Source organism: Chenopodium quinoa, unplaced genomic scaffold (assembly GCF_001683475.1).
Source record: "Chenopodium quinoa cultivar QQ74 unplaced genomic scaffold, ASM168347v1, whole genome shotgun sequence".
In the NCBI taxonomy this organism is placed as follows: Eukaryota; Viridiplantae; Streptophyta; class Magnoliopsida; order Caryophyllales; family Amaranthaceae; genus Chenopodium; species Chenopodium quinoa.
In genome coordinates, this window is record NW_018743572.1 from 1789266 (window position 1) to 1861354 (window position 72089).

At 39.3% G+C, this 72089-nt stretch overlaps 2 protein-coding genes across 6 annotated transcripts; one reads left to right on the top strand and one right to left on the bottom strand.

Moving 5' to 3' along the window:
• Positions 1 to 19712: 19712 nt before the first annotated feature.
• On the bottom strand, positions 19713 to 28423 carry LOC110681672. Its single transcript, XM_021857811.1, has 2 exons — positions 27045 to 28423; positions 19713 to 21265 (listed from the first exon to the last, which is right to left on the bottom strand). The coding sequence occupies exons 1-2, from the start codon at positions 27702 to 27704 to the stop codon at positions 20624 to 20626; spliced, it is 1302 nt and encodes a 433-aa protein (XP_021713503.1). The 5' UTR covers positions 27705 to 28423; the 3' UTR covers positions 19713 to 20623.
• LOC110681674 lies at positions 24204 to 25779 on the top strand. 5 transcript variants are annotated; one of them, XR_002503323.1, is made up of 3 exons: positions 24204 to 24419; positions 25120 to 25154; positions 25244 to 25779. XR_002503323.1 is itself a non-coding variant. In XM_021857813.1 (3 exons), exons 1-3 carry the CDS (start codon positions 24340 to 24342, stop codon positions 25615 to 25617), a joined length of 360 nt encoding a protein of 119 aa, XP_021713505.1. In that variant the 5' UTR covers positions 24204 to 24339; the 3' UTR covers positions 25618 to 25779. The 5 variants fall into 5 exon arrangements, 2 of the variants coding, with proteins under 2 accessions (XP_021713505.1, XP_021713504.1); XR_002503324.1 differs by having other exon boundaries at positions 25266 to 25779; XM_021857813.1 differs by lacking the exon at positions 25120 to 25154 and having other exon boundaries at positions 25244 to 25463; positions 25558 to 25779.
• Positions 28424 to 72089: the final 43666 nt, after the last annotated feature.

The following is a 72089-nucleotide window of genomic DNA, read 5'->3' on the forward strand; positions in this document are numbered from 1 at the left end:
CCTATTGGCCCATGTGACGGACACATGGCGGAACCTGATTGGTCCACTTGTCAGATGGTGATTGGTGGGGAAAAATCCCCTAATTAGTTAGCTCATTCTTTTGGGTCAAATAATTTGAATTCGGGTTAACTCTCGGTTCAACTCGACTTTTAGCTATATTAGAATAATCATGTAATTTGTTATTAGAGATTTTATTCATATATAGTTCAGATCATTTTTTGGGTTTCACTTAAATTTTTGTATTGGCTTATCAGAATTGATATAAAATTGAAAACTCAAGTTATTGAAGAAATTAAAATGATTATTTATCGCATTGATCAGGTGATTATCACATATTATAAAATGTTTCCTTATGTGTTGGTTTATCATCGTCTTTGTGCTATTTATCATCGCCAATTCATTGGCTACTCGATTATTAGAAGTATCAAGATTGTTTATTGTATATTAGCAACAAACTCGTGATTAAAAATACAAAATTTTTATATTTTAGTAATGTTTGATTTTGTTGTTAATGAAGTTATGCCCCTCCATTTCATAATAATCGCAATACATATTTACTTTATATTGGTTTCATAATAATTCTAACATATTATTTAGTAAGGAAACGTTACTACGAATATTTTATTATTTCTTCTCATTAACCCTACCAACACAAATATTTTATTATTTCTTAGTCATATTAACAATTAATTATATTTCCACTAACAACACTTTATATTATAAAATTCTCAACTTGGACAATACCTTATAATTTTCCTACAACTTTATGCAATGAAAACCCAAAACCCTAACCCTAAACCAATGCGCAATAAGATAAATTAGTGACAATCAGATGAAATGAACACACTATCATATTACACTATCTAATATTCAAATTCAAATAAATTACAACTAAAATAAGCTAAATAAACCCTAATATGTTAAAGTCCGTTCAGATAAGGGTTTGTTCAACTCGTCTTATTTTCTCTCATTACAAGACTATAAGATCAGATAATATCATATAAGTTTAGATAAATTAAGATTAGTTCAGATAAATTCAAATTATTTTAATAAATTCAAATAATAAATTTAGATAAGTTCAATTAAGTTGGAATAAATTCTGATAAATTTAGATTCATCAAAATTGTGTATATAGTAATCCTAGTTACATTAATATAACATATATACATATTTAATGTCATAAATTTCAAATTTTATACACTGTAGGAAGTGTATTTCATAGTATAATGATAATATTGGATTGTTTGACTTTAGAGTACAAAATCATGGACTAATTGTCTAATATATCAATCAATGATCATTGTACCGTCCCTAATCCATGCACTAATATCAATGAATGACCATTGTACATTTGTATCGTCCCTAATATTTCGACTCCATTCAACATTGCCATTTCTTTGCGGCACCACTCTATATTTCTTTAGTATCCATGTATTTCCTAAAAATTAAAGTTTTCTTTATACCATTTTATTACTAATTTTCAATCCCTTCTCTGCCTCCCTTCTTTGTTCATTGTTCTCACTATTAGTCACTACAATGTTGTGGAATATTTAGATGTGTGAAATCATGGTCTCTTGGATGTGATTGTAGTTTGTTAGTAGTTAGATTAATGCAAAGGATAAGTAAATCTGATATAGTGTATGTCTCACTTTTCCTAATTATAACTAAGCTTGATCCCCACAACTTAAAATGGTTAGAGAGGATGGTCATGGAAAATTTTGGGTTAAGTTAATTAAAAGGGTCGGGTAAAAATGAATCATGAGTAGTTTTGGGTCGGGTTAACACTAGTAGAAAAAAATCATTAGGAACCCCCCATATGGCACCGGTTCAGGCTTAACCGGTGCCCAAAACCGGTCTAGAAATGGGCGGGATTTTACGAAAAAAGAAAAGGCACCGGTTTAGCCTGAACCGGTGCCAAAAATTAAAAAGGCACCGGTTGAACCGGTGCCATTCAAACCGGTGCCAAATTAAAAAAAAAATTGCGTCTTTCTCTTTTCTTCCTCTCTTTCTCTTTCCTTCCCTTCATTCGTTCATCCCTTCTTTCGTTCTCTTTCAGAGTAATTGAAGTGCCTACCCCTTCTCCCTCCACCACAGCCGCCACCTTCACCGGCCACAGAGGAGTCGAAACCACCGCCGTTAATTCTCCCCTGCCCTGCCCTTCTCTGTCTTTCACGGCCGGCCTCCACCGCCCTTCTCTGTTCGAAACAAAGTACAGCAGCGCACACCGCCTCCACCTCCACCAGCGCGCACCGCCTCCACCTCCACCAGCACGCACCGCTTCCACCTCCGCGCTACCTCCGCTAGTGCGCACCACCGCCTGTCGACCTCCACCAGCGAGGGTCTTCCTCAATCTCTTATCCCCTTAGCTTCTTCCACCTCCAACTAATTTAGGGTAAGTTTTTATTTTTTTTTTGTTAAAAATTGAACAATTATTTTGAAATATGTAATTCTATTATTTTCAATAGCATTTTGAACAATTATTGTTATGAAAATTAAAGTCAAGGAATGTATATAATTTTACCTAATTTTTTAAATTTTTGCATTGGTTGTTTATTTAGAAATTTTGAATACATATTATACATTAGAGTAATTTTGTATGTTTAGAGTAATTTTGAATACATATTATAGATTAGAGTAATTTTGCATTACCTTGTTCCTTAGTTGAAAAATTTGTATGTTTTAATGGGTTATTTTGAGGTTGATTTAATGAGTAATTATGAATATAATAGAGATTAGTAAAAATGTTACTTAATTAGTTGAGTTTTTGTATGTTTTAATGTGTAATTTTAGGTTGTTTTAATGGGTAATTGTGAATATATTAGTAATTTTGCATTACCTTGTTCCTTAGTTGAGTTTTTGTATGTTTTAATGTGTATATTAGTGACCTTGCTACTAATTAGTTGTGAATAAATTAGAAAATTGTGAATAAATTAGAGAATTGTGATTACATTATAGATTTGTGAATAATTTAGAGAATTGTGATTAAATTAGAGAATTGTGCATAAATTAGAGAAATAGTGATATTGCCACTTAATTAGTTGTGAATAAATTAGAGAATTGTGAATACATTAGAGATTTGTGAATATATTAGAGAATTAGTGACGTTGCTAATTTTTGTTTTTTTAATATATAGATTCATATGTGAATTGAAGCACGAGTTTAATTAGCTTGAGGACTACATATTGAGCTCAAGTGGGTAGTTGCTATATTGGTATGACTTATAAACTTTACTTAGCTATATTTCTTTCTATTTATCCATTTAATAAAAGTTGATTCATGAAATTGCAACTTGTGTATTGTTTAATTGCAAATAAATACAACAATATATAGAATACTTGCATCATCATATGCCGAGATACCCGTTCAAGGCTTTCTCATTAGGAGAAAGTCTTGAATAGTCCCCGATTGGGACTGTTCTTGAATGTGTACTCTCACTTAGGTGGTGAATGTATGTTTTCTTTTCTACTCTCACTATGTTCTCTGGGTACATATGTGGGTAATTATTTATCTACATCGTGTACTTGGAGAACTAGGGGAAAATGCTGCCGGATTTTCCTTAAAATTGGAAAGTTGACATACATTCACTAGTGAGAGTAGACATTCAAGGATGGGTTAGGTTGGAGTGATAAGGACCCTTTGGAGACATACATTTTTTCACTATATGAATGGTATATTCACGTTTTGTACTTGAATTTGATTTACATAAAATATGTAGCACTTACACATTATAAATTATATGTTGCTATATATGTTTAGAGACAATTTACTAAATGGAGAAGGATCGTGGTTTGATGTATGGTAGACGTGATAAATTGGAATTTTGGAATGGGGTTCAAGAGTTTTGCGAGAGGGCTTTAGCTTATCAACGCAAACTGGGAGGCAAAGGCCTTTATTGTCCTTGTGTTGATTGTAATAATGTGAATGTGGTCGATAGTGTTGAAATCATTAGAGATCATGTATTATGTCGTGGGTTTAGGCAATTATACCATGTGTGGATTTGTCACGGAGAAAGTGGAGAGTACAGTAGGGATCTTGATCGGAATGATGTGCGTGTTAGAAGCAATGAGATTCATATGGACGAGGAATACGAGAATGATGAGTATATTGTTGATAATGGTGAGGATGGAGCCGATGATGATCAAGCGGATGAGGTCGAGGATGAACAAGTGGATGAGATGTTGCATGGTGTTGAAGGTGAAGTGTTTGAGTTATTATCGGAGGCTTCCAAAAAGCCTTTGTATCCCGGGTGCAATAAATACTCCAAACTATCGGCCGTGCTAACACTTTTCAACATTAAGTCGAAGCATGGGTGGACGGACATCAGTTTTACTTCTTTGTTGACCGCATTAAGTGATATGTTTCCTGATGGGAATGAAATTCCTAAGTCTTATTATTACGCAAAGAAGCTCATGTGTCCCTTTGGTTTGGAGTATAAGAAGATACATGCATGTCCTAATGACTGTATTTTGTATCGAAATGAGTATGAACAACTGCAGGAGTGTCCACGATGCAAGCGGTCGCGGTACAAGCGCATGAGTTGCAATCCTGGCACGGAGGGACCTCCTGCTAAGGTGTTGTGGTATCTTCCCATTATTCCAAGGTTTAAGCGTCTGTTCTCAATACCAAAAGACGCTAAAAACTTGAGGTGGCATGCAGAGGGAAGAAAGAAAAACAGAATGCTGAAGCATCCAGCTGACTCTCCACAGTGGAAGAACATTGATTTGAAGTTTGAGGAATTTGGTAATGAAGTCAGAAATTTAAGGCTTGGGTTGTGCATGGACGGGATGAATCCATTTGGCACTCTTAGTACCCAACACAGCACATGGTCGGTACTTTTAGTGATTTATAATTTGCCTCCTTGGCTGTGCATGAAACGTAAGTATGTAATTCTTTCATTGCTAATAACTGGTCCTAAGCAACCTGGAAACGACATAGATGTTTACCTTGCGCCGCTTATTGACGACTTGAGAAAGATGTAGGACGAAGGGGTTTCCGTTTTCGATGCTCATTAGAACGAGATGTTCACATTGCGTGCATCCCTTATGTGGACCATGAATGACTTCCCTGCATATGGAAACTTGTGTGAGTACAAGGTCAAAGGGAAAAAAGCATGCCCCATATGTATTGATGACACATCAAGCGTATACCTGACTCATTCTCACAAAGATGTCTACCTACGGACTCGAAGGTTCCTTAGGCGTGATCACCTGTACCGTAGGCAGAAAAAGGCTTTCGATGGAACCGTGTAAGAGGATATTGCGCCTAGACCATTCACTGGTGCTGAGATTAGTGCTCGGGTGAAAGGGATACGAACGGTGTTTGGAAAATCAGAAAAAACTGTGGTCTCAGCTGCCTAACTACACACATACAACTACCTAACATTGACATGTTATGAGAAAGAAATAGTTCATTTGATAAGTAATGTAGGAAATGGGCTACATAGAAGTCATATAGGTAATATTTGATAAAATACATATTGTTTTGCCTAATTAATTATTTTTAAAATAATTTTTTGTATTTCAAGTTTTGTAAGGTCCAAAAGGATGGTCCGTTTACAATCAAGGAGCTTAATGAAGTTCGTGACATGTTGGCGTCTTTTATCACCTTCAACATGTAAATGGCATTGTAATTGTAAATTATTTATGTTAAATTTTGAACTATATAACTTATTATTCATTATATTTTGACTTACTATTATTTGTGTATGTAAGCAACTTTTTTTTTGTATTGCGTTTGGGAATATTTATATCTATATATATAATTGAATTCTTGTTTTTAATATTATTTTTGTATCTTATTGTAATAAATAATAATATTATTATTATTAGTTATTATAATAATAATATTATTAATTATTATATTTTATATAATTGATGGAATTACAGGTTATTATTATTGCTAGAAACAATGTTTTTTTTTTAAAATATTATTGCACGAAAATTGGAAACAAAAAAAAAACAAAAAAAAGAAATTTGGTGAATAGGCACCGGTTAGGCAGCAACCGGTGCCTAAACTATCTACCACCAAATAAAAAATTGGCGGGAGAGCATTATAAGGCACCGGTTAACCGGTGCCTAATTGGGCATATAGCACCGTTAACCGGTGCCTATTTTACCCTATGGCACCGGTTTTGAACCGGTGCCAAAAAGTTAGTTTTTGGAACCCCTCACATAGGCAGCGGTTCAAACCGGTGCCTTAGACCGGGTTTGAACCGCTGCCAAAGGCCTTTTTTCACCTAGTGTAAGTTGGGTCAAAGGATGTTTCAAGTCGGATAAATAGAGGTCGGGTAATACATAGATCGGGTAAAAAGAGATATTTTTGGGGTCAAAATGGTTTCGGGTAGATTTGTTTCGGATTAGATCGAATTCGGATCATGAATTATCAGGTCTTATTAGTTTCGGATTAAGTATGAGTCGATTCCAAGTTGGCTTTGAACCATATATTACCAGCTGTAGGGAATATTTTAAGCATTACCCCCAAACTTGAACCCCACTGTGATCATACAGTAAAGTACGGTGGCGTCCAAAGGGAAATAAGATAGAGAAAAAGAGTCGTCAACAAGTTTTAGGAACTTGTAAACCGTTCACGAGGTGAAGGTTACACCCTTTAACGATCCAGGAGATCGTCAACTCCAATAGGTCTGGAACCAGGGGATGAAGGTACAAATCCAACCTAAAAGAGATTGAACCTTCCCTAATAATATGCCTCTACTTTATTCTGATCGTATTCATGTGCGCTTTCTGACTAACATACAATCAATAGGATTAACCCTAAACCTGTTTATCTATGTTGGTTGAATATTAATGCACAAACAAAACTCTTATTGGCGATCACTAGAATTGTAATCAAATTAACCAAAAACAAGATTATTAATTATCTTATTAAGCGTGATTACAAGTACAAATTCCCTTTAAACATGCATAAAAGGTGTGATCAAGAAATAACAATAAAATATAATCAAGCAACATAATAACAATAACAATAACAATTATTGTAACAATTATAAAAATAATCATGTTAAATCATAATTGATTAGGGGATTTTGCTCCTCCCAATCGGAATGCGCCACGTGGGCCAATCAGGTCCTGCCAAGTGTCCCCCAGTTGGAACTGTCAGGGCTTGCCACGTGGCACGTGTTTATTCGTCCACCTTGGACCTGTTATGTCATGACATGTGGCATACTCCATGCCTAATGGAGAAACCGGCCACCCAGGCCCAACTTCCGAGGGAAGCCCAATCGGCCCTAGGTTAACCTAAACCTAGGATGGGCACGTTTCCCAAGGTTATAAATACCTCCCTTAATCCTCATTAAGGAAGAAAAAACGAAAAAAACACATTAATTACACACAGTAATAACCGGATGATCTCGCTAACAAAGCAGATTACCAACATTAATCACTCTCACCTAGAGAGACCCAATCACTTTAATTTCCGCATTAATTACTCCTTAATCAAGTACTAACTTGACCGTTGGAGGCGGAGCTCCCAGGGGTCTCCGTTATTTTGCAGGTACAGGCGTCCGGTTCTAGTCTCAGAATTGTAACTCTCCCGCAGGACATCAGAAAACCCCGAAACATTTGGCGCCGTCTGTGGGGAGAGTACTTCTGAGATGGCATCCAAGTCTGTACTGACTCCTGAAGAGAGGCGTCCCCTAGACGACCCTGAAGTTCAGTCGGACCATGATACCGAGAGTGAATTTGAAGTTGAAACTCATACAGCTTCAGACGAGACCCTAAGGGCCCGACGTACCCGTCATACCGAAAGGAGGGAACGGGAACATCTTCAAACTGGAAGTGATCCAGCAGGCGCACCGCCTGTTCGGCAACAGCCGACTGGTGGGTCTGCTCCCATCACAAGGAACGAACTCATGACCTTCATGAGGAACTTCAAGGAAGAGATTCAAGAGTTGATCAACAAGAAGCCGCCTGCTCCAGTCAAGGAGCAGTCGGCTAAGAAACCCTCCACTTCACTGAAGAGGAAGCCAGTTCAAGGGCGAGAGGCGACTCCTCATCCTAAATATAGGAAGCGGGAGCCGCCTGCCCTTGATTTCACAAAATTCCGTGTTCCTACAGGAAATAGGAAACCCGTTCGTCATATTCAGGCGGACGGGTCGAAGCAAACATTCACAGACGCTCGGCTACTGCTAGAGCAGAAGAAGAGTGACCGATTGTCAGAGTCGGCCTCTACTTCAAACTTTCAAGACAGTCTGCAAAATGCCTCGATGAGGCATACTCAGTCGTACCATGAGAGCCAGTTAGGCGGCACCTCCCGTCAGTCCGGCTTTCATAGCGACCAGGCGGTACCAAACTTACCATTTGTGCCGCAACAACAGTATTTTTTGCAGCCACCTCCGTTTGGTGGACCTGCAGCAAAAAACGTCCAACCTATGGACTGGCAGCTAAGGTTGCTTAGACTTGGTGAACAGCCGTCGGCATTCTCCAAGGAAATTACTGAAGCCGCTCAGCCGGCCAAAGTGAAAAATGTACTAGTAGGCGCCTATGACGGCACTACTAACCCAGAAGACCATCTGATGGCATTCACCAACCTGATGTACCTTCAAGGGTTGGATGATCCCACTTGGTGCAAGTGTTTCCCAGCGACTCTCAAAGGAATCGCACAACAATGGTTCGGCAACCTGCCGACTGGTTGTGTAAATAGCTTCAGGACGCTTGCTTACTTATTCACCTCCAACTTCGCCATGAACATCCCTGCGAAGGAAACGACCCTTGATTTAGGAACGATTCAGCAGGGCGAGAAGGAGGGGCTTCGTTCTTACATCAGGCGGTTTAACCTGATGAGAATACAGATTCAAGGGTTACCGGATGAGGTAGCCTATACTGACTTTTTCAGAGGTCTCAAAGACGGGTCTACCTTCAAATTTGATTTGGTTCGAAAAAGGGTGGCGACTCTTCAAGAGGCCTTGATTGAAGCAGAAGCCTATATACAGGCGACTGATCTTTGTACGGTAAAACAGTCGGACGGGAAAAGGTTCGACAAAAGAGAAGGACGACAGAAACAGTCGTCAAACAAAGATGAGAAGAGAAAAGAGGTCTGGGCGGCTGATTCCTCTAAACAGCCGGCCCAGAAAAAGAAAAAAGAATTCAAACCATACTCCCCAAAGTATGCGTTTAACAAGGATAACCAGTTTATCCTAAAAGAAATCAAGGGACGGATCTCAATTGAGAAGCCGGTCCCCATGAAGGGTTCTGCAAACAACCGGAACCAAGATAAATTATGTGCTTATCATGATGATGTTGGTCATCACACCAATGACTGCATCAGTCTCATGTGGTATCTGGACCGCCTGGCTGAGCAAGGTGATCTTGACACTTATGTCAAGAAATCTACTGGGAACACTTCCTCAAAAAAGCAGTCGGCCAAAAAGAATCAACAGGCTGACAGCTCCGATACAGATGATGCAGTCGTCTACACCATTGCAGGCGGCTTCTCAGGAGGCGGCCCCACTATTAGGGGCAACAAAGACAATATCAGGCGGTTAGATGTAAATTCCGTTCACCAAGAACGGCCGTCCAAAACTTCATTTCCTGAGATTGTCATCACTGAAGAAGATCTAGGAGGGGTAAGAGGGCCGCATGACGACCCTATCGTTATTGAATGTAAAGTGGCCAACCAGAGAGTTGGCCGAATCCTCATAGATACCGGAAGCTCCTCAGATCTCATCAGTAGCAAATGTCTGTCGAAACTAAAATATCAAATTCCTTTATGGAAGAAAGATCAGGAGAAGACGGCCTTCGTCACTGATCAGGGGTTATACAGTTACACGGTCATGCCGGTTGGTCTTAAGAATGCCCCGGCTACCTTCCAGCGAATGATAAACACTGTGTTCTTTGATCAGATTGGGAGAAACGTCGAGGCATACATTGATGATATGATTGTCAAGACTAAACTTCAGAAAGATCATCTGTCGGACCTCCGAGAAACTTTCGCCACACTCAGGCGGCACCATGTCATGCTCAATCCCAAGAAATGTGTCTTTGGAGTTGAGTCTGGGAAATTTCTCAGATTCCTTATCAATCAGAGAGGAATAGAGGCGAACCCTGAGAAGGTGCAGGCGGTCATTGACATGCAGTCGCCTCGTACCATCCGAGAGGTTCAGAAGTTAACAGGTTGTCTGGCGGCCTTGGGAAGATTTCTAAGCCGATCAGGCGACAAATGCCTATACTTTTTCAAGGCAATTAAGAAAAAGGCAAGGTTTGAATGGGGGCCGGATGCTGAGGCCGCCTTCCAGAAATTGAAAGTTCACTAGCATTCCTTGCCGAGGCTGGTATGCCCTTTGCCCAAAGAAGTACTCTACATGTACCTGGCCGTCTCTGATCATGCGTTAAGCGCTGTTCTCCTTGCTGAAAGAGACGGCTGTCAGCTCCCGTTCTACTTTGTCAGTCACGTACTGAAAAATGCCGAGTTGAGGTATCCCCTAGTGGAGAAATTTGGTCTAGCACTCTTCATGGCCGTTAAAAAATTAAAGCCCTACTTTTTGGCACATGCAGTCGTCGTGTATACAGACCAACCTATCAAGCGGCCACTTACCATCATGGAGTCGTCAGGCCGAATGATCAAATGGGCCATAGAAATACAGAGCCTCGAAGTTACTTTCGAGCCTAAAAAAGCAGTGAAGGGGCAAGCCTTTGCTGACTTTATTGTAGAGATGACTCGTCCTCCTGACTCTCAAGTTCCAGACCAAGTATGGAAGGTATATGTGGACGGAAGCTCTACTTCAAATGGTTGTGGAGCAAGCGTCATATGTCAGTCGCCAGAGGGCGACAGGTACGAGTATGCTCTACGCTTCAGTTTTCAGGCTTCAAACAATGAGACAGAATATGAAGCTTTACTAGCCGGGATCCGCATGTGTAAGGCGGCAGGGGCAAGAAAAATAGACGCCTTTTCCGATTCACAATTGATAGTGAGTCAGTACAATGGCGAATACGAAGCAACCCATCCGGCCATGATCAAGTATTTACAGGCGGTACGACAAGCAGTCGGCTCCCTTGAGGATTTCCATCTGATCCAAGTGCCGAGATTAGAAAACAACCAGGCATATGCACTGTCAAAATTAGCATCATCCGCCTCCTCTGATACTCCTCGAACTGTTTTTTGGGAAGTAATGGAGAAGAGAAGCATCGAGGAAAACCCTATTGGAATCCTAGACAGAAGCTCAACCTGGATGGATTCAATCAGGGCATATCTGACAAACGGTACACTGCCGGATGACCCTCAACAGGCGGCAGCACTGAAAAAACGAGCCACCTGTTTTGAAATGATAAAGGGAGTACTTCACAAAAGGGGGTACCTTCAACCCTTCTTAAAGATTGTTACTCCAGAAAAGGGACGAAAGATACTAGACGATCTTCACTCTGGTTACTGTGCTTCTCATGTAGGCGGTAGGACGCTTGCTCAAAGGGCAAGGCGGCAGGGCTACTTTTGGCCTACTTTGGAAGCAGATGCAATGGAGATGGTGAAAAAATGTGACAAGTGCCAAAGGTTTGGCAAACTAATTCACCGTCCGGCTACTGACCTCACTACCATTCATAGCCCACTACCGTTTGCTAAGTGGGGCATGGACATTCTGGGTCCATATACGCCTGCTACAGGCGGAAGGAGGTACATACTTGTTGCCGTCGACTACTTCACTAAATGGGTAGAGGCGGAGGCTGTAAAGGGAATCAAGACGAAAGATGTAATTTCATTCATTTGGAAAATGTCATCACTCGGTTCGGGGTTCCCATGTCTATGGTTTTTGATAATGGTCCCCAATTTGAGACGCCTGTTCTCAAAAGCTGGTTGGGTGACCAAGGAATTGCAAACTACTTTGCATCTGTCGGCCGTCCACAAGCAAACGGCCAGGTAGAAGCCTTGAATAAAATCATCTCGGACGGTCTCAAGAAAAAGATTGAACGAGCAGGCGGCCTATGGGCGGATGAACTACCACATGTTCTCTGGGCCATTAGGACGACTGAAAAAGGGGCGACTGGAGAAACTCCATTCCTCCTAACTTACGGTGCGGAAGCTGTTCTTCCAATAGAACACTACGAGCCGACTCTTCGAGTAATGCTATATGACGAAGAGGCAAACTGGGAAGCCATGCGCCTAGCATTAGACTCACTTCCTGAAAAAAGGGGCAATGCTGTCTTGCGCCATGAAATCTATCGCCTGAGAATGACTAGATCATACAACAAAAAAGTACACAGGCGTCCACTCAAAGTAGGGGACTTTGTACTTAGAAAAATGGAAGCAGTTGGTAGGGCTAATGAGTCTGGCAAACTAACTCCCAACTGGGAAGGACCCTACCGAATCTATGAGGAAGTCAGGGACGGTACCTACCGTCTGGAAACACCAGACGGACAACCGTTGCCTCGAACTTGGAATGTAGATAATCTTAAGAAATATTTCTTTTGAATGATGTAAATAGTCAAGAGCTACTTAATAAAAGTTTGCACTTACTATTCAATTTTGTACTAAGAGGGGCACGCCTACTAACAAATAGTCGGCTACTCTCCATGTTTAATTTTTATTCTTACTTAAGAGGGGCATGTCGTCTGTACCTTTACAGTCGGCTACTCTCCATTGAGTTTTACTCTATCTTAAGAGGGGCATGTCGTCTGTACCTTTACAGTTGGCTACTCTCCATTGAGTATTTTACTCTATTTTAAGAGGGGTATGCCGTCTGTACCTTTACAGTCGGCTACTCTCCATTGAGTTTTTCACTCTATCTTCAGAGGGGCATGTCGTCTGTACCTTTACAGTCGGCTACTCTCCATTGAGTATTTTACTCGCAATAGGGGCATGTCGTCTAGACATATAGTCGGCTACTCTCCATAAGAAGATGGCCGACTGGTTCCAAACACATAGCCACCCCCCTAATACTTAGCTAAAAAGATTAGGGCCTGGCCGACCCTGTGCCTAACAGGAGGCTACCCTCCTTTTACTTAGCACCTACGTTCACCAAGAACTTACCAAGGCCACAGGCCGAATGATCAGACCAGGCGCCAAGCCAACTGATCAAATCTACAAAACTAATACGACCTGTCCCAACATCATAGCAGGCGTCCGGCGGCATCCCTCCGGATGAAATTCGTCGCAGAGAGCAGCTCCCTTTTGGGTGGAACATTGCTCTATAAACTAATTACACGGCACCTATACGACTGTCCCCAAGGGCAACCACGTAGCCGTTTTTGAGACAAGGATAACTCTATCACTAACCAAACCAGTGGTAGTAGTTGACATCTGAGTCAGATGACCGCCTGTATTACTTGGGATAAATGCAGGGGGTACCTCTTGAGATAATAGCCAACAAACATTGGCGAATCAAGGGGTCTAGCCGGCCTCCGCCGCCTGGTACCTCTACTTCTCAACCAAGAGTGACGGCGACTGAGTAACTCCAACGTTAACTCATAGTCACTCCCTCAAATTTGGTATGGAACCTAAAAGGTTTGAGTAGACCGCCTGTTTTTTTGGCAAACAGGGGCACTCAAACCCCTATTCCTACTAGGTAACCTATTGAGTTAATAGCCAACAAACATTGGCGAATCAAGGGGATCAGCCGGCCTCCGCCGCCTGGTACCTCTACTACTCAATCTAGAGTGTGACGGAGACTAAGTAACTCCTATGTTAACTTATAGTCACTCCCTCAAACTTAGTATGGAGCCTAAAAGGTATGAGTCGTCCGCCTGTTTTTAGCAAACAGGGGCTCTCAATCACTACTCCTGCTAGGTTAACAAATTATGAGTTAAAAGCCAACAAACATTGGCGAATAAAGGGAAACAACCGGTACCCGCCGCTTGTTATCTCTACTACTCAGTTCCTTGGCGACTAGGTAACACTCATGTTTACTTGGTCAGACCACTTTCCTACTTGGTTAAATTTATAAATGGCCGACTGATCGTCTATCCTGGAAACAGACAACCAGTCGTCCAGGGGCATAGGCGGCGTGACTAACTATCCGTACCTGTCTGCAACTATCGGCCATGTAAAACAGTCGGTCTAGTGAACAATTGGATATTAGATATGGAATACTTAGACAAATTTGAAGCGAAACAAAAATTCATTAAAAAGAAGCCGGTCATCAAAGACCGGCAAAATATTCAAAGCCCCGGCCCCCTGGCCGGGTAAATACAAAACAAACGGCACGCAGGCCGTGGAAAGAATACATAAAGCTTAAGAAGGGGGCAGATCTTCAATATTAGCAGCTGCCGCCTGGTCAGCACTCTTCTTGCTGGACTCGGCTTCAGCTGCATCCTTTTTTGATGCCTTACCCCCAAGCGGCACAAGCGCCACTACCGGCTCCTCCTCCTCCAACGCTTCCTCCAACGCCTCTTCCTCAGCAGCCGCCAGGATCTCCTGATTATATGTATCTGAACACTGGCGGTACGTTTTTTCCCAAGAGGCAAAGTTAGCATTGGGGAAGAGGCGGCCCCAAGTCATGCGCTGAATTTGAGAGGAGTCTTCCATCATCTCCCGGGCCAGCTCTTTCTTCTCTTGCTCGGCCTTTTCCAAAGAGCTCTTGGGTAAGACTCTTCTCCTGGGTCACCAGGCGTTCCTTTACGCTGGCCAAGGATTTCTCCAAGGCTTCGTAAGAGTACATTTTTAGGCGAAGAGGTTTCAGCTCGGCCTTGAGATTGGTGATGGTCGCCTCCAGCTCGCCATTCCTCTTTTGGGCCGCCTCTAACTTTGCTCGAACAGCGGCGGTAGCCTGCGCCTGATAATAAAGAATATCAATGGTCAGAACTTCATTTTGGGCAATTTGAAACATTGCCTTATCACAGTCAGAGGCGGCCATAGCTTTTGCAGCCTTTACCTCTTTGTTCTTCCGATCAAGCGGCTTGCGAAGGCCGTTCACTCGGAGCAGGGCCTAAGTACAAAGGAACAGGCGTCAGTTTCCAAACAAAAAGAAAACAAGCGTCCAGAAATTCAAATACTCAAAAATATGCTAAGTATACCTCAGCAAGGACCCCTGCAATCCCGTCTAGGTCAAGGGTGCCGACACCCCTGACCGCCTCCCTTTCAGCTGGAGGAACTGCCCTGATCATAGACTTGGCCATCTCTACCAAGTCAGGCTCCTGAGGGCCGGCTGCATCAAGCATAAACAAACGGATTAGACCTAGTAAAAAAGGGATCGAGTCTAAAATTTTCAAGGACAACTTCTTACTTCTAGACGGCCCAGTTGGAGTTTTTGAAGAAGTGGTCGGCTGTTTTTCAGCCGCCACATGTTTCCTGGCAGAACCAGGAGAGCTCCCAACAGTCGTCTTCCGGGCCTTGGGGTCCGGCTGTTGGGAAGATGAAGCTCTTGGAGCACCCGTCTAAAAAAGAAGAAAAAAAAGTCAGTATATGCATAAACACAACTCCAAAAAGAGGGTGAAAGGTTCGGAGCTCACCAAGGGTGCCCCCTTCTTAGGGGAGTCGGTTGAAGCTTGTTGCATGATGGAGGCCCGCAACATGGCCGCCGCAGTCTTGGAGGCGGTGATTTTGCTCATGGCGTCAGCTGCAAAAACAAACGGCAAAAGTTAATAAAAGTCATAACAAGAAATGTATGGAACAACAGAGTATTCGACAGGCCGACTACCTCTTGAGCACCGACTGCTGAGGCCACAGGCGGCCAAAAAAGTTCTCGTCGTAGAGCCATTTGAAGCTCGGGACGCAGTGCAGGGGTACTTGCTCTCGTACCCCTGAAGTAGAGTCGACCCTCGACTCTACTTTAAAGAGTCCTTTATCAAGGATCTCTTTCCTAGCCTTGGGGGGAATAGGCGGCATGCTACGGTCGCCTGCAAGAAGGGGCGGATTCCTGTTCCACCTATTGAAGCGCTTGTTCAGCTCAATGTCTGAACTCTCAATGATGAGGAAGGTGCTCCGCCAGTCCTTCCACTTGTTTGCTTTACCTCTCGTCATGAGGTAGCCCCTGTGGCTTGTCAATTGATACCAGCCGGTTCCGCCTGTCTTAGGGGTCCGGCTGAGATAGTTCATATGGGCGAAAGCCTCGAAGCTCGGCTCCACCCCGTGCAGTTCGCACCCGGCCACATAGCCGAGTACGTTGACCCAGGAGTTTGGGGCTAACTGCCATAACCCCAACTCATACCCATCCAAAATCCGCTGAACAGCCGAATGTAATGGGAAGCGCAGCCCTGCCTTGATGGCCGCCTCGTAGCAGCCAAAGCAGGCGCTATCATAACTGGAACCAGCCGGCCAGACGACTGTGTCTTCTGGATCCGGCACAAACACTAGAAAGTCGGGGCCCATGGTGTGGTTTGCAATAAAGCTCTCCACTTTCTCTTGCATGGCTGTGATCCGGCCCCGAGGTACCGTGCAGTAGTAGGGGGTATTTAGCTCTCGGTAAGAGGCGGATGGCTCCGCCCAATTGTCCCCCTTCTCAACTGCGTAAGAAAGTCTCGCCTCTTGCAGGCGGCTGTTTTTCTCTTCTGTGTCCAAAGAAGCATGGCCAGAAGAGCTTGACTCAGAATCGTCCTCTGACGAGTCCGAAGAGGACGACTCCTCCCCTCTCCCGGAGGGGCCCACCTCCTCTCTTTGAAAAGGAGCAGATTTGTTAACTGTTAAATGGGAAGGGGTCACTATGACTCCTCCCTCAGAATTGCCGGCTTTCAGGCCGCCTTGTTTCACTTCCACATCTGGCGCCTGGTCAGATGTTTCACTAAGCGGCACCCTGTGGGAGGAGCCGTCTGAATTTGAGATCCTAGCAGTCTTTTTCGTTCTGGCCATCCTGCTCTGCATAGATACAGATACAGTCGGACTTTGTATAAAGGGCAAAGATGGGTCCGGAAAAGGGCAGGCGGCACTCCTAGTCCTAGATTTAGCCGTCCCCGGTGACCGGCTGATCACTAACCTAGGTCGTGTCGTGTGCTTCCGTGGTGCCATTTCAAAAAATAAAAAGAAAATTAAGAGTAAGAGTAAGAGAACTGACAGTTACCTGAACGAGTGACGGTTGATGAAGTTCTGAAAATCCTGTGCAGTCGGCTTGTCAGAACAGGCGGTAGGCAGAAAAGGTCTGAAATGTCAGAGCAAGTTCAGGGGTCCGAATGTTCTCAAAAAGTTCTCAAAGTGTGAAAATGACTCAAGACAATCCTCCCTTATATAGGCGAAGTGAGAAGGCGAAGGGTCACTTTCAGAATTCAAAATTTGGGCGGGAAAATATCTCGTCCTTTCGCCGACTGACACCTGTAGAAGGTCGCCGCCTGTTACAGTGCGACACCTGTCACAGGTAACACGTGACCAATCACGTGCCACCTGTGAGGGGCAAATGATTAGGGGATTTTGCTCCTCCCAATCGGAATGCGTCACGTGGGCCAATCAGATCCTGCCAAGTGTCCCCCAGTTGGAACTGTCAGGGCTTGCCACGTGGCACGTGCTTATTCGTCCACCTTGGACCTGTTATGTCATGACATGTGGCATACTCCATGCCTAATGGAGAAACCGGCCACCCAGGCCCAACTTCCGAGGGAAGCCCAATCGGCCCTAGGTTAACCTAAACCTAGGATGGGCATGTTTCCCAAGGTTATAAATACCTCCCTTAATCCTCATTAAGGAAGAAAAAACGAAAAAATACATTAATTACACACAGTAATAACCGGATGATCTCGCTAACAAAGCAGATTACAAACATTAATCACTCTCACCTAGAGAGACCCAATCACTTTAATTTCCGCATCAATTACTCCTTAATCAAGTACTAACTTGACCGTTGGAGGCGGAGCTCCCAGGGGTCTCCGTTATTTTGCAGGTACAGGCGTCCGGTTCCAGTCTCGGAATTGTAACTCTCCCGCAGGACATCAGAAAACCCCGAAACAATAATAATAGCAAGATCCTAGGCATGATACTAATAAGATTAATAACAAACCCTACAATGTTACTAAGCAATAAAGATCAAAGGTTTAACCCTAACATGATACTAACATGAATATTAGGAAGAGAAATAGGAACCATCATAACAATCATACTTGATTTAAGGAACTTATTCTTTACCCTAAACATGATACTAAGAAGAAATAAAACATCCTAACATGATACTAGGAATCAAAATAACAATTTAAGCATGATTTCTACATCATAATATCAATTAAACTATTAAAGTACTTACTTGGATGTCTCGTATCCCTTTCTAATAACAAAATACACACGTTAGTAAATTCATGGAAAATAATAAAACAAACAATTAAATTAAATAATTGAAATAGAGATTTGGTACCAAACCCTCAGAAATAAAAACCTTTCACGTCTAGGGTGAAGGCAACTTCGAACTTGGCTAGGTGTTTCTTGATCTTGTGAATGTGGAATTTTGTATGCAAAAGGGTTGGTTTAGAAAGAGAGAGAGAGAGAGTAATCAAGAATTTCTTGATGAGAGTTGGTGATTGAAAAAGGGGAGATATGACCTCTATTTATAGAGAAAAAAGAGGGTCGAAGAACAAGAAGAGAATCCGAATTCGAATCGAAATAGAACTCGATGGACAGCAGTTTTTACGGATTTTGCTTTTATCATATCTTTTGATCTAGAAGTCAAAATAAGGCATATAATATGTCTTTGGAAAGCTCGTGAGGTCTAATTTCCAATAAAATTAAAATCAGATTAAAATCTTTTGTATATTAAAAGATATGGCCGAAATAGTGGAACGGTGTCAGTTTTGGATAGAGTTTTGTATCTCATTCATATCTTTTTCGTTATACCTCGGAATTAATATTATAATATATCATTGGAAAGATAATTTCAAGATCTATCCAACCATATAAAGTTTGGATAAAGATTATGAGGCACGAAAATAAAATCTGACTGTCTTTGAACATCTTTAAATTCGAATACAATTAGGATTTAAGAAAAGGAAAGTTTTAAAAAAGGAAAGTTTTTATTTTCCTCAAATTCTTTAATCTTATCTTTTCAAAAAGGATAATTAAGATCTTTTAGAAACTTATAGAAGCTTCTAATTAATCCTACTACCTCCGTTACATATTATTTGCAACGATTAGACATTTTTCCTCTCTACTTTATGTCAAATCGTTGCAAATAATATGTAACGGAGATAGTAATTAGTTTAGGAATAGGATTAAACCTTTTGACCCTCCACATGATCATTGGGTCGTAGCTAAAACCCGGTTTGGGACCAATTTAGTATTTTGGCCATAACTTCCTCATTATTCATCGGAATTGGGCTTATAATATATCGTTGGAAAGGTCTTTTCAAACCCCATCCAACTACACCATTATTGGACCAATATCATGGATCAAACTAAACTGGAATGCACGTTTTTCAGAAATAGGGTAAGAAAAGAAATATTTTCAAAAACAGAAAGAAGAGATATTTTAATAAAAACAACCTCATCACTAGACTTTTCACACTTTCGCTTTGTTCGATAATCAAATGACTTGAAAGGTATCATCACTGGGTTTGGTTTTGGGAAGACACATTTGGGTGTCTACACCAGCTAAAGTTGGTTATGAGTTAATTTCGGGTTGACTCCAGATCGAATTCGGATAAAAATTCTTTGATTAAACCAGTTCGAAAACAGTTCGGTTATAGGTAAACCTTTTGGACCGGGTGAGTTTTTGACACCCCTAATTATTACCAAGTATATTATTTATATATGGTTGGATTTAAGAGAAAGATTGTGTGGTGGAGTTGGGTAAAAGTATGAGAGATAAAACATATTACGAAAAAGTTGTGGTTAACTTTAGTTATATATATATGATGTTTTTCGGTGAATTTGCCGAGCAAAATCGGGAAGATGATGAATTTTATATTAGCGGAAGAACCCACCGTCGCCCTAAAAGCAAGGACTTGAGAGGTACGTGTAAATTATAAAACATTGGTTACAACTCATGAAAATCAGTAACACAAGGGTCCGTATAATATAGAAAAAACAAGAAAAGGGAGAGCACCAACTGATATTGTCGAACAACTAATTATTTTAAAAACCAAACTAGGCTCGATCTAGTTGGAAGTTTGCACCTTTATAAGGTTAGGGTTTAATTTTCACTATAGGCACTTTGATGGTGGAAATCCCTAACCCTTTTAAAGTGTATAAATACTAGACCATAAAAAGCATGAGAGGTGAGGTACTAAGGTCTACACAAGATTCTTCTCATTACCTCCAAAAAAAAAAAAAAAAAAAAAAAAAAACAAAACAAAACTTTAAACACACCTTACCAAAGTCGTTGGTTACTTGGTGCAAGGAAGCTTGCATTTGGCTTTCCATGATTTTGACTGTTAAAAATCTTCTGATCACACTGTTAACCAACATTTCCACAATACTAAGGCACCCAAAGCGATAGTGCAAAATTAGGTAGCACGATTTTTATCCAATCTAATCTATTTGAATTGATAAAAAAATTCTTGTATGACTTTAGTTAGTGAAGGGATATGTCCCAAGATGATTGCAGCAAGGCCGGCTACTTAATTTACTTCTTTAAATTTTATGCAAATAAATTACTGGAGTAGAAGTAGAACAATAATAATTCTTGTGATTGTTTTCTTTCCACTGCGTACCTAAACCAATCAAAATTTTCTGTACAAAAGAAAAAAGAAAGAGAAAAAAAAGGAAATGATCCAACCAGCATCCAGACCAAAACTCTTTGGATGAGGCTCCATTCCAGTTGAGTCAATGAAATATGTCAATATCCCATTACCTTAGAGCTTATGTTAAGCAAGGGCTCCAAAGCGCTTGGACCAAACTTTCGAGCAAACAGGTAACAAATAGGTGTTCTCAAAGAATTATACCAACATTCTGTCCCATTATTTCTGATATTCTGTATGAAACCTTCTGTAATATTTTCTCTACCAAAACTCGCCGGATGAGGCCCTCCCAAAGACCAATCAACCCATGTCACAGTACGATTAGCGTTAAGGTATGGATGGAATATGTTGAAGTAAGTAGGAATATAGTGTTCATCAGGGTAGCAAGATGGATGGCAGTATCTTCTGAAAAGAACATAGTACTTGTAATCAGATATAATTTCAATAGCCAAAGCTCGCTTGATTTCAATCCACTGAGATCCTTTTCTCCATTGATGGAGCCTAATATTGGGTCCCATTCTGCGGCTGTAACGGCCACGACCATAACGTGAGGGATCATCATAGGACTCCACAAAACTGTGAACAGATTCTATGAGGTATTTGTACACTGTTTGAAAATTGTAGACTGGGATGCAGCTCTCGGAAATAAGCACAAATCGTTCATTCGAAAAGTCAAGGAGAGCATTGGCGAAAAGCCTCTTCTCAGCATCTGCCAGAGATATATCACCCCAGGAAACTTTCTGCCAGCATCAACATTAAGATTGAATCTTGTACTTTCAAATAGCAAATTAATCAAAAAATATACGAACAAACATTAGAACTCATCACGGACAGACCAAAGAAATACTTGTATCTAAAAGCACTAAAGCAGAGTAGCTTAGGATTTCATAGTGGCTTTATTTTAGCTGGTCAACAAAATCTTAGCCCAATATAAGCATCCACAAGAATATTCAGTTGATTGTTCTTCAAATTGACTCATAGACCACAAATCAATGAACACTAGAAAGGGAAAGATGGGAACCAAATGGAGGATGATTAACTGAGATCAAAGCTGTATTTGTATCTATCTTAGATAGGGAAATTCTCAACGGTAACCCCTAACTTTTGCTACGCACCAATGGTGACCTCCCCTTTTTTTATTATAAAAAAATGACCTTAGTTAAAAATTTCATCTCACTCATAACCTTATGTCATTAAATATTAACTCTCGTTAGATTTATAATTAAAAAAAAAATAAAAAAATTAACTCAACCACCAAAAACCAGCCACCACCTACTCAGCCACCATCTCCCTTTCCGGCAACTACCCCAGATTCTTCCGACCGCCGGCGACGCTATCCAGGCTCCCCGACCGCCAGTGATGCAGCGCCAGCTCCACCTCGACCACCTCTAAGTCAGATCCCCAAACCCCCGCCCACGACCCACCCTCTCTCTCCTTCTCACCGTCACCACCACTAGACTGCCGAACTCAAAACCACCAATCAGCTGCGCACCACCACACAAAACACCGCACCTCCCTCATAAGCCCACACACTTACCGCCAGCAGCCCTGCAACAACCATTATCACCACCAGCCTAGCCACGCCGCTACATCTACCATTCGCAACCACATTCATCGCCCAACCCACCAATCAGCCACCTTGCCTCTAGTGCAGCCCTCAACAACCACCTTACACACAATCTTACAATTTGTGGCTAATTGTTAAAATTCGAACAATGTAGAATGGAATTGGAAGAACCCTAGAAATTGGGAAAAATCTAAGAATTGACAATTGCTTGATTTAAGGTTCGAAAAACAAATTGTGATTGAAAATAGAGGTCAATCGAACGAATTAAAGCTCTGATTGCTCAATTGCGAACTTAATTTGAGCGAAAATGGTGGTTGCAGTGGGAAGAGGAGAGAGAGGGAGGGTCGTCGACGGGGTATGGGTTCTGGGTAATGGTGGGGCTGGGGGTAGCGTCACCGGCGGGGGGAACGGGGAACCCTAGATGCTGGCAGGAGGTGGTGAACTGGTGGTGGAGCTGGCTGGGTTGGTGGTTTTTCTTTTTAGTTTTTTTTTTTTTTAGTTTTTTTTTCAATGTTAACCATAGTTAGTTTCTTTTAATTAATTAACTCTCATAAATGTCATAAGTGAGATGAAATTTTTAACTAAGGTCATTTTGTATAATAAAAAAAAAAAAAGGTTACCATTGGTGCGTAGCAAAAGTTGGGGGTTACCGTTGAGAATTTTCCCTTAGATAAGACACATATGGAACCTCTAATTTTGGAGGAGAAACTAAACAATCCAATCACTGACAAAGATGTTACATACACCCATAAAGTGTTTCCTCTACAATTAAGGGTTTACAAAAAATACGTGTATTGAACCAATTATAGTTAAAAACAAGTCAAATAATTTGTCTAGAACATTGAGTGCGAAATAGTCCCAAATTTCAAAGACACTGCAACAACTCAACTACACTAGCATGACTGATGATTACTTAATTAATATTCAAGCCTCATGCTTACAAGGAGGTAAAAATCGTAAAAGTGATTAAAATTACTAGCATGGAAAACAGGCAACAGCCAAATAGCCAATCAACTGCATTATAGGCGGATGGACGGACCATTTAGACGAAAACTGGGCAGGGATGAGTATGTAAAAAAGGGGACAGTTGGAAATCAAATCTTCGTGCAGCCACATATCATTGTTTGACCAAGATAATCATGTGAAGAAAACGAAATACATATATTTAACAGGAGATAACAAGACGTCATGGTCCCAACGACCCAACACCGTACTAGTGCCTACACAAATTTCTGCCCCACCACCTACATCAACCCTTTCAAACATCAACAGCACTGTCAGAAATAAGAATCAAACAAAGAGAAACTCTTTAACAGACTAACTGGCAAATGATGAGAACACGTGGGTAATCATCCTACCACAAGAATCGAAGACTAGTCCCTGTATAGAATATTTTATACGGCTAGATAAAACTGCATGAGCAAATTCTTTTCCTAGTGTTACCTCACTAATTAACCAGGTTACATAGAGGATTGATTGCATAAGGTAGCTATTACAACTTTAACAGTCACACACATTGTGACAACTCCCCACTCCCCTCCTCCCAGCCAAAAAAAAATGTAAAGGCCAGGATATTGGCATACAGATACTAAAAGCTAGTTGAAGGGAATATGTACAAAATACCAATTACTCCCTTCATCCCCTTTTGTATGCCCAATTGGGAGTAAAGTCACTTTTTAATTATTGGTTGGAAGGAACTGATGGAAGTGGAAATTGATGGGCCAAATGTAGTGGGCGTTTTGACTAAAAAAGTCGGAGGTGCAAACATAGATGGAATTAGGGGTGTACATGAACAGGACCGGACCTGAAAACCGACCTGACCCTGACCTGTTGGGACCGGACCTGACCCGGACTTGTAGATTCAGGTCTGGTCCCGGTCCTTGAAAATCAAGGTTTCCGGTCCCGGTCCGGATCAGGTCCAAACCCGGGGTTTTCAGGTCTGGACATGAAACCCGTTAAAAATGCGTTTTTTATAAAAAAAAAAAAAAAAAAAAAAAAAAAAAAAAAAAAAATCCCAAATTTCAAAAGAAGTCAGTTTCATTTTTGTTAACACACTAACCCTAACTCACTTCTCTCTCTCTCTCTCTCTCTCTCTCTCTCTCTCTCTCTCTCTCTCTCTCTCTCTCTCTCTCTCTCTCTCTCTCTCTCTCTCTCTCTCTGCCGACAAGCAAACACGGCAACACCCACTCCCTCCAGACCACCGCCCAGGCGCCCAGACACAAGTCGGAAGTCGCCACCGCCCACCAGATGTCCAGACCAGCAGTGACTACACGCTGTACATCCTGCAACGACGAGTCGACGACTACACCCTGCATCTGCATCTCACTGTAAGTTCTTTTTTTTTTTTAATTAAATCTAATTATATTTGAATTGGGTATTTTGTATTTCAATTGCTTATAATGATTGTTTGATGTTTGCATGTTTGTAAGTTCTGTTTTTTAGTTAATTTTTTTTCGAATTCATGATTTTTTTTTGAGGTTTTTTTTTATTTATTTTAAGTAACTGTTTTTGAATCATTTTAGTTCATTTGTTTCGAATGCATGTTGAATTTTGGTATCCTGTAAGTTCTTTTTTTTTTTTAAAATTAAATCTAATTATATTTGAATTGGGTATTTTGTATTTCAATTGCTTATTATGATTGTTTGATGTTTGCAAGTTCTGTTTTTTAGTTCATTTTTTTCGAATTCATGATTTTTTTTGAGGTTTTTTTATTTATTTTAAGTAACTGTTTTTTAATTATTTTAGTTCATTTGTTTCGAATGCATGTTGAATTTTGGTTTCTTTCGATTTGTGTGTTTAAAATCTGTTTATTCCGTGAATTTGCTGGGAGTAGATTGATAAATCAGAAAAGATTGATAAATCTGTTTAAAGTAGATTGATAAATCTGTTTAAAATCTGTTTCTTTCGAATTTAGTTCATATTGTAGAATTTGCTGCCTTGTTGGTGTATTGTATATTTGTATGTATTCTGTTTATTTTGTGAATTCAATTTGAATTGTAATTGAATTCTATCGTTTTATATGTTTAGGATCAACAAGAACCACGGATTCTTACTCTTGCAATGTAAGTTGTTCTCACATTTTTTTATAAAATGTTATGTGTTTATAATTGTTACTTAAAAATTACTTATATTGTGTATAATTATATTGAAGATTGTGTATAATTATATTGAAGATGGAGAGCTCTCAATCCAAAAGATCTGCTGCTTTTTCTCAAGAAATGTCACAGCCACTTTTTGAAAAGGATATGGAAGAATTGCAATCTACTTTGCCTCCAGATAAGAAGTTAAAAGCGGGGCGGGAATACATATGGAACAGAAAAAGTAAGAGGATATGGAAGAAAATTTGCAAGAGTTACAAGAAATGGAGAAAGGTATTAATTTTATGTACTTGTAATTTTGTTACACCAAATTTATTATTTCATTGTTATCATTCATTAATATATTCTATAATGTTTTTTTATTTAGAGGTGCAACATGATGTATCTAACGATGGAGACGATGAAGTTGTTTTCGTTGACTCATTAGTGTGAATCACGCAATCAAAGGGAAAGCAACTCGCCAAAATTCAAGTTGTCTTTGGATAATTTATGTATTTCTAGTATTTGAGACTTAGAGACTTTATGTAATTTAATGAATTATTTGTTATATTTGAGACTTATAGATTTTATGTAGTTTTTGTCATTGATATTTTCAGATTTTATGTAAACAGGTCTACAATTAGGTCCAACAGGTTATTTATTTTCTTTAAAAAAAAAAAAAAAAAAAAAACACACACAAAACAGGTCTGTTCAGGTCTGGACCTGACCCGGACCTGCTGAATCAGGTCCGGTCCCCGGTCCTCAGAATTGGCTGATTCAGGTCCCGGTCCTAACAGGTCCGGTCCAGGTCCGGTCCGGTTTTGGACCGGTGTACAGCCCTAGATGGAATAAAAAGGAAATTAGGAAAAAACATTAAGAATGGAGCAAGTAGTAGATATAGGTCTAGTTTTCATCAACTTCAATAGGTACATCAATTACAATAAAAAAAACTTTTCTGTTCTATACAAGTCAGGGTCACTAATGTCTACAGATATCAAAAACAAATAAACATATTAAGCACATCCGTTAAAAAATAACCAAATTCAGAAATTAATAATTAAGACTCTATAAACCAATCTACTCACGGAAGAATAGTTACATAAGCACAGACAACCAATACTATATACTTCGTATTCATCTACTTTCAAAACCTTTGAAAATTACAATGTCTTGAACAATGTCAATTGATGCTTACATTTGCTATCCAAAGGAGCCATGACTTTAGCAGGGTGGCATAGCTAGTAAACAGAGGCATCTTCAAAATTCAAATATTTTTATTGCACTAACCACAATCTCATAAACCGCGACTAGGAGAATGTATTACTTAGTGCAAATACGCTTCATTCATGGTACAATGATCCATCAGAGTGAGTGCCAAAGTTTCACAAAAAATGAACACCAAACAATACATCTCTAACTCTCCAATACTACGATTGTAATCCTCAGACGGTGGTTGATTAACCCAGCACAAACACTCTACAATTCTAGCACTAATCAAATTCACTAGTGTCTTCTCAATTAAGCATCACATCACTAAATACTCATAATTGTCTATACAATTAGATGACAAGAAAAATCTATCCATCACTAAAAAACACCAATCACTAGTTCACTACGTCCCTATCGCTAGGATTGTAATTCTCATAGAATTATAGATTATGACAAACAATCAATCAGGGCACAGAACTCGACAAATTCACTAGTGTCTATACCATCTAACCTTAATGATCAATTCGTATAAAATTCACCAGTATCAACTATCAAGTATACCCATGAAACTCAACAGGCCTACATTATTTAAATATAATTAGAAAATAAAACCAGACTTCAAGTAATAATCGTATGTAAGCAGGAAATAACTAAGAATCAACTTACCTGACTAGGAATTTGGCGGTCGAAGAAGACAGAATAGGGCGAAACATTAAGTATAAACCCAGGCAAAGTATGCACATAAATAGAAAACAAATCTTCATGCCCTTCAAAAAACCTCTCCCACAAAGGCAACAATGGCAAAGGACCCCTAGTCAAGAACATGAACGCCACTTTAGGTACTCTTTTAAAAGGGTACCCTTGAATTTGAGGCACCATTGATGCCCTCCAAAACAGTTCCTGATCACTTAAACCATGAATCAACTCTTTAGGATGCACCAAATCCTCCAAACTCAAACAATCAATTTTCGGCTGTTTGTTAACCATTGTGCAGTTACTAATAATATGACTGCTACTAATAATGTTATTCTGTGGCGCGGCAGCGACACCGTGGCGGCTGTGCCGAGAATTTATATACCAGTTATCAACAACATCAATATGAGAGCCTGAAATTAATCCTATAACTATACCTGTAACAAATACCACTAAACATAGTACAAGCCTAATTATTTTGAATGATGTATCTTTCATATTTGAATTAGATTGATAATAATGACGTTGGGAATCCTTATTACTGTTAGTATTAATCACTGGTGATGAAAACTTCTCAAAATCCTCCTTTTCTCCTCTATTTCGCACCATTAAAATTTCCCCTTTTTGGGACATTTTAAGAGCCAATCATGTAGCGGTGCCGATTGCGAAGATCTGGCGACGGAGATCTCGATGGAGGAAGGATGATTTAGGCGTCGGAGGAATTCAGGCGGATATGCGACGGCTTGGAGAAGTAATTTGAGGGGAATTGGAAGTGGAGGAGGAATGGGGCATGAGGGAAGGTGTGATTGTGATTGTGATTGGTGAGGAGGCGGAGACGGATTTGTTTTTTTTTACATTTTATTTTTTATTTTTATTTTTTTGTTGTTTAGGGAGCGAGAAGGGCGAGGGTGAGAATTGATGCCATGATCTCCTGAAGTTGGGAAGGAAGCTCTAACCATTTGGGCTATCCCTCACTCTCACAGAAATTTTATACATTACGTAGGCATTAAAATAAAGTTTGACTTCCGAATTTTCGTCTATAATTATGTTTAGGAAAAAATGAGGACGTCTTTGGTTGTAGCATTTTTTTTATTATTTTTTTACAAAAGATTCTATTAACCAAAAACAATGTTATAACTTAAAACAAAACAATAAACAACCTAAAGACACACACTATAACCATTACAGGAAGAACGAAGAGAACAAAACACTGAAAGAGTCTTCCTACAAACCAATAGCTGCGGAGCCCGGACAACTAAGAAAACTAAACCACATCCCAACCATGGACCAGCAGAAGCCGAATTAACTGAAATATTCAAGATGGATCAAGAGCACTGATCTTGAACATAGAAGAGAACCCGAACTTGCATTCATGGCGAAGGAAACTCATGATGGAAAAAGAAGGGAGATGGAAGAACCCGAAATATGCATCTTGTTGCTGAAGAACGAACCTATGACACAATTCCACTCCTAAGGGTTAGAAAGCGCAACTGTAACCTAGGAGTCTGGGAACCCAATCTATAGAGTCATTTACTCTAAAGACTCTATGAGAAATCGTGCATAATTTTTTGTTTTTACGAAAAATTTTAAGTCTTTCTAACCTTGAAAATTAATTGCATATTTATGGTGGTTATGTAATTGGTTCAATCCTTATTATATATATATATATATATATATATATATATATATATATATATATATATATATGCAATTTTAAACCTCTTTAGGCATGATTACTTGGTAGTAATTTGTGTTTAAAAGCTTGGTTTTATTTTTCACATAATTGCAAATTAATTGCATTAAGTGTGTTTTGTCCTTTGAGGCTTCTAAGTACTAAAGATTCAATCATTAATTATGTTAAGTGATTGAAACTTTGAGTTACTAAATTCCATGAATTTTTGTTGAACTTTGTTGATTTAATCATTTTTAATTTGATTGGAATTATAAAGTTTGAAACTTGTGATAGAAATTTGTTTATCTTCATATTGGAAGATATAATTTTTCAAGGATTCACAAGTATTAAAGTTGGAATCTTTATTGAACTTATGTTCATTTTTCCAACTCCCTTTTATTTTGTCAAAATCTCAAGATTAATTTAAAATTAATTAAATTAATAGTGAGTAATTGCTTGCTTATTTTTGTTGCACCAAGTTAAACCAATTTTATTAAAGAATGGTTCTTGGAATAATTTTTGGTTTTATGCACTTGGATGAATTTATTTAAGTTGGACTTGTTATATTTTCATTTTTCCTCCAAATTAATTTATTCTAAAATTAATTTAGAATTGATTAAATATGTCACACAAAATCGGCATTTTTCCCGAGGGATAAGCACCAAAAATCGACGCCGAAGAAGCCCCGAGCAAGCTCTCGGCCAGCCGGACTGCTCACACAGCCATGGGCTGCCAAGGCTGCTCAGGTGTCTCGATTGGTGCTGCTATGTGCCGAGGGTGGAGCTGATGTGTGCACACCTTGGCGCACCATGGAAGCCAAGGCAACCACAAGGTGCGGCAGCAGCTAGCTGTTGTGCGCGCACTGTGTGTGCGGCCTTGTGGCTTGCCATAGGTGAGTCGCATATGGTGCTTGTATTTAAGCTTCCTTTGGGCGTGTTTTTGTGCGTAGCTTGGTACATAATTAAGGGGAATATGCGTAGATATTTCTTGCGAAGCAATGTGGTGCAATGAGCTTGTGCAACGTTAACATAGCCATAATGGGACATAAAGTTGTGTGTGAAAGTTCGCTGATGTGGGCGATGTAACGCCTATCGACATCGTGACCCACTCCCACGTTCCTTGAGTATCATTCGGTTATGCGAGTTGTGAGCACTCCAAGTCTTAGTGCTAGGCACTTAGATATTTTGGATTACTTAATTTTTGCTTAATTTGTCATTTTAATTATTTTATTTTATTAAAATTTTGGAGTCTAGACCTCAGTTTTATTAGCGACTTTTGCAAAATTCTATTTTGGCAAATAATTGGGTTTTACCGGCTTAATTAATTGGATTAATTATGTTGGATGCGGAATTTAGTTGGAGTTTCAAATATTAATTGCGCTTATTTACATAATCGGTTAAAACAACTATGATTAGTTTTAATTAGGTGTGTTAATTGGATTAACCACCTAGATTAGTTACTAGTTATCGCGTGTTTATGCATTGTTACTTGTTTTATAATTGTAAAATGCATGGGCCATTCACAAATAGTGAATGGATGAATGGAATGTATATTCTCTCACAGGTTTCATAGAATGGCAACTAGTGGGGCCCGATTAGGATAGAAAATACGGACTGCGATCCGTGATGTATTTTTGTAAATCTAAATGCGGTCTGCGTACCGTTGAGTATTTTGTACCTTAATATTTAGATTAGTCCTAATCGTAGATACTAGTAGTTGCATAATTTTGGTCAAATATTGAAGACGGAGTTTCTTGGAAGACAAAGCCATGAAGTTGCAAAAGAAGACCTTTTGAAGATTTGAAGAATTCAAGGTGTCATGCTTGTTGCCAATATGCATCAAAGTGCTTATGCTTTACATATTTATGATCATTTATATACTTCCTCCGTTCTTTTTTACTTGACCCGCTTTGACTTTTACACTATTCACCACTCCTCCTTTAACTGTTTTTTGTGAATAATATGTAAGGAAAAACATGTTCATGTTGGATATTTTAAATTCGTCTCAAGAAGTACTATCATAATATATAACTTTTATAATTTTTACTTATGGAGAATTAAAGTTATTAATCGTTGAAGTTTTGCATTGGCAAGCGTGATAAAAGAAACAGGTCAAGTAAAAAAGAACAGAGGAAGTATGGATTATATGTTAGATGCATGTTTAGGATTTCGAATGTTGTGATGATTAATTAAGTTCACTTAAATCAACCAACATAGAAACCTAAGGTCCCTAAAATATTGAGTGAAATTGCCATTCCAAAACAACACTTATCGACCTATTGCATCACCATTACTCCCTAGACTCATAAGGCATACCGGGTATGCAAGCGGTTTTGGTTATACTCAACGATATGAGTGTTAGAGTCCTTACATGTCGTGGCAAAGTGAATGAATTGTTGAGAGAGCATTAGATGCGACGATTTATTCAACCAAGAGTGGCTTGGCCCCATTAGAAAAGTGTTGCTTACCTTGGGAGATTTAGTGCTAAGACAAGCCAAAGTATGCTTAGCCACTCTTTGTTTCCTTGGATCTTGGAATTGACTTATTTTCACAAAAATAGGGACAATTTTATGTGTAAATAAGACGTTAAATAAGTTTAAAATATGCATGAATTAAAACATAATCTTATCTAAGTATCATGAATGGTTTTTGATTAAAATTCTTCAATTATAGAATCATGTCTTTAAGTAACTCAAACAACCAGTTTTCATTACGCTCAATTCTCGACAAGGAGAAGTTGAGTGGGCCAAAATTTCTTGATTGGCAAAGAAATTTGCGAATTGTTCTCATGCAAGAGCAAAAGGAATATGTCCTTTATGAGGAAATGCCTGATGCTCCTAATGAGGAAGTGACTCAGGCTTCCCTAAACCGATGGCAAAGTGCCAATCGAGATGTCAAATGCATCATGTTGGCCACAATGTCTCCCAAATTCAAAAGACTTTATTTGAGAAGGAGACAACTTTTGATATCATTTATAAGTTGCATAATATGTTCCAAGAGCAAGCCTGAACTAAGAGGTTTGAAACCCATAGATAGATCCTTAAGAGCAAGCTCAAGAAAGGAGAGTTAGTTAGCCCACATGTACTCAAAATGATAGGATTATTTGAGAACATGGGAAGGCTTGATGCAGGATATTCAACCGAGATGGCAATTGACATCATTCTCCACTCGTTGCACAGAGGCTATGATCAGTTCAAAGATGAACTATAATATGCACATCATGGAGAAAACCCTTACTGAGCTTCATGGTATGTTAAAGCAATCCGAGCAAACGCTCAAGGATAAGGGAAAACATGATATGATCATGGTAAAAAAGGGCAAGTCGTTCAAGCGCACAGGCAAAAAGAAGAAAGGCTTCAAGGGGAAAGGTGTTTCGGGGTATTTTTACCCCCTTTTTTATAGACAAATGAGAGGCCAACAAGTGGCCCGATTATAAGCCGAAACGTGGCATCCCGCTTAGCTAAATAAAGGCCAATAAGAGCATGACACGTGGCCTAAAGAGAGATATCAGAAAATGAAGGGCTCAAAGCCCATTAAGGAAACATGCCTAGCATGAAGGAAACCCTAATACACGTGTCAACCACGTATAGGGCAGCCAATCTTCCTAGGTTATGAAACCCTAGGAGCATGATCTCCCACTTTCCTATAAATACCCCATCATTTCATGATGGAGGGACAACACACAATTCCAAAAGGCACAATGCCCAAAATATGCTCTCACTTCTCTCTACTTTCTCTCTCTCAAAAATTCTGTTTTCCGGTCACTAACTTGATCGTCGGAGGCGGATCTCCGGTAAACCGGAGTTCCGTTGTTTTGCAGGTGTTCGGGCCGTACGAGTGTTGCGTTCCGGATCTGTCTCCCGCGGGAATCCATACCCCCCTTTCGGGTTATCCAAAAAATGCCCGAAACATTTGGCACCGTCTGTGGGGAGGCACATCTGGAATGGCACTTAGCCATAATCGAACACCTTTTCATGAAGTAGAACTCTTCCGTACAAATGTAACCCATTGTGAGGGCAAAATTGTAATTCTTTTAGAACGTCGTCAGTCTTAAGAGAATGAGACGAACTCTTGTATGAAGGATAAGACTTGGGCGGCACTAAAACCCAAAGTCATGATCATTATTATGATTATCAAAAAAAAAAAATCATCAAGCTACATTGTTGGATGTGTGCTTGCGACCTAGTCAAACAACTAGTCAAATGGATGAGCAAAAGCAAGAAGCTCGTGGACACGAGCATAGCTACTCGTACAGGGCAGCCAAGTAGCCTGTACAGGCCAAAATCAAAAAGCTTGTTTATACGAGCATAGCTACTCGTACAGGGCAGCCAAGTAGCCTGTACGAGCCAAAATCGAAAAGCTTGTTTATACGAGCATAGCTACTCGTACAGGGTAGCCAAGTAGCCTGTACGAGCCAAAATTGAAAAGCTTGTTTATACAAGCATAGCTACTCGTACAGGGCAGCCAAGCACCCTGTACGAGCCAAAATTGAAAAGCTTGTTTATACAAGCATAGCTACTCGTACAGGGCAGCCAAGCACCCTGTACGAGCCAAATTGAAAAGCTTGCTTACACAAGCATAGCTACTCATACAGGCCGAGTAGAATGCCAATCAGGGGCACCCTTAGCTAAATTACTCGGCCATGAAGACCACACGGTCGACTCATCCATCCGACCTTATAACGGGCGGACGGATGAACATCAGGACTTCCTACAAATTGCCCAAGGTATATTTTACCTAAATAAGGCAGGAACACTCCTAGGCGTACAAGCCCTTAGAAATTTGCAAGTTGAGATAATACTTGAAATTTCATGAGTACGTCCGAGAGATAGCATCAAAGGACAACTCAATACCATACAAATAAAAAAAAATATATACAAAAGTATATATTAAAAAATAAAAGTGTATAAAAAAGTATATATATAAAAAAAATAATATATATATATAAATATATATATAAGCCGAATGGCCAATTTTTGAATAAAAAAAAAGGGAGCTTGACCGAGCAGCCTAATAGATGGCCGAAGTCAAAGGCAATCCATGCCCTTCAAAACATAGGTGCTCGGCCTTAACTTAGAAGAAAATATGAGGTTGGCCGAGTACACTAACAATTACTCCAAGCGTCCATGTGTCCGAGCTGCCCGTTCGAGTGAAATGGGTAAGCTCACCCTCACAAGCAATGATGGTCGGCCAACCAGAGCTGGGTGTCCGGGTTGCCATCATGCAAAGCCCCATGTTTCATATTTTATACGGCCAAGAGCAGCTGAATTGAGCTGGACGAATGAAATAGGAAACCACACCCTTGCAAGCATAACAACTCGGCCAAGCATAGCAGCATGGCTGAGTAGCAAGCAGCATGGCCAGGCGCCGAGTTGCATCTCAAACACATATCAAGTTCTTGATTTTGGGCGTCCAACAATTTGTCCAAGCTGTTGTCCGAGTGAAATCGGAAACCTCACCATTACAAACATAACAACCCGGCCAAGTAGCTGCCTGGACAAGTAGCAGTGTGGCCGGGCGGACTCGGCAGCAGCAGCGTACAGCAGCGGCCAATATGCCAAGCTGCCAGCAAGCCTAATTGAGCAACAAGTTACCTGGCCGACTTTCCCTTCAAAGAACCACCATGTTCCCAAAAATAGGCGGCCAGCAACCTTGCCCAGCAGTATGTCCGAGTTGCTCAATAGGCCGAGTAAAAGCTTGAAGATGGTCCTCGCAAGAATAGGTGGTAGGACGGGAGCCAAGTTGGGTGTCCGACTTGCCTTTGAGCAAGGGATAATGTAATGAATTTCAGTCGGACAGCTAAGATAGAAGCTCGTCCTTCATCTACTTGACGACGAAGAAAATCGTCCAAAATAAGGGAGATGATTCCTACTAGTCGGGCTCACGGTGTCAGAACGCTTAATAAAATACCTTTTCGGAAATGGAAACGGGCCAATGAGTCAAACTCACCGCTATGCCGTGAATGACAGGCTTTTTTAGACATCCGAATTCGTTTAGGGCCCGAAAATGACCTTCAAACATTTTTTCAAGACAAAAAGATGAAAAAAATTAAGTGGTGGCCGTATAAAAAGGCAAGGAAGTTGGCCGAGCTGCAGCTTGGCCGTGTTGCCCTCAAACTGCCTCTCTATGTTCCTATTTTCATGCGGCCAGCTTCCCGTATTAGCTGCCTGGATCAGCCGCCTAGCCAGGCCGAGTTGCATATCAAAGAGCCACCATCTCTTTACTTTTATGCGGACAGAAGCTTAGCCGAGTTGAGTATATGCCAAGCTAAATGGCAAGCGACACCTCTCCTAGTATAGATAGTCGGCCAGCATGGGGCAGTGTGTACGAGTAGCCCATCAAATAAGCACCAAGTTCTTGATTTTATGCGACAGCAATAACACCACAGCAGGTTGAGTTGCACATTAGAGAAGCATTGAATTCCCAATTTGGTGCGGCCATAATTTTTTACCAAGTCAAGAATAACAGCTGGCCGAGTAGACAAATGATGATTTGCATTACAATCATAGCAGGTCGGCCTTAGCAGAAGACCGAGCTGCTATCACGCAAATCACCAGATTCCTGCTTATATGCGGCCAACAATCTGGCCGAGTTGCCCTTCAAAGAGCCCCCATGTTCTTAAATCTGAGCGGCCTGCAACCTTGAGTTACTCTCACGTGAAGCTTCATGTTCTAAATTCTATACGGCCAAGGTAAGTTGGCCGAGAGAAATGGGTAAGCTCACCCTCAAAGAGCATAGCAACTCGGCAAGCTAATCAAACGGACGCACGATGCCGAGTAAAAATGTGATGATGGGCATCAAAAACATAGCAGGTTGGCAGCAGTAGAAGGCCGAGTTGCACTTCAGAGAACCACCTCCTCTTTCACTTTTGTGCGGACAGAGCTTGGCCGAGCTGAGTATGGGCCGAGAGAGGGGCAAGCTGGCCGAGTTCAAAGGCAATCCATGCCCTCAAAAGCATAGATACTCGGCCTCAACATAGAAGAAAGATGATGAGAATCATGGTGATCATTAAGTTGTTCAAGCTAGGCGTCTGGCCGAGAATCACGAGCAGTTATCCTTCCTTTTAGCATGAGCATGATTATTATGCTTGTGTTATGATAATAATATATAAATTTATAAAGATATACAATTATCGATGTTTATAAAGTTTGGCTGGCATTTTCATGGAATATACAAGCTGACAAAGTCATGAAGAGTAGCAAGCATAGCAGCTCGGCAAGAATGCTAAGCTCCTCATGGCGAGTGAAATATATTTCAAAGCTCCATTATAAACAAGCAGCTCGTACAGGCCCTTAGCTTCTCGATATTTTGTCCGAGCTCCATCAAGCAAGAGTCCAAGATGGTATTCTCAGTATGTTTATGCAGTATAATATCTGATAGCTATGCTTTCACAATCTCAGTCCATCAACCTTGGTTGTCCGATTGAAATGGGTAAGCTTACCCTCAAGAAAATAGCAACTCGGCAAGCTTATCAAACGGACGCAAAAAAGCGAGAAGGCCGAGCTCCCTATGAGTGTCGACCCTCCTTCCCAAACTCACACGGCAGCTAGTGAGTCAAGCTTGGTGGCCGAATTGCATATGAGCAAAGGCCAACCTCTTTGTTTCTAAACGGCCATCTTGGCAGAAGAAATGGCAAAGCTCTCATGATTATATGATTATATGATTTATATCATACGGAAGCTAGCTGGGCAATGAAAGCAACAAACTAAAAGCTATCATAATAATCCAAGAATTATTATTTAATATCAAGAAAGGTAAATGGCATATGATGCCATCACCACATGTATGTATGCATGTGTCAATTGCCGTGCAAGCTTCCTAAGCATAATAAGGTTAAATATACAATGATAATAAGTTATCACAATTAATACAATCGTCTTTACATGTTCGATGTGAAGAGTACGAGTGAAGAAAGATGCTAAATTTTTAGTGGAAATGTAGGAGCTGAATTCCTACATAAATTTCCTCTTCCACGAGCTCAAAGTCAAGTGGCATTCAAGTTCACTCGGCCAGACCATTTGAGAGCAATCTTGAGTTCATAATATTCAAGCAAAAATTAGAGAGCAAGCTGACCATCTGATCTGTCACTCCTTGTAGACAATAGGCTGGCCGAGTTTAATGAATAAGATCGCTCTCCGAAGCACAGCAGTTCGGCATAGCTGCTAATCATGAATGCCGAGCTCCATGTGAGGGCAGCCTCATCTCTTTAATTCAAGGCGGCACTGAAAGCGGAATAGACTAAGTAATTATAATAATTTGGATATATATATATAGACATTTCCATGTCCAAGCTGCTATATGCACAAACAGCTGGCCGGGCAGCACCCTGGACGACCTTAAAAGAGTGTCTGACCTGCCTTAACTTTCAAACCTGTCCGAGCTACCCAAGAGGCCGAGTAAAAACTTGAAGATGGTCGGACGGGAGCCGAGAGTTGGGTGTCTGACCTGCTGTAGAGCAATAGCCCATGTTCCTAAATTCAGACGACCTGTAATATGGTCAAGCACAAGCTGTCCGAGTAGCCTTTGATTTGGCACATTCCTTTGACTTCAGTGGAAAAATCAAGCATCATTATTATGATTGAGAATATTGATTTCAAAAAAAAAAATCAAAAAAAAAAAAAAAATCTCATTTCAGGCGGACAGGTAGGTCGGCCATGTCCGAGTTGCTATTGCGCAACGGACCTCCTAACCAATTTCAGGCGGACAGGTTCTTAAGCCGACCATGGCTGGGTGTCCGAGCTACTATTTAGCAAGGGGCATCCTAACCGCTTTGAGGCGTACATGGAATGAATTGGCCAATGTGCCAACTAAAGTTAGATGGTGGCCGAGCTGCTATTGAGCAAAGGACCACCTCCTCATTTTTAGGCAGACGTTGTCTTACCATGCTAGGTGGCCGAGCTGCTACTTAGCAAAGGACCACCTTCTCATTTTTATGCGGCTAAAAGCTTGATTGAGCTAGGTGGCCGAGCTGCTATTAAGCAAAGGAACCTCCTTCTTATTTCTAGGCGGCCTTTGCAAAAGAAGTTAACCAGCACAAACAATTCAGCACCAAGGTAGAACGACTAGCTACTATCCAACATCTTGTCCAAGTAGACGTGCGTGTCATCCCTCGAAGATGGGCATGCAAGAAAAATCTAAGCCAAGATCATAGCTACTTATGGACGACCCTCCTCAGAAGACTAAGCGGGCTCCAGCTGACCAAGTTGCAGGCAGGCAATTATTGAAGAATGAGCAGGGGCTAGACGACACACATGCCAAGCTTCCAAATGTAGAGTCCTAAGACTTGTACAAGGGGAAAAAAAGTCACCCAGACTTAGTACGCTCCAACGGAATGGCATCGGTGACGAGTATTTAGCAACATAGATCAATGGCAAGGCATTAAAGTCCTAGCCAAATCATGCAGCCTGCCGTATAACGTCATGCAACATCTGGAGTGGGGCCTCTAGAGATTCGTCCAACAACAAAGTGAAACCAAGCACCAAGATGAGGCATGTCCGGAAATAATCAAACGGACATGAGGCTAACCAAGCGTAAAGTCCTAATGGAAAGGGGCAAGTACGCAAGTGATAGCAAAGCAACTGATCGAGCTAGCCGATGCATGAGCTGAAAGGACTAGCTTGAGAGTACAATCTTCCTTTTGGAAGATAAATTGGAAGAGTTAAAGTGTCGAACAGCTAATGAGAAAGCAACCTTCCTTTAGAAGGATAAGCAGCAATTGTGAAGAGCCAAGTGGACGAGGATCATTAGGCCTCGACTTATTACTAAAAACTGCAAGCGACAACAAATTTCTAAAGCCTAGTGAAATTAGGCTGAGTAGGCCCTCCATGAATTCAAGATGCCTAGTTAGTGTCCGACCATCTACACAAGCATTAATTGCTCACAAGATAGCTTCAAGGTCGGGTATCATTACAATATAATCAAGATGATAATCGAAGATAGAAGAAAGCTTCAAGGTCGGGCAGCTCCTTCTAGCTTTTGAACGGCCTAATTACTATAATAAATGCTAAGTCGTCACATTTTATTCAAGTCTTTGAAATACAAGCCACCCCGTTGGGGCAATAAGGAAAGACTAAGGTCCAAACGTTCCTTATTGAGTAGCCACTTCATGAATTAAGGACAAAGGTCCCTTATTATAAGGCCTCGGCCAATAAACGTATTAATACCTTCGGATAAGCCTCCCTTAATAGGGCAATGTACAGATCTTTATATGATCCAAGGGTACATTGAATGGCTCCTTCATCCAAACAAGTACAGAAACTCTAGAAGAGGTTGAGATGTTCATACATCACCCCCCCAACTATGAGTCTATGAGTAAGACTTACCATACAAAAGAACAAAATGGCACATGTGCCGAGCTCCCATGCAAGGAGAAAGCCAAGATGGAAGATACATACGGCAACATTGCCAAGTATAATTTCCAATACGATGGTAAAACACTGAGTATAATCCCGAAGATTTACTCGGAAAAACACATTGTATAGCTTAAACCTCCAAAGTACAAGATTCTAGGCGGTAGAAATGTCGAATAGAAATCTCAAAGGTACTCCAAAATGCAGGAATTCAAAGCCCATGCGCCAAAAAGAATTCTGAAAGCAAGGGCAAGAAGTGACAGATGGTCAACTTTCGCCCAACTAAGTCCGAGCCCAATTGAGTCATAAGTGACAAGGGCATAGGACGAAACTTCTTGTTAATAAGAACTTGAAGTTATTGAGAGGGACAAAAAGATAATGTCAATTGACCTCTCAAAGGTTAGTCCAAACAACTAAAAAGTCGTTGGACGCCTAGAAAAGATAAAGGAAAATCCATCCCACGTGGCATAGAGACGAGAATAAGAATCTCGGCAAATGCTATATCTAATTCGGCACAGACACGAGGCAAAGCCCCTCGGCAAGTGTTAAATGTTTCTCGGCATTATCCTAGTCTAAGTTAATTGAAACCTTCAAGACTAAATGCCGAATGAATGAAAAAAAGCATCTAAGCCTAATTGGCCATTAAAGAAAAAATGTCTAATTGACAAATATCTTTTAACAAGCCTAGGTCCAAAATAATCATTAGAAGGATAGACCAAATAGGGCAAACCTCATGAATAAGAGGAATTGAAAAAGCTTAATAGCTAATCAAACCTTATAAAAAAGGTACTTTAAGTAACCCATCAGTCGCAAGACAATCAAAGTGGGGCTTAAAAAGCATAATGATTGACATCTGTCTAGTTCAAGGGTGTAGACACCCATTTGTGTCTCCCCAAAACCAAACCCAGTGATGAGTGCCTTTCACGTCGAATCATAATCGAATGAAACGAAAGTGTGGAAAGGTCTAGTGTTGCGGAAAGTTTTCTTTTCTTTTCTTTTCTTTTCCCTTCTCTCTGTTTTTGAAAACTTTATTTTAAGGAAAACAGCCAATCCAGTTTGTTTGGTCCATGATATGGGTCCAATAGTGGTATAGTTGGATGGGGCTTGCAAAGACCTTTCCAACGATATATTATAAGCCCAATTACGATGAATATTGAGGAATTTATGGCCAATTTACTAAACTGGGCCCGGTTTGAGTTTTAAGTACGGCCCAATGATCTAGGGGAGGGCCTAATATGATTTATCATTCCTAATATAATTAGGAATGGTTTTGGTCTTCTAGAACATTCTAGAAGGTTCTCATCATTCTTAATTCAATTAGGATTCTTTAGAGTTTTAATTAGATCAAATAGCATTTTCGATTGAAATTATATTATTTTATCTTCCAGTACGGGAATTTTATCATATTTTCGAAAACGTGTTAAAAGCCGGTTTGGCGTCCAACCCCAGGCCTTGGCGCCTGGAACCAGGATTGGCGCCTGGAACCAGGATTGGCGCCAGACGCCAGCCATTGGCGCCTGGCGCTAGCCACTGGTCCTGGCGCCAATGAGCCAGGGCTGGCGCCAAGGTGGTTTTGCGATCTTCAGACTCTGTTTTGATAAATTATCTTTTTTGGATGTTTTTCTCTATAAATATCGTATCAAAAACTCCGGTTTCAATCATCAACAATCACCAACATTCACCAATTCTCCTTATTCTTAAGTCTTCATCATTCACCAATTATCATTCATCTAATTCTTCAATTCTCTTCATTCATCATCTTTCTTTCATCAATTCTCAATAAAATTAATCTTTTAGCATTCTTTTCTAAACTTTATTTTTTCATACAAAATTCTGCATTCACAAGATCTTGAAACACCTAGCCATATTCGAAGTTGCCTTCGCCCTAGACATGAAAGGTTTAATTTATGAGGGTTTGGTCCCAAATCTCTCTTTCAATTATTTAATTTAATTGTTTTGATTATTATTTTCCTTGAACTTACTAACGTGTGTATTTTGTTATTAGAAAGAGATGCGAGGCATCCAAGTAAGTGCTTTGATGGTTTAATTGATTTCATGATGTTGATATCATGCTTATATTGTTATTTTGATTCCTAGTATCATGTCTAGGGTGTTTTTAATATCAAGCATGATTAAAAGTATGATGCTTCCTATGTTCTTTCTAATGTTTATGATTATGATTTATGATTATTTATTATGTTGCTTGATATGCATATTATTATATATTGTTATTGCTTGATCACCTTTTATTGCAGGTTAAAGGGAATTGGTATTTGCAATCACGCTTGATAAGATAATTAATAATCTTGTTAGGTTAATTGTGATTATAATTCAAGTGATCACCAATAATAGTTTATTTGTGCATTAAAATTCAACCAACATAGATTAAACAGGTTTAGGGTTAATCTATTGATTGCATGTTAGTCAGAAAGCGCACATGAATACGAGCAGAATAAAGTAGAGGCCTATTATTAGGGCAGGTTCAATCTCTTTTAGGTTGGATTTGTACCATCATCCCCGGACCCTTATTTGGTTCATGACCTTATGGAGTTGACGATCTCTTGGATCGTTAAGGGGTGTAACCTTCACCTCATGAACGGTTTACAAGTTCCTTAAAAACTTGTTGGCGACTCTTTTGCTCTATCTTCTTCCCTTTTAGACGCCACCGTACTTTAGTGTATGATCACAGTGGGGTTCAAGCAGCGGGATTTTAAAGGCTTGAAATTATTCCCTACAAAGGGAAATCATTATTATGATTGATTAACTTAGAAAATATCATACCGGCCAAGGTATAAAAATTTTCCAAGTTAATCAAACCTTTTTTTGAACTAGACAAGATGTCGAATTCAAAGAAGTTATAAATTCATTTTCGAGAGGTATAATCCCTCTTGAGAAGAGAAATCACCCCTCTCGAGGGGCTTATGTTTTGGGGTATTTTTACCCCCTTTTTTATAGACAAATGAGAGGCCAACAAGTGGCCTGATTATAAACCGACACGTGGCATCCCGCTCAGCTAAATAAAGGCCAATAAGAGCATGACACGTGGCCTAAAGAGAGATATCAGAAAATGAAGGGCTCAAAGCCCATTAAGGAAACATGCCTAGCATGAAGGAAACCCTAATACACGTGTCAACCACGTATAGGGAAACCAATCTTCCTAGTTTATGAAACCCTAGGAGCATGATCTCCCATTTTCCTATAAATACCCCATCATTTCATGATGGAGGGACAACACACAATTCCAAAAGGCACAATGCCCAAAATATGCTCTCATGTCTCTCTACTTTCTCTCTCTCTAAAATTCTGTTTTCCGGTCACTAACTTGATCGTCGAAGGCGGATCTCCGGTAAACCGGAGTTCCGTTGTTTTGCAGGTGTTTGGGCCGTACGAGTGTTGCGTTCCGGATCTTTCCCCCGCGGGAATCCATACCCCCCATTCGGGTTATCCAAAAAATGCCCGAAACAAAAGGTATGAAGAACTTTTCGCCTAAGCCGAAAGCTATCAAGTACAACAAGGAAAAGAAAGTAGTATCTTCTAAATCTGATTCCGAATGCTTCTATTGTAAGAAGAAGGGACATTGGAAGAGAGATTGCCTCAAATTCAAGGAAGATAAGAATAACGGAACCGTTGCTTCTGAATCAAGTATATTCGTTATAGACTTAAACTTCACTAGCTCAACATCATGTGTATTAGATACCGGATGTGGCTCTCACCTTTGTTCCAATTCTCAAGGTCTAAGGAATGTTGGGAAGCTAGAGAAGGGAGAGGTTTTACTCCAGGTCGACAATGGAGCAAGAATTGTAGCCGTATCCGTAAGAACTCTCAGTTTGTCTTTGCCCTCTAGGCTTGTTTTGGAACTTGATAGTTGTTACTATGTTCTTAACATTACCAAAAACATTATTTCAATTTCAGCGTTGGGCGCCAAAGGTTTTCAATTTCGAGTAAAAGACAATGAATGTTCGTTTTATTTCGATAATGTTTTATATGGTATTGCACATTCTGAAAATGGTCTTTATGTGATTTCTTTAGACAAAAAAGTTTATAATGTAAATAATACCACGAAAATAGCTAAGACCAAGGAGCCAAATCAAAATTACTAATGGCATTGTCGTCTTGGCCACATTAACACCAAACGCAGCAAGAAGCTTCTTCAAGAAGGCGTTCTTGACTCTTTCGATTTAGAATCTTTTAAGAATTGCAACGGATGTTTATTAGGCAAGATGATAAAGCATCCATTCTCCAAGTTGGGAGAAAGAGCAAGTGACTTATTGGGTCTAATACATACCGATGTATGTGGACCAATGAGCTCCGCCACAAGAAATGGACATCAATATTTTATCACCTTCACAGACGACTATGGTAGATATGGCTATGTCTACCTCATGTCGCATGAATCTGAAATGTTTGATAAGTTCAAAGAGTTTCAGAGTGAAGTTGAAATTTAGCTTGGCAAGAAAATGAAAGCCCTTCGATCGGATCAAGGTGGTGAATACTTAAGCCAAGAATTCGATGACCATATGAAAGATCATGGCATACTTTCTGAACAGACACCTCTAAGAACTCCACAATGGAATAGAGTATCCGAATGGAGAAATCGAACCTTGTTAGACATGGTACAATCAACCATGGGTCTTAGTGATCTTCCTATCTCTTTTGGGGTACACACACTTTTAACTGCGCCACTAACACTGAACTGTGCTCCATCAAAAGCTGTAAAAAAGACTCCATACGAGTTATGGATGAAGAAACCTCCTAGGTTATCTTTTCTAAAGATATGGGGATGCGAAGCATATATCAAGAAATTGATTTCTGACAAACATCATCCCAAATCTGAGAAGGTTTACTTTGTGGGCTATCCAAAAGAAACCAAAGGGTATTACTTCTACAACAAATCGGAGAACAAAGTGTTTTTTGCTCGCGATGGTGTCTTTTTGGAGAAGGAGAACCATTCCAAAATGACAGGTGGAAGGAAAATTGAACTCGACGAAGTTTATGAGGATGAGCAACAAAATCAGAATGACAGTCAAAGTGCTCATACATCATCTGTTGACGAAGGTCAAAATGACTAAAATATGCAAAGTCGAACCGACAATGCAAATGCTTAGTCCATTACCCTACGTAGGTCTCAGAGGCCGAGATCTCAACTTGATAGATATCTTGGTTTAGTATTAACCGAGAATCAGGACATCCTGATCATAGATGGAGATGAACCGACAACCTACAAGCAAGAGATGGCAAGCACCGACTCTGCTAAATGGAAAGAGGCCATGAGATCTGAAAGGTATTCCATGTTTGAAAATCAAGTCTGGGACTTGGTTAACTTACTCGAAGGCTATACACCTATCGAATGTTAGTGGATTTTGAAGTTGAAAACCGACAAAGATTGAAATGTATTCATTTACAAATCTAGATTGGTAGCAAAAGGTTATAGACAAGTTCATGGTATTGATTACAATGAAACCTTTTCTCTAGTCGCAATGCTTAAATTTGTTCGGATCCTCCTAGCGATTGCTGCATATTACAATTATGAAATATAGTAGATGGACATTAAAACCGCCTTTCTTAATGGTATTTTGGAAGAAATTATGTATATGGCACAGCCTGAAGGTTTTGTCGACCAAAACAACGCTGGAAAGTTATGCAAGCTTAAGAAGTCCATTTATGGATTAAAGCAAGCAAGCAGAAGTTGGAATCTGCGATTCGATGAGGCCATCAGTAAGTTTGGTTTTATCAAGAATCTAGACGAGTCTTGTGTTTACAAGAAGGTCAGTGGGAGTGACATCGCCTTCCTAGTCTTATATGTCGATGACATATTACTCATTAGAAACAACATTCTGTTATTAGAGTCTATAGGCTTCCTTGTAAGGCTTGGCTCAGAAAATTTTTCTCAATGAAAGACTTGGGAGAGGCTCAGTATATACTAGGCATCAAGATCTATAGGGATAGATAAAAAAGGATGATAAGATTGAGTCAAAGTACTTAAACTGATAAGGTACTAGCTCGTTTCCAAATGGAAGGGGCCAAGAGAGGTCACCTACCCATGTCACATGGCATAACCTTAAGCAACAAGCAGTGTCCAAAGACACCTGATGAGCGAGAAAGGATGAATCAGAATCCATATGCTTCGCTAAATGGATTGATCATGTATGCCATTATATGTACTAGGCTAGATGTATCGTATGCCTTGAGCGCTACGAGCCGATACCAATCAGACCAAGGAGAGGTGCATTGGACTGCGGCCAAGAATATCCTAAAGTACCTAAAAAGAAACAAGGATAAATTCCTTGTCTATGGTGGCAGAGATGAATTAGTTGTTGAGTGTTATACCGACGCAAGCTTCCAAACAGACAGAGATGACTTCAAGTCCTAGTATGGATACATATTCTGTCTCAATGGAAGAGCGTTTAGTTGGGAGAGTGCTAAGAAAAGCACAATTGCAGATTCTACTACTGAAGCCGAATACTTAGCAGCATCTGAGGCAGCTAAGGAGGTAGTTTGGATTCGCAAGTTCATTGGTGAACTTGGTGTTGTACCCTTCATCAAGGGTCTAATAGATCTCTATTGTGACAACAATGGAGCTATTACTAAGGACAGATAGCTAAGAGAACATTAGAAGGTCAAACATGTCAAGCGGCGGTTTCACATGATTCGAGAATGAAAATCAGAAGGTGAATTCAGAATTTGTAAAGTTGGAACGTATGACAATGTAGCCGATCCACTAACTAAACCTTTGCCTCAAGTGAAGCACAACAAGCACGTTGAGGCAATAGGAATCAGGCACATCGGAGATTGGCTTTGATTTCCTTATTTTAGTGTTTTAGTTAATTTTTGACAATTTTAATGTAAAGCACTATGATGAACCATTCAGTTTTGGAGTAATTAAATTTTTCATGCGATTTAAATCACTCTGTTGGCTTAATTATGGTTCAGAATTAAATAATGAGTCCATTCGATTCTTGGAATATTCAATATAGGGTAATAAGACCAGTCTTGGTAAGGAAACACCTAGTAAGTGAACAATGAATATTATAATAAAAAAATATCCCTAATCGAGGTCATTTAACGATGGACGATTAATGACCATTTGAGATTAGTGTGTAGTTTGATTTATACCACCGTTTCTTGTGCTACAAGGACATGATCGTCATGAATCATTTGCACAGGTATTGGTTTAGAATCATACTGGATCGACCTATAAGAATACTTTAAGAGATTAAAAATCGTCATAAGTATACTTCTCATTATTGCTATCAGAACCTTTTTCCTCGACCATGAGTATTGTGAGCTTTCTTGTTTGAGTACTAGTTCGCTTTGATGATTGTCAAACGTCTTCCGTAATAGTGGATTATAACGGCATCACTCAGGATGCTTGGTCCTCTCAGTAAGAGAAGCTACATTATAATACTGGAAATGTCCTCTATTAAAAATAGGGAAGATGTCTTTGTTATTTACAAGGCCTCTCGTAGAGCGAGACTGTAAAATGCATGGCCGTGCTCGGATGGATTTTAGAAATGATATGTTTATTGAAAGTCGGACTCGGAATCGAGAAACACTTCTAGATGTAATAAGGATGACAAATAAATCTTACCTTATAGTTCATGAAGAGGCATTAAGTGACATAGGAAAATGGCTATACACTAAAAGCACACTTGTCCGGAAGGATAAGTGGGAGATTGAAAGGAATGGTGTCCTTTGAACACGTGTATTATTCTGATAGGGGGTTCAAAATTATTAAAAAGCTAAATTTTCAGTGAGGTCAAGCGATCGGAATGCCTGGGTGGAGGCCGCTTCCGATCAGTAATATTAATGCATAATTAATATTACAGCTTAATCTTGACTGAACCCTTCGGGTCACACCCAAGCAACTAACGAGCCGAAGCGACAAATTAATTAATAAGTCGACCGAGTATTTAGACGTCAGAAATTCGATCTTGTAGTGTCAAGACCGAGGGTCAGAAGTCGAGTCAAAAATAGTAAAAGATGAGACGTGAAAATAATAATAAATCAACAATGACAAATATACCCTTAGCATTAGAAAACTCGAGTGCTAAGGGCACGACAAATGCTAGCAGCCCGCACCAAGTACGGGGCTAGGTTAACATACCGTAGCTAGAAGCTCGCACTAGTGTGCGTTGCTGTGCTAGCATACGACAACTAGAAACCCGCACACTTGGTACGTGGCTTGCTAGGCCGAGGCAGCCAGCAACTCGTATTTTGGGTGTGAGGTGAGTTGGGACGAGGCCTCACAACTGCACTGTGGCAGCCCACAAGGGTGCCATGGGTGCCCAAGTGAGCTGCCACGTGGCCGAAGCTAATTGGAGGGAAAAGAGAGAGGTGGCCGGTTATGGGAGTAAGAGTAGGGGTCAAGTTTGGTCCCCCTCCTCCAAATGGTCCTCACCTTACTCCTCCTTGTATGCTTGCCACTTGTTGATTTATTATTAGTTTGATTATTAATTTTTCTTTAGCTTTAAAATAAAACGGGAAAAATCAAATTCTGCCACATTAATGGGAACGCTTTTCACACTCTTGCATTTCCCAATAAATACCTTACTTGGGGTATTGGGAAAAGCACTTGAGTAAGAGTTGGTAAAGGCATCACTATTTGTGAAAACCTTTGAACTCAAGAGTTGAAAAAGGCATCACCATTGTGAAAACCTTTGAACTCAATTACTCGGGTTTTGGTCGGGTTTTGTTCGAGTTGTGGGTGACTTCTGTTGGAGGTCATCATAATTTTGAGGCTAGCTTTCGAAGTAAGAGCCCCTCGAGGTCGGTCAAAGCACGCGTCAAAGTTATAATTATCATCTTAATCTTTTCATTAAGTTAATTATGTTTATGGTGTTATTTATTGTGATTGCAGTCTTGCTTTTGGGTTTGTTTCCGCGGTGAATCAGACTCACCAAACCCCAACACCATTTACTTATGCTTTTTTTTTTTGGTATGATGTTGTGTGGACGCGGTGAGGAAGATAATGGTGTTGTTTTTGATGTGATGGCTTTGAAAAATGTGATATTCAGTTTGTTGCCGATTGCTACAATTTAGTCTTTATTTCTTCATTTTTTTTCTATTTGATGTCATTGCTGCAATTCAGTTTAATATATACGTCTCAATGTCTCATAGTGATATAATGAACCTTTATTAATGCGAGTACTATTTTTGATCCATCAACCAACTAGTATGTGAAAAAAGATTATTTTTTGCTTATTGTTTTGTAATTCCTAATCCTGTATTTCTTTTTTCTAATCTACAGGCAATTTTTTACAAAAAAAAATAAGTGAGATAATTGTGTCATCTGATACTTTGTGCTATGTTTTTGTTGCATCTTCCTATTTTGATAATTTTCTCTTACTGATATGAATGCTCTTGGAGTTAGGCTTAGAACTTGCGTATAGGTAAAGGAATGGCAACGGATCGGATTCTGGTCGGACCCTACAACGTCCGAATCCGATCCGATTAACAAACGGATCCTATAATCCAAATCCACCTCCGAATCCGGATCATCTGCATCCAAATCCACTCCAATCGGAGTCTTGGAACTCCAAATCCGAATTCGAATCCGGGAAATTTCAAGGCATTTTGGTGTTTTTTTTTTCAATATTTTTGAAGGTTTCCTTCAACAAAAAAAATAGTGCTTAATTAAACATGAAGAAACATAACGGTAGAAAAAACATTGACTGAAATTATTTATGATCAAATTTGTTAAATTTACAAACAAATATATAACATATATAATCAAACCTTCAAACTTCAGATATGAAATTAGAGTACAAACTTTTTACATAAAAATCTAGACTGAGGATGTGTAGGTGTAGATAATTGAGTATTATCTTTGGTGTGGCGAAAACTTCATAAATTGATGCTAATTGTATACGTTGATAACCTTGATGAAGTTTAGCCGTGAGTCATGAGTGATGTTATCATGAGTATTGAGTAGCACTGTCAAAACGGTTTGACAGTTTGGTTTCGGTTCGGTTTGAAATCGGTTTGGTATTTAATCGGGTCGGTTTGGAATCGGTTTAATTGTCTCACGGGTCGGTTTTGGTTCGGTTTAAATAGTTATCGGTTCGATTCGGTTTCGGTTTATTCTTAAGCGGTTTTAATTCAGTTCGGGTTGTAAACAGTCCGGGTAGTAAACAGTTCGGTGCAGACGGGTTGCGGTTTGTTAACGGTGCGGTGTAAACGGTTTTTATCCCGGTTCAAACAGTTTCGGGTTGGAAACGGTTTCGGGTTAGAAACAGTTCGGTTCTTTTTTGGTTCAGTTTATGGCTGGTTCGGTTCTTTTTCGGTTCAGTTTTTAACTGGTTCGGTTCTTTTTCAGTTCAGTTTATAACTGGTTTGGTTTTTCGATTGTTTAACCACTTTAACGTTATTCATCTCGGTTCCATTTTAAGTTTACTAAATTATAGTTGAATCTGAATTAAAACATAGCCTAATAGTATATTCATGTCACTAGCACACTCCCATCATTATTTCATTATTACTCACAAAATCAATGTAATCATATGCTTAATAGTCTCTGTGATTAATTTTATTTATTACGCCTTCAGCCAAGCCTTGGTACTTAATATTACAAGATTTTTTTTCATTTGGTTTCATCACCTCAAATGTATACATGACTAGAGGCAATAGTGTTGCTAATAGTTTGAGGCATGGCCTGAGCCTGCTTGTTTTGCTCTTGTTTGTGAACACTGATTATCCTTAAGACCTTAATGAATGATTTGCCTTGCTATTTTAAAAAAAATATTCTAAGATTTCTAATATTTAATCCATTTAATTATATCCCCGTAAAAAAAAATAAAAAATAAAAAAAATCCATTTAATTATATAAAAAAGTTTGTAAACGGTTCGATTTAGAAGCGGGTTGGTTCATAAACGGTTTGGTTTATAACCAGTTCGGTTTATAATCAGTTCGGTTTTTAAATGGTTCGGTGCAAACGTGTAGCAGTTTGCTAACGGTTCGGTGTAAGCGGTTTTTCTGCCAGTTTAAACGGTTTTGGGTTAGATACGGTTCGGTTCTTTTTCGGTTCGGTTTTCTTTCAGTTCGGTTTATATTCGGTTCGGTTTGTTAACGGGTTCAGTTCTTATACGGTTGAACATTATTTGGGTCGATTCGGTTTCGGGTTTACTAAAATACGGTTCGGGTCGGTTTTTGGTTTCAAAAAAATCGATTTTTAATCGGTTCGGTTCTCATTTGGGTCGGTTGGTTTCGGGCAGTTAAACAGTTTCGGTTTGAAATTTGACAGCACTAATATTGAGTAATGAGGGTATGTTTTCTATAAAACGTAAGGAGAGAGAAAGAGTTTCAATGAAAATTAAGGAGAGAGAAAGAGATGAGTAAAAGTCAGAGAGAGGAAATGAAAAAAAGGAGGAATGAGGCGGCTGTTAGAGTTTTAGGTTTCCACTTGGGTTTTTATAATTAGTATATTTCTACGCCCATACACATAAAATAACCGGACTCGGATCGGACTCTTCACGGATCAGATTCGAATTCGTATTTTTTCTATTTCGGATTCGGATCGAACTTTTTCTTTCGGATCGAATCAGACTCGAATCGAACCCGGAATAAATTTCTATCCCTACTTGCGTATAATTTGCAAATTCTCATTTTGAGGATGTGAAATGTTAAATCAATCTTAAAAGGCTAGTTGATCAGTCAGGTGCATGACTTTAATTAAGTTTTTGATCGGCTTTGATTTTTCGTGTACTTAAAAATTCATACAAAGAGACAGAACAAGCAAATTTATGAAGCAGATAGAGACAAATTCGTCAAAATTTGAAGATTGACCATTATATCATCTAATTAGATTTTTTAGTTACAGAGTTTATTGTGAATTGTAAGACACGTGTTTGTAATTTACAAGTACATTTCAGTATTATTGTAAAAATGATGGTGTATATGTAAATGTCTCTTCAATTTGGCCTTATATTGGTTAGATTGATAATTATTGTAATTTATAGAAGTTATTAATAATTTATGGTTTTCACATTAAAACAAATGTAGTGTACGGGTGGTGGCTGTAGTGGAATTTGCTAATGCTTCCACATTATATTCTTTTGTAAAAGAAAAACATTATTCATAACTAGCGTTAGGCTATGCTAGTTACAAATAATACTCTATTTGTAACCGGCGTAACTTAACGCCAGTTACGAATAGTATGCTTTATAACTTGGAAAATAGACTATTTGTAACTTGTGTGAAGTTACGCCGGTTGCGAATAGTACATTTTTAGTAAAAAACATTAGTCAGTTACAAATAATTTTCACTAGTTGTAACGGTGGCATTTGCAACCAACAACGCCAGTAACTAGTAGTCAATTTCGCCAGTTACAAATAGCAGCCTTTATATTAGTATAGGAACCTCTTTCCTTGACCATGAGTATTCTGAATTCTCTTGTTTGAGTACTAGTCCGTTTTGATGTTAGTCAAACGTCTGCCGTACATGGAGATTATAACGGCAACACTCGGGCGGCTAGGTCCTCTCGGTAAGAGAAGATGACAGTACAAAATTGGAAATGTCCCGCTACTAACAATAGGAAACATGTCTTTGTTGTTTACAAGGCCTCTTGAAGAGCGAGATTGTAAAATGCATGGTCGTACTCAGATGGATTTTTATAAATCAACTTCTTATTGACAGTCAGACTCGGATTTTGAGAAACACTTCTGAACGTAATAAGGATGACAAATAATCTTACTTTATAGTTCATAAAGAGACATTAAGTGACATAAGAACTAGGCTATACACAAACAACGTACTTGTTAAGAAGGACAAGTGGGAGATTGGTAGGATTGGTGTCCTTCGAACAAGTGTATTATTCTGATAAAGGGTTCGTAATTATTAGAAAGCTAATTATTCAGTGAGTTCAAGTGATCAGAATGCCTAGTTAGAGGCCGCTATCGATCAGTAATATTATTCTATAATTAATATTACAGCTTAATCTTGACGGAACCCCTCGGGTCACACCTAAGCAACTAACGATCCGATACGATGAATGAATCCGAAAGGAATTTATGAGTCGCTCGTGTATGATGAATTTAAACGTCAGAAATCGAGCTAGGAGCGTCGAGACCGAGCGATGCAAGTCGAGTCGAATTAATAAATGACGAGACGGTAAAATCTATAATTAGTTAACAATTACCAAAATACCCTTAGCATCGGAACGCTCCGAGAAAACCAAATGCTAGGGGAAATGGTGCTAGCATGCGCACCACACTAAGGCAAGAGTGCTGGGTGTGCATGTTTAGTAAGCTGATAGCGCAACGCTAGCAATGCTAGCAACACTTGCCACGCGCAAGTAGCAGCATCAGCCCGCATTGCATGCGTGGCTTGCTGCGCGCATGTGCGGGCTGGTGCCAGGCCAACACGCTATTGCAGGCATGCCAAGCATGCAATGCCCAGCAGCGACATGCTAGCAAGAAAGGAACGTTTACTGGGCCGAGCCTTTGACTAAGCCCGCACACACGAAACGCGCAAAGAAGGCCTAGCCGAAGCAAGGCTTGGTGTGCAATGCTGGCGCCATGTGGCGCACGGGGATTGGTCCTTGTGTAGACACCCATTTGTGTCCCCCAAAAACTAAACCCATTGATGAGTACCTTTCACATCGAATCATAATCGAATGAAGTGAAAGTGTGGAAAGTTTAGTGTTGCGGACAGTTTTAATTTCTTTTCTCTTCTTTCTGTTTTTGAAAACTTATTTTAAGAAAACATCCAATACAGTTTGGTTGGTCCATGATATGGGTCTAATAGTAGTGTAGTTAGATGGGGCTTGACAAGAGCTTTCCAACGATATATTATAAGCCCAATTCCGATGAATATTGAGGAAGTTATGGCCAATTTACTAAAATGGGCCGGATTTGAGCCTTATATGCGGCCCAATGATCTAGAGGAGGGCTTAATATAGATTTATCATTCCTAATGCAATTAGGAAAAGTTTTAGTCTTCTAGATTCTTCTAGAAGGTTCTTTTCATTCTTAATTCAAGTAGCATTTAAATCAAAGAGCATTTTTGAGGAAAATACGCTTTTATCCTCCTGTACGGCAATTTTTATCTGATTTTAGAAAACGCGTGAAATTCTGAAATCATCGCCAAACGCCAGCTGTAGCGCCTGGCGCTACGCTTGGTGCCTGGCGCTAGTGTTGGCGCCTGGCGCCAACAGCCAGCATTGGCGCTGGTTCGTTTTTCTGTACGCTAGGACTCTGTTTTGTTAATTTTATCTTTTTGGCTGATTTTCTCTATAAATAACGTCGTACAAACTCCGTTTTCATACACCTACAACCAGTTTTCATTCGCAATCATCAATTCTCGCATTCTCTTCTAATCCATCTCTTTTTCTAAACTTGCATTTTACATACAAAATTCCGCATTCATTAGATCTAGAAACACCTAGCCATATTCGAAGTTGCCTTCGCCCTAGACGTGAAAGGTTTAATTTCTTAGGGTTTGGTCCCAAATCTCTCTTTCAATTATTTAATTTAATTGTTTGTTTATCATTTTCCTTGAAGTTACTAACTCGTGTATTTTGTTATTAGAAAGAGGTACGAGGCATCCAAGTAAGTACTTTAATGGTTTAATTGATATTATGATGTAGAAATCATGTTTAGATTGTTATTATGATATTCCTAGTATCATGTCTAGGGTAATTTTAATATCAAGTATGATTAAAAGTACGATGCTTCCTATGTTCTTCCTAATATTTATGATTGTTAGTATCATGTTAGGGTTAAAGCTTTGATTTTTATTGCTTAGTGACATGCTAGGGTTTGTTATTAATCTTGTTAGTATCATGCCTAGGATCTTGCTATTATTATTATGCTTTAACATGATTATTATTATGATTAATATGACTATTATCATGATTATTTTAATTATAATTTATTTTTATAATTTTATTTTGATGATTATAATTATTATTTTGATTATTGTTATGATGATTGTTATTATCATGATATTAATTTGTTATGTTGCTTGATATTTATTGTTATTGTTTGATCACGCCTTTTATGCATGTTTAAAGGGAAATTGTACTTGTAATCACGATTAATAAGATATTTAATAATCTTGTTAGGGTTAATTTGATTATAATTCAAGTGATCGCCAATAATAGTTTATTTGTGCATTAAATTCAACCAACATAGATAAACAGGTTTAGGGTTAATCCTATTGATTGCATGTTAATAAGAAGCGCACATGAATACGATCTTAATTAAGTAGAGTCCTATTATTAGGGCAGGTTCAATCTCTTTTAGGTTGGATTTGTACCTTCATCCCCGAACCCTTATTTGGTTCTAGACCACATGGAGTTGACGAACTCTTGGATCGTTAAGGGGTGTAACCTTCATCCTGTGAATGGTTTACAAGTTCCTAAAACTTGTTATGGACTCTTTTGCTCTATTTTCTTCCCTTTTGGACGCCACCATACTTTAGTGTATGATCACAATGGGGTTCAAGCTAAGGGGACTGACGCTTGAAATTTATTCCCTACAGTTTTTGGCGACTCCACTGGGGAGGATTTCTATTTTAATTCCTGAATTTGTTTCGGCAATGATTTAGAATGAGTGGATGAGACTCGAAACGTTCTAAGTATTTCATGTGCGTAAATTTGATTAACATTATTGTCATATGCATAAAAAAATATCTCATTGGAAAGACCATCCGTAATGATTTAAAAACATAGGATTTTACACGTAGGAAATTTGAGAAATATCTTTCACAACTAGGTGTTGGGGTTTGGTGAGTCCGACTCACTGCGGAAACAACCCCGACCCAAGGAAACACTCGTAATTAAGAAAACCATAAAGCATAAATAAATAAACACAAGAAAAGGAAGAACGAATCATACCCTTGAAGCGAGCTTCGCCCTCTCAAATTGGGCTCTTACTTGAAAGCCTTGAGCACCGCAAATTCCGTGCCTCCAACGGTATCCACCCACAAAGGATGAACACGACTTTTTAGGTCCGCTTCCTTGGAGTTAGCAAGGTCCGACCAAAACCCAAGTGTTAATGGAGTTTAAGAGTTTTTCCCAAAATATGGAATGCTCTTTCTAACTCCCACTCAAGCACTTTACTCCAAATCCCAAGGTTGGTATTTATAGAGGAAAGTATGAGTGGGAATTTCTATCCCATCAATGTGGGATTCATGAAATTCCACAAATTAATTTAAAGCTAAATTAAATTAAATATATAAGCAATTAATATATCAACAAGTGTCCTAGTCATATGTAAAGAGGAGTATGGACCACTTGGAGAGGAGGGGATCATACTTGCTCCCCACTCCTTCCTCTCCTTGTGACACTTGTCCACACCAAAAAGCAAGCATACTTACTAGCTTCCCCTTTCTACCCGACCTAGGCCCACGACCCAGCTAGCCTCGCACCGTGCGGGCTGCTAGGTGCTGCCAGCTCAGCCCAGCACGCCCATGCACATCAGTGTAGGCTGCTGATGCCGAGGGCGCTGCTAGCTAGCCACGCACATGTGCGGGCTGCTAGCAGCAGCGCACGCCAGCACTCCACGCACTGCTTGCGGGCTGCTGGCCGTGTTGTGCTAGCATGCCTCGCACATCGTGCGGGCTGCTAGCCACGCCTTGCTAGCATGTCTCGCACATGGTGCGGGCTGCCAGCTCGGCTAATCCCCTAGCACTCGGGATTCCGATGCTAGGGGTATTTTGGTCATTGTTGATTTATTACTAATTTGTCGTCTCGTCTTTTTATTATTTTTAACTCGACTTCCGACGCTCGGTTTTGACCCTCTAAGATCGAATTTCCGACGTCTAAATATTTAACACTCAGGCGACGAATTAATTTCTTCCGAATTAATTCGTCGAGTCGGTTCATATATTTTGCTTGGATGTGACCCGAAGGGTTCAGTCAAGATTAAGCTCTAATATTAATTATATAAATATTACTGATCGGAAGCGGCCTCCACCCAGGCATTCCGATCACTTGACCTTACTGAATATATTAGCTTTCTAATAATTCTGAACCCGCTATCAGAATAATACACTTGTTCGAAGGACACTAGGCCTTTCAATCTCCCACTTGTCCTTCCGGACAAGTGTGTATTTAGTGTATAGCCCCTTTCCTATGTCTCTTCATGTCTCTTCATGAACTACAGAGTAAGATTACTCGTCATCTCTATTACGTCCAGAAGTGTTTTTCGAAATTCGAGTTTGACTGTCAATAAGCAGATGATTTCTAAAATCCATCTGAGCACGACCATGCATTTTCACAGTCTCGCTCTTCGAGAGGCCTTGTAAACAACAAGACATGTTCCCTATTGTTAGTAGGGGGACATTTCCAGTCTTGTAATGTAGCTTCTCTTACTAAGAGGACCTAGCCGCCCGATATCTGTCAATATAATCCCCAGTTACGGCAGACGTTTGGCGGATACCAAAGCGGACTAGTACTCAAAGAAGAGACCTCCCACTACTCATGGTCAAGGAAAAGAGTTCCGATAGTAATAATGAGAAAAATACTTGTGACGATTTTTAAATCTCTTAAAGTATTCTCATAGGTCGATCCAGTATGGTTCTAAACCAATACCTATGCAAATGATTTATATCCTCATAGCACAAGAAACGGTGCTATAAATCATACTACACACTAATCTCTAATGGTTATTAATCGTCCACAAAAATATGACCTTGATTAGGGATAATTTTCGATTAAAATATACAATGTTCCCTTAATAGGTGTTTCTTTATCTAAGCCATTGACTTGATACCCTATTTTAAATATTTATTAAAATCGAATAGACTCATTATTTAATTCTTATGATTCAATGTTCCCTTAATAGGTGTTTGTGGAATATTTAGAAATATTTTATTCCACTATGAAACTTCACAATGTTTCATCTTATGATAAATGGTTTTTCCCAAATGTTTTAAGAGTAGTACTCTTCATAAAACATTCATAGAAATCACACTCATATTTGATATGCTTGATTTCTTTCATGCAATTATGAATGTTGTCGTTCACTTATTGCATAGGTTTAGTTATATTTACTTTGCAAACCTTAGCATCTTCATTATCCACCATTTCCATAATAAGATGATAAAATTTTGAGAGTGTTAATGGATTACATGTGATTCAGGATTTATTGTCCAAGCAATGGCTCCCACTCATTTTCATGATTTGAGACCTTTTACTTGACAACCTACAATCATCAATGTTCAACAATGAACTTTTCCATTTAACATCTATCTTATTATTTCCTGTAAGGCAAAAATATTCTCAACATATGTTTTAGTAGACTCTCCGATGATGCCTTGCATGGATTTCACTCCAAACGACTCACAATTATTTGGAATACTCAAATCACTTACGATCATGGAAATTTATCTTCAATTTCCGCACATTATACATGGATGCATATCCATGTTACCATTCTCAAGCCACGACACTTCTTGCCTCGTGCTTATAAATGGCTTCCTTGCTAAGGATCTAATCCTTGTTAAGGTTTGTGCTTGCAACATCAAAACTCAAGTTGTATATGTTTCCATGCGTCAAGAACTCATCCAACTACTTATTTAAGTGCTATGGATGTTCTTGACTATAATCTAATGATCTAATACTTAGATTAATGTCAACTGGTATTATATACGTACTTCACATGCTCTAAGCAAGTAAGTTGTCTGACGATTCCATATCATAGCTTTACATGATGGATTTAATTCTAGAATGATTCTCAATTCTATTCCATCCATGTGACATTTAGCTCATTCAGTTACACTGAGTCTTGCCAAAATGTCTGCTATGTGATATGGTTGAAAGTCTCTTACTAGAGTATTTCTTGGTTGACTTAGTATTTAGCCTAGCTTATACTTAGTTCAAACATTTACTTAGTTTCATACATATATGGGTCGAAAGCCTTTCAAATTCCTTCATGTTAACATGGTAAATTCCTTTACTCATTTAAACATTTAATTAAGTCTGTACCATAGAACTTAATTCCCAACATGTACTAAGTATCGTCTTTATCTTGGTCCATTGTCGAAAATACTTTCAAATCTAAGCATTTAGCATTTGATAGTTGTTTCACAATAGAGTTCGTAAACTTCTCGTTGGACCTTTAATTTTGCTCCCACTAAACTTCTTGTTCATCAGAATTTCTATGTTTCTCCATAAGTCAATCCTCTTATTAACTTTATGAGAAAACACGTTCCAATTCCTTCATGCAATGCTTCCTTTAATCCCATGACGGATTCCATGTGCTTGCTTTCAAATCTAGCATTATTTAGATTTTCAAAACCCTTAGACTATTCCATAGTCACTTCCAAGATCCTATTTTGGGAAGGCGGTTTTGGTATCTATTTTGCCATATTTCATATGTGCAATTTTTCTAGATCAATCACGAAAAGACTTAAGCATTCTGATTGGTGAATAGGTTTTTATTAAAATCAACTCCTTGTAATTAATTATATCCTTTTCAACCAATCTAGCTATGTATGCATATACATTTCCACATTTGTTAGTTTTCTCCTTGAGAACTTATTTGTAATTGATGGATCTTTCATCCTTCATGCAAATTAATCAAGTTTCGAACATGATTTTCAAACATGGAGTCTATTTCGGATTTTCATGGCCTCTAACCATCATTCAGAATTTGGATTTGTCGTAGCTGTCTTACAAGACATTATTCCTTTGCTTGTAAGTCTTAGGTTTATTTCTAACTTAATAGAGAATTTATAAGATTCAATCCAAGCCTTTGGTGAATTTTATACCTATACGGGGTAATTGCATCAAACACTGAGTTTTAAGGCGCTTTCAAAGCCCTTTTATCATGTTGATCTTACTTCAACATTTTTAATGTTTTGTGAGTAATGAATTCTCTTTTAAGGCACTTGTAAAGTCCTTTTGAGTATTCTTGATCAAGCATTCTCATGAAGTCCTTTAAGGTCTTCCGAGATTCTCAGTTCTAGTTTGTTGCGAAGCTCGATGGTCATCGAGTTCATTTTCCTCCCACTTGTCGTTTTGGAAACGTGTTACTTTCCAGAAAGACACCACTTAGAGCAACAAACATTATGTTCTCAATTAGGATGTGGAGGAAATGCCCGTAGTCTCAATTGAATGCTTACAAAGAGACATGTATATTGTCTTTGGGTAAAAGTTCGTTGTGAAACAAACAGTTAGCTCCCACTTGAGCTATCTTTAGTCTTTATTGAGCCATTCATCTCCCACTAAGCCACCTAGCTCCCACTGAGCCACTGAGCCACTTAGTCCCACTGAGCTAGTGAACTCCCACTGAGACTAAGAGCCTTAGACATATACTTGAAAAGACTTTTAGAAATTATTTCTATCCATAACTGAATATGGCGTCCTTTCTTAGCTTCGACATATTGTTTAGTGTAACATTAGTCATTTGTGCAAATCTTTAAGAACTTTATAGGAAGGGTTGTGAACCATCATCGTTTGAGTCATTTTCCAATGACATCGAGGTCTTCGTGAGGACACACTATGTTCTTTGTGGAGTTCTTTATAAAAATTTCCATTCATAACTTTGAGAAGGTCACGCTTGGCTCAAGCAAACATTGCTCGATCTAATCTAGAAGTTTTGATATCTTGCCAAGTTGATTCTGTACTTCACTGGACTCTTGAGCTACTCAGGTCAAGTTTGTTCACATTTGATGAATATAGCCATATCCTTTCAAATTCTTTGTGAAACGTTGAAGTAATTGATTCCTCTTTAGCCTTCGGAGTCAATTGTCTATACCCAGAACAATAGCTCTCTGCTTTGTCGGTTTCCACAACTAAGACTTTCTTGTCTTAGAATGATTCCAAATCGAGGAACTATCAAGAGCCTATCTAATAGAATCTTGAGTACGTTCTTGTCGATATGACATTGCTAAAGATGTTTGGAACGCAAATCAAGCCCATGACTTGAACTTAGTGAGTTAATCATGTTAGGGAAATGTTTGTTTATATTCAAGCATTCATGACTCAACGCTTTGATAACCATGCCATTCAAATAAATCTCGCAACTATTGCTCATTACTTTGAATGTGAGTCTTTCGGTGTGTAAACGGATCAATTGCTGATTATGGAACATAATAACCATTATTTGTTCCAGCCTTTGGCTTAAAAGGTCTTTAAACAAAACATACGACCTTACAACTGATGTAGCTCTTCTTGCTTCATTCTAAGCTTGTAAGTCGATAACTTAGCTTAACTTCAATATTTTGAGGTCACTATCATAGTGGAACACTCAAGTAGTATCCGATACTTGTGAAGATAACGAATTGCTAAGTTAACTACAATAACATGAACTCATGAGTTGAAATGGAATCTAATTCCTTTTCTTTGTTCCTTCTTTCCTATATTTCTTATCATACAATATCTCATAATCCTACTTTAAGAATTATTTCTTTAAGTACCTTGACTCTTATACTTTGTTAGGCATAATCAAGCACCTAGTGCGCCGTAAAACAAAGTTCCATCTGTTCCATTAATTCTTACTTTAATTACTACATCAATGAGTCCTACTCAATTATGTATGATGTGAAAAGATACATTGGTTGTCAAACATTGACAATCTTGGGTTTGCAACTCAATACCTCATGTTTTTATCAAAACTACCTAGTATTTTGAATACATGATGTCCAACCATCCTTTCGGACTTAGTTATTAAAGTCATTTATGAGAATTGTATTTTAGAAATGCTTTTCCTGTCTTTGAGGAATATTCTCAAGGATTTCCTTTACCAATCATGGAAACAATATTATTTTATTTAGAATACTATAAATATAAGTGCAAAGTATAACCATTTATCAAGAACATAATAAGTTTAAAATTTAATAGCATTCATGCAAACTTCAATCTTATTAAACGTCTTATTTACGCATAAAAATTGTCCCTATTTGGCGAAAATAAGGCGATTCCAAGATCCGAAGAAACAAAGAGTGGTTAAGCATGCTTTGTCTTGTCTTAACACTCAATCTTCTAAGGTAAGCATTGCCTTGCTAATGGCTCTAAGCCACTCTTGGTTAGATAATCGTCGCATCTAATGCATCTTTGACGATGTATCTCTTTTGCCACGGTATGTGAGGACTCCTCACTCATACCGATGAGTTAAACCAAAACCAACGTGCACACCCGGTGTGCCTTATGAGCCTTGGAGAAGTGATGGCACCTCGCTTTGGCGTAGCCTACCATCACCCTCGTTCGGTTGGTAAGTGTTGTTTTGGAATGGCAAGTTTGACTCAATATTATTAGGGACCTAGGAATTATATGTTGGTTGATTTAAGTGAACTTAACTAATCATCGCAACATAAAGAAAAACTAAACATGCATCTAACGAATAATTCACATGTATATATAAGCATAAAATATAAAGCGAAATTATAGATGCATATTGGCAACTAGCATGACCCCTTGAATTCTTCAAATCTTCAAAAGGTCTTCATTTGCAATTCAAGACTTTGTCTTCCAAGATACGCCGTCTTCAAGACTTAACCAAACTATGCAAATACTAGTGTCTACGACTAGGAATAATCTAAATATTAAGGTACAAAAATACTTAACGGTGCGTAGACCGTATTTAGATTTACAAAAATACATAACGGCACGTAGTCCGTATATTTCTATCCTAAACGGGTTCCACTAGTTGCCATTTCATAAAACCTGTGAGAGAGAATATATATTCCATTCATCCATTCACACTATTTGTGAATGGCCCATGCAATTTACAATATCAAACAAGTAAAATGCATTTAAACAACGCGCGCACTAGTAACTAATCTAGGTGTTTAATCCGATTAACACGCCTAATTAAAACTAGTCAAAGTTGTTTAACCGATTATGTAATTGACGTCATTAATAATTGAAGCTCCCACTAAAATTCCGCATTTCCCTTAATTAATCCAATTAATTAAGTCGGTAGCACCCAAACTTGTCAAAATAAAATTTTGCCAATGCCGCTCAAAACCGAGGCCTAGCCTCCCAAAATTTTAATTAAAATAAACAAAATTAATTAAAATAAATAAAACGGCAAAATAAGCAATATTAAGCCAACCGTATTTCAAGTGGCTTTCGCTTTAAGCGTTTTGCCAAAGAAACTCGAATAATTGCGGCTCGTGCAGACCAAGCACACTACGGCCATCCGCCTCACCGCACCAAGCACATACACACACAAAAGCTCCGCACACACGGCCCGTGTCAAGCAGCCTTGAGCTGCTGCCACTGCCGCACGCACACGCACGCACAACCATGGCTGCTGCTGCGTGGCTGCTGTGGCCGTGTGCTACTGCCGCGCATATGGCCACACGCAAGGCGGGGCAGCCACCTTGGCAGCCACATGCGGGCTGCTATGCAGACCGGCTAGCCAAATGTGGTTCTTTGCCTCGTTTTGCGTGCCATGACCTCGGGATTTGATCCCATTTCGCGAGACATAATTAATTAATTCTAAATTAATTTTAGAACAAACTTAATGAGCAAAAATGAAATTTTTTTAAACAAGTCCAACTTAATTAAATTGGTTTAACTTGGTGCAATAACAAAGTTGAGGCAATTTCTCACTTTTAATTTAATCAATTTAAATTAAACTTGAGAATTTGACAAAGTAAGGGGAAGTTGGAAAAATATGAACTTTAATGTTCAAATGAAAATTCCAACATCTAAATTTTGTGAGTCCTTGAAAATTATATCTTCCAACATGAGGATAACCAAATTTCTATCACAAAAATTGAAACTTTATATTTCTAATCAACTCAAAATGATTAAAACAACAAAGTTTAACACAAAATAACATGGAATTTAGTGGTTTTTAAAGTTTCAATCACTTATCACAAATAAAGATTGAATCTTTAACACTTAGAAAGTCTCAAAACAAAAATTTTCACACTAAAAAGCAATTAGTTTGCAATTATGTGAAAATAAATCAACCTTTAAGCATCAAATACTACCAAGTAAGTGTGCTTTAAGGGGACTTAAAAATGCAGAAAATAATGCAAATAATCAACCACATAATCAACAAGTTATGCCATTAACTTCAAGGTTAGAAAAGACTTTAAAATTTTCGTCAAAAATGAAAAATCCCTCGAAAAAGGCATTTCTGGTCACAGCCCCAAAGGGGTAAAAACCTTTCCGGAACGCCTTTTCCACCCAAAATTCACTATTTTTGGGGCGAAAATCTGGGTTCTGGGCCAAATTCGACATTAAAAACGGGATTTAAATAAATAAAACCGAGCTACTAATCTAATTAGCAACTTAAACCAGAAAAATAAGCCAAATTAAACCATGAAAAACATGATTATAAAAATAAACGAGCGGGGCTCCGATACCGCTGTTGGGGTTTGGTGAGTCCGACTCACCGCGGAAACAACCCAGACCCAAGGAACCACTCGTAATTAATAAAACCATAAAGCATAAATAAATAAACACAAGAAAAGGAAGAACGAATCATACCCTTGAAGCGAGCTTCGCCCTCTCAAAATGGGCTCTTACTTGAAAGCCTTGAGCACCACAAATGCCGTGCCTCCAACGGTATCCACCCACAAAGGACGAACACGACTTTTTAGGTCCGCTACCTTGAGTTAGCAAGGTCCGATCAAAACCCAAGTGTTAATGGAGTTTAAGAGTTTTTCCCAAAATATGGAATGCTATTTCTAACTCCCACTCAAGCACTTTACTCCAAATCCCAAGGTTGGTATTTATAGAGGAAAGTATGAGTGGGAATTTCTATCCCATCAATGTGGGATTCATGAAATTCCACAAATTAATTTAAAGCTAAATTAAATTAAATATATAAGCAAATAATAAATCAACAAGTGTCCTAGTCATATGTAAAGAGGAGTATGGACCACTTGGAGAGGAGGGGACCATACTTGCTCCCCACTCCTTCCTCTCCTTGTGACACTTGTCCACACCAAAAAGCAAGCATACTTACTAGCTTCCCCTTTCTACCCGACCTAGGCCCACGGCCCAGCTAGCCTCGCACCGTGCGGGCTGCTAGCTGCTGCCAGCTCGGCCCAGCACGCCCACGCACATCAGTGCGGGCTGTTGATGCCGAGGGCGCTGCTTGCTAGCCACGCACATGTGCAGGCTGCTAGCAGCAGCGCACACCAGCACGCCCTGCACTGCTTGTGGGCTGCTGGTCGTGCTGTGCTAGCATGCCTCACACATGGTGCGGGCTGCTAGCCACGCCTTGCTAGCACGTCTCGCACATGGTGCAGGCTGCCAGCTCGGCTAATCCCCTAGCACTCGGGATTCCGATGCTAGGGGTATTTTGGTCATTATTGATTTATTACTAATTTGCCGTCTCGTCTTTTTATTATTTTTGACTCGACTTCCGACGCTCGGTTTCGACGCTCTAAGCTCGAATTTCCGACGTCTAAATATTTAACACTCAGGCGACGAATTAATTTCTTCCGAATTAATTCGTCGAGTCGGTTTGTATATTTTGCTTGGGTGTGACCCGAAGGGTTCAGTCAAGATTAAGCTGTAATATTAATTATATTAATATTACTGATCGGAAGCGGCCTCCACCCAGGCATTCCGATCACTTAACCTTACTGAATATATTAACTTTCTAATAATTCTGAACCCGCTATCAGAATAATACACTTGTTGGAAGGACACCATTCCTTTCACTAGGACCGAAATAACACCGCGCGAAACTGGAAAATTTTATCGAGCACAGAAAGCTGCTGAGGCATGTGGGAATTAGCGCGAGGGGCTAGAGTATTGGCGCCAGACTTTTAATTGTAGCGCCAGACACCAGCATTGGCGCCAGGCGCCAGACTCTTTATTCAGGTCTCGCTTTTTGATAAACCAATTCGTCAAAAGAGGAAGGCTAAAAAGATAATGGCAAGTCAAGAAGAAGTCAATGAACTTAGGAACCAATTGGTTACCGTGGCTGAGACACTGAAGCTACTCACACTCAAGATCAATGATCCCATGAAGCAACAACAGATGAACCTCATGCAAGAAAGCCTGAGCAAGCTATCTAGTGACTATAAATTTCAGGGCATGAGTTCACAAGGGGTCTCGGTGGACAAGGAACTTCTTCCACATAAGTTCAACGCCGCTGACATCCCTAAATTCAAGGCAATAGATAACCCTTATTTTCATCTAAGAGCTTTCGAAAGTATAATGAACATTAAGGGTATCGATAAGAAGGTTTTCCCCTCTATGTTCCCACTATCTCTCGAAATCGTTTGTCAATAATGGTTCTTTTCTCTCGAGAAAGAAAAAACCTCTTCTTGGGAGTCGATAACAAATGCTTTCGTTGATAGATACAAGTGCAACATCCAAGACAAAACGGACCACCGACAACTTGAGATGTTAAAACAAAAAGAAAACGAAGGGTTCACTTCTTTCTTCAACAAATGGAGGGAAACTTCTGCTAATATGGTCAAGGCTCCTACCGAAAAAGAATCTGTGAGGATGTTTATCAAGAATCTCCAAGGGAAGTATTTAAAACACTTAAAGTACCAACACAACTTGAATACTTTCAAGGATGTCTATAATATAGGCATTGACATTGAAGATGACCTTCTGAAAGATAATAGTGCGAGAGGAAAGAAGAGCGACCATCCTTCTTCTTCCTCTCCCATTAATGAGGTACATGCTACGAACACCTCTAAACCACGAATCCAAAGGTCAAAAAGAGTGTTCACTCCACTTGGTATGAGTTATAAAACGGCTTTTGAGAAGCTACATCACAAAGGACTAGTCATGCCCATAGGGCCCATCAAAGATCCAGTTCCAGAAGCCAGACCACCTAAGTGGGATCCTAATAAGCACTGCAAATATCACCAAGGAAAGGGTCATGACACTGAGGAGTGTTGGAAACTCAAAGAAGCTATTCAAGATCTGATTGATAACAATGAATTTTCCGAGATTCTAGCCATCGAAGATGACCAAGCATCCTTCGATCCACCACTTCTTATCACACCTGTAGGAGAGCCCATGATCGAGACAGCTTATATGACCTCTCTCGATAAAGTGGCCATGATTGGGAAGGATGAAAGTCTTTTCTTAGATAATACAAGGGAAGACTCGTCAAGTCTAAAAGAGGACGTTCGAAAATTGCAAGATGTCATTGCCATGCTCTTGAATGTGGTAGAAGGATTAGCAAATCGGGTGATGGCAATCGAACAAAATTCTCGCCAAGAGTTTAATGAAGAACTCAATGCTCCTAAGCCACGGGCGAAATGGACCATTGAAGGATACACACCAATAGAAACGACTTACAATGAAGCTTTTGACTGTCTACATGATCAAGGGCATATTCGCTCCATTGGTCCCAGTCAAGACCCTCCATCTAAAAAACGTTTTCCCAATTGGTATCCAAATTCCTATTATCGATACCATAGAGGTCGCGGTCACATACTGAAAAGTGCCTCGCCCTCAAGGATCGTGTTCAAGACTTCATTGATTTAAATTTCCTTCATGTTCCTCCGCGCGACAAGAAGGCTAAGATTAGTGACAATAGTAACAGTGGATGTAAAGGGAAAAAGAACGACTATCCTTCTTCTTCCGGAAACACCTACTCTAGTAATAGTGTTGGTACTTTTGACCTTAGTGAGATCCTAGCCATGGGTAATCGCAAGCAACCGAAAGGGAATTTACCCCTATTGGAATTAGCTACGATGATGCTTTCGATCGACTCCATGCCAAGGGAATCATTACTCCCATTGGACCTATTCAAGATCCCCCACTTAAGAAAAGATTGCCTAGTTGGAATCCAAACGAACACTGCAAGTACCACCAAGGTAGGGGTCATGCTACTGAGAGCTGTTGGAAGCTAAAGGAGGATATCCAACATTTGATTGATAATAACAAGCTTCCCATACCTCCAATTTACAAGAAGAGCGAGTGATAATAAAGGAAATAACACAAGACAAGAGGCGAACTTCAACGACAAGATTTCGTGACCTCTTTTTTCTATTCCTTTTTTATTTTTTCCTTTCCCCAATAAGTCTAGAATAGGCACCTTTTCATTCTCCTTAGATTTATTTTCGTAGGATCATTATATATGTTTTCTTTTAATAAAAATGAGCATTTATTTACTTATATATGATCATTTAATTATATTGCATTAAAAAAAAATCCATGTCGAATTCAGCACAAGGTATACCAATGATTTGAGGCACCCCTTGTAGCCACATCATATCTCCCTTCATCTTTAAAATTTACAATCCTTTCTTCATAAACCACTTTGAGCCTCGTCTAACGATAGACCTTTCTTTTTTCAACCCACATCTACCTAACCTTGGGATTGGATGGTGTGTAACTTATGCAATTTCAAAAGGCTTGAGTGAATTCAAAAGATTAAAATAGCAAAAATAAGCAAAGAAAAATAAATAAATAAAAGTGTATAAAAGGGTAAGTGTTCCAATGTCTTTGATAAGAACACGTCTCAGATTGCGTCTTTTATCGAGTGCTCAGTACCGTGCCTGAGAAACATAAATGCCAAGTGAATGATAGACCGCATGATGGGGATTGCCCACACTTATTAAAATAAAATAAATGCTAAAGCAAAAAGAGCTAAAAAAGAGTAGAAACTCAAGCATAAAAATACAAATACTCAATGGCAAGGTTGCACACCTTGGGGGCTTATAGAGGGTCTTGAGCCTTTTTATCCCTGTCTTCAATAACCTTTAGCCTAACCACGTTACAACCCTTAAAAGACCTTTCTGAGGTATACAAATACTTGTGCGAGGTTCGGCTAGAGTTACGTTCGGCCTGATTCCTAACGGATACGTAGGCAACCTCACATCGAGGTGCGACCGTAGTAAAAATGCATTCATATTCACATTCACACACTTACACCATGATCATATCAAGGGACCTCCTATACTCAACCCTTTTCATGTAGAGCTAGACTTGGGGGCTTGATCCTTATATCATTAGCTTACCTAGCCTAAGAGTCACCATCATTTGACTCTTCTTGAAATAATATCTTTCTACACACTTAGCTCTTACGGCCTAACTTTAGTGTCACTTTCACACACCGCACAGATACATGACCAAATATACTTTCCCTTAGGAACCCTTTGTCATGAAATCTTAACACAACGCTGAAGCATGCCTTATCATATCAAAATCGCTCATCAATCATAATTGTCATTGCATCAGGAAGTATGAAGTACTTAGCCTCCGTGCCTAAATTACCCAAATACTTTCATCATTGAGTCAACATTTGAGATAGCCTAGGATGGATTAATCCTTGCACCTTGAGAGATAGTATCAAACAACATTTGACTAAGCTCATTTAACATGCAGCTTCAAAACTTTGATTCTTTTTCGCGTCTTTCTTTTTCGGGAGAAAGTCGGTACCCTCCACAAAAATGACGAAAACTTTTGTTTTTCTGCATTTCGAGTCATGTACATATCGAGTTTCATGAGTCAACACTACGCACACATGGGTCACGAGTCACACGTGTCATTTCACATCGAGTCGAGTCAACCTCGAGTCAATCACAGAGAGTCAAGTTTATACCTTGAGTCGTGTCAAGTCAATGAGTTGAGTCAAGCAACGCTAAACCTTAGGTTAACCCTAAGATGATTAAAAAGATTGTCAAAGTTCTATAGTCAAAAGTAAATACAGGTGCAGCAGAATAGGGAAGACCCTACTCCAGCGCCGGACGAAAACATTTAGCGTCTGGCAATAGCTTTTTTGCTCTTTTGTTCAGAGACGCGTGAACATTTCCATCAACTCTTTTGCTTCAGAGACGCGTGGACATATCCTCAAAACTCTTTTGTTCAGAGACGCGTGAACATTTCCATCAAGCTCTTTTCCTCCAGAGACGCGTGGACATATCATCAAAGCTCTTTTGTTCAGAGACGCGTGAACATTTCCATCAAGCTCTTTTACTCCAGAGACGCGTGGACATATCATCAAGGCTCTATTGTTCAGAGACGCGTGAACATTTCCATCAAGCTCTTTATCTCCAGAGACGCGTGGGCATATCATTCAAAAGCTCTTTTGTTCAGAGACGCGTGGACATATCATCAAAGATCTCCTATTTCCTACAAGCTCTTTTGCTCAGAGACGCGTGGGCATCCTATTATCAATCTCTTCGTTCAGAGACGCGTGGACATATCGTTCAGAAGATCATATAAAAAAGAAGCTCTTTGTTCAGAGGCGCGTGAACATATCCAAAAAAAAAGGAAGCTCTTTCTTCAGAGACGAGTGAACATCGACACATCATGGTAGCGTTCCCTAAATTGTGGAGAGTTGTCACAAACAACTGAGGATTGTTTCAAGAGAAGCAATCTTCGATAGTATTCCTTTGGACGTAGAATATTATCATAGCGGAGGAGGATCGTTTCAGGCGAAGATGTCTTCTATATTAGAAGCAGTTACAGGCGTAGCAGTTTTCAAGCGGGATGGCATTCTCTAGCTTGCAGGAGGTCATCAAAACAATCGGTTACTTTCAGAGACGTGTGCTCGACGGTGCAAGATACGCATTTCTTAACTCTTTTATCTGTTTAACTAACGCTAGTTTGCAGGTATCGGCGTTACATGAATGATTTAGGATCGCAGAACATTCTAACTCATTCTCCGTCCCTATCGATACATTGACTTTTGTTTTCGAAACTTGTGTTTCTCCAAACTCAGTCAAAGTGGGGGCTTCTGTAGACACCCATTTTTGTATCCCCAAAAACCAAACCCAGTGATGAGTACCTTTCACGTCGAATCATAATCGAATGAAGTGAAAGTGTGGAAAGTTTAGTGTTGCGGACAGTTTTAATTTCTTTTCTCTTCTTTCGGTTTTTGAAAACTTATTTTAAGAAAACAGCCAATCCAGTTTGGTTGGTCCATGATATGGTCCAACAGCAGTGTAGTTGGATGGGGCTTGACAGGAGCTTTCCAACGATATATTATAAGCCAAATTCCGATGAATATTGAGGAAGTTATGGCCAATTTACTAAACTGGGCCCGGTTTGAGCCTTATATGCGGCCCAATGATCTAGAGGAGGGCCTAATATTTATTTATCATTCCTAATGCAATTAGGAATGGTTTTAGTCTTCTAGATTCTTCTAGAAGGTTCTTTTCAATCCTAATTCAATTAGCGTTGATAAATTGACTTTTGCTGACTTTTCGAAGTTTTAATTAAAATCAAAGAGCATTTTTGAGGAAAATACGATTTTATCCTCCTGTACGACAATTTTTATCTGATTTTAGAAAACTCGTGAAATTCAGAAATCAGCGCCAAATGCCAACTGTAGCGCCTGGCGCTACGCTTGGCGCCTGGCGCTACGCTTGGCGCCTGGCGCTAGTGTTGGCGCCTGGCGCCAACAGCAAGCGTTGGCGCTGGTTTGTTTTTCTGTGCGTCAGGACTCTGTTTTGTTAATTTTATCTTTTTGGCTGATTTTCTCTAAAAAAATCACGTCGTAAAAACTCCGTTTTCATACACCTACAACCAGTTTTCATTCGCAATCATCAATTCTCGCATTCTCTTCTAATCCATCTCTTTTTCTAAACTTGCTTTTTACATACAAAATTCCGCATTCATTAGATCTAGAAACACCTAGCCGTATTCGAAGTTTCCTTCACCCTAGACGTGAAAGGTTTAATTTCTGAGGGTTTGGTCCCAAATCTCTCTTTCAATTATTTAATGTAATTGTTTGTTTATTATTTTCCTTGAAGTTACTAACGCATGTATTTTGTTATTAGAAAGTGGTACGAGGCATCCAAGTAAGTACTTTAATGGTTTAATTGATATTATGATGTAGAAATCATGTTTAGATTGTTATTATGATATTCCTAGTATCATATCTAGGGTAATTTTAATATCAAGTATGATTAAAAGTACGATGCTTCCTATGTTCTTCCTAATATTTATGATTGTTAGTATCATGTTAGGGTTAAAGATTTGATTTTTATTGCTTAGTGACATGCTAGGGTTTGTTATTAATCTTGTTAGTATCATGTCTAGGATCTTGCTATTATTATTATGTTTTAACATGATTATTATTATGATTAATATGACTATTATCATGATTATTTTAATTATAATTTATTTTTATAATTTTATTTGATGATTATAATTATTATTTTTATTATTGTTGTGATGATTGTTATTATCATGATATTAATTTGTTATGTTGCTTGATATTTATTGTTATTGTTTGATCACGCCTTTTATGCATGCTTAAAGGGAATTTGTACTTTTATTCACGATTAATAAGATATTTAATAATCTTGTTAGGGTTAATTTGATTATAATTCAAGTGATCGCCAATAATAGTTTATTTGTGCATTAAATTCAACCAACATAGATAAACAAGTTTAGGGTTAATCCTACTGATTGCATGTTAATTAGGAAGCGCACATGAATACGATCTGAATAAAGTAGAGGCCTATTATTAGGGCAGGTTCAATCTCTTTTAGGTTGGATTTGTACCTTCATCCCCGAACCCTTATTTGGTTCTAGACCTTATGGAGTTGACGATCTCTTTGATCGTTAAGGGGTGTAACCTTCACCCTGGGAACGGTTTACAAGTTCCTAAAACTTGTTGGCGACTCTTTTGCTCTATCTTCTTCCATTTTGGACGCCACCGTACTTTAGTGTATGATCACATTGGAGTTCAAGCTAAGGGGATTGACGCTTGAAATTTATTCCCTACACCATGTAACTTGAATGTGGCGGCTAAGGGGAAGCTTGGGGAGGAAGGAAATGGTCCCCTCTTTTTGTGGTCCTCACCTACCCTATCCCTCCATGTTGCCACTTGTTGATTAACTTTGCCTTGATAGTTCTTTTTAATTTCGATTTAAAAATAAATTGAGAAAATTAATTTTACTAACTCTTCCACATTGATGGGAGAGTGAAATCCTCATATGTCATTCTCTATAAAATCCCGCCTTGGGAGTTGGAAAAAATCACATGAGTATGAACTTATATATAAGGCTTCTCCACTTAAGAGAAAACCTTTAAGTTCACATAATACTCGAGTGGTTGTTTTTGGTTCGACTCGGCTAAACTCCGAGTAAGAGACCGTTTAGGTCGGGTTACGAGTGGATACCGTAGGAGGTTTTTGCAATTGCAAGACTCGGCTTTTC

Coding starts and splice junctions, on each gene's coding strand:
- LOC110681674 (XM_021857812.1), top strand. CDS start 24,340: ATGTCCAGACCAGCAGTGACTACACGCTGTACATCCTGCAACGACGAG. Junction 24,420..25,243: donor CCCTGCATCTGCATCTCACT/GTAAGTTCTTTT, acceptor ATTATATTGAAG/ATTGTGTATAATTATATTGA.
- LOC110681672 (XM_021857811.1), bottom strand. CDS start 27,704: ATGTCCCAAAAAGGGGAAATTTTAATGGTGCGAAATAGAGGAGAAAAG. Junction 21,266..27,044: donor ACCGCCAAATTCCTAGTCAG/GTAAGTTGATTC, acceptor TGATGCTGGCAG/AAAGTTTCCTGGGGTGATAT.